General features: G+C 41.0%; 1 protein-coding gene across 1 annotated transcript; it reads right to left on the bottom strand.

Moving 5' to 3' along the window:
- Positions 1–37799: 37799 nt before the first annotated feature.
- DCT (dopachrome tautomerase) lies at positions 37800–54217 on the bottom strand. Its single transcript, XM_075199894.1, has 8 exons — positions 53821–54217; positions 45957–46256; positions 43342–43442; positions 42798–42964; positions 41220–41399; positions 40033–40168; positions 38658–38859; positions 37800–38083 (listed from the first exon to the last, which is right to left on the bottom strand). The coding sequence occupies exons 1-8, from the start codon at positions 54110–54112 to the stop codon at positions 37905–37907; spliced, it is 1557 nt and encodes a 518-aa protein (XP_075055995.1). The 5' UTR covers positions 54113–54217; the 3' UTR covers positions 37800–37904.
- Between the last annotated feature and the right edge of the window lie 17872 nt (positions 54218–72089).

Here is a 72089-nt window from a genome sequence, read left to right on the forward strand (position 1 = left end):
CTGGTATAATACTGTTAAAAGGCTAGGAACTATATCTTGTGCAAATATCTCTTCTGAGAAAATAAATCCGGGATTCATTGTAAGCCATTGACCTCTGTGATGACATCATTTTGTAAACACACCCACCATTGTGAAAGTTTTTAAATTGACCTGCAGTCAATTGAGTGCAGGCATTCTGCTAAGACTCTTGGGGCTAGATTTACTAGCAGGCGTGATGCATGGCGCATCGCGGCGGTTTTCAGGCAGGTGTGCATTGCAAACAGCCAGATTTACTAATGGGCGCATTTCATCTTCAATTTGAAGCCGCCGGCGATGTCACGGTGGGATATAATGCTCAAAGGCGCCAGCGGCTTTGAATAGAACATGGCGCTTTTGCTTTAAATGACGGCGCTTTCGTGTGAAGGCGGTTTTTTTGAAAATTACACCTGTCTCATGGCCTGTTACTATTGGCTATTTTCAAAGTCAGGAGATTTGACATGACAAGCCCTATATAAACCACTGGCCTGACACTTTTTCTTTGATAGGGTTTTGTGAGAGGAGTTTGGAGGATTGTGGTTTGGTGACAGTTGGTGAGAGTTGGAGTTTGGTGGATTGGTGAAGCGATATCTGATTGAAGTGTGAGTAGTCCTGTGGTATTTTTCTGTTTTGTACATTTATTTTCTCATTTATTTTTCTGTCTTGTATTTTTTGTATTTGACTTGTCCTTTGTCTGTGTTACTTGTGTGTGACTGTGTTGAGAGTGTGTCTGTAGTTAGTCTAGTTTGTCAGTCCTTCAGTGTTTTGTGTTTCTCTGTTTTCTGTGTGAAAATGTCCAGAGATAAGAGGGGAGAAGAGGCTGAGGAGAGGGAGATGGAGCTGGAGGGGGCAGAGAAGGGAGGGGGAGACTGTGAGAAGTGAGGAGATGGCAGGAAGACTTAGACAGGGAGGAATGTCCGTCGTTTCTCACATGATGAGAATTGTGTGTTGGTGCACCACATAGTTCCCTGCTATGAGGTCATCCTAGGCAACCTGGCAGCCCGGACTCCTCTAAGGCGGCGTCACCAACTGTGGGGGAGAGTTTGCGATGCTGTGAACGCGGTGGGCCCACTAAAGAGGACAGTGGCGCACTGCCGCAAGCGATTTTCAGACATTAAGAGGAGGTTGAAAGAAAAAATGGCCCAGGAAAGGAGGTCCACAAGACGCACGGGTGGTGGCCCCCCTCTTTGCATTGAATATACCAGCTATGAGGAGGAGCTGCGGCAGATAATGCCCCGTGAAATAGTGGAGGGAATTAATGTGCAAGACACAGATTCGCCCTCGTTTGCCCAAGGAGTTGGTGAGTTATTTGTCTTTTTTGCGATAACAATATTGAAAATGTGTTTTTATTTTAAAAGTGCCTTTTTTATTTTAAAAGTGCCTTTTTTTACTCAATCAGTATTTAAAGGGCAATAATGTTGTTTAGAACTGTTTTTTAATGTGCAAACACATGTTTTCCAAAGATTTTTTATTTCTAAATTGCTTTTTGCTGCAAATACATTGTATGCTTTTTCTAATACATCCAGATTCGCCAGGCCCGCAGTTCAGTCCCAGTCCGAGACCTACACCTCCACCTTCAGTCAGAGATTCGGGCACAGAAGAGCAAGCAGGTGTGTGATTTTTGTTTTTGTGCTAAATAATGGAGTTAATTGATTTTCTGTGCAATGTTTTTTTGGTTTTTTTATATGGTTTGCTATGCTAACTTAGGGCTACATTTACTAAACTGAGATGTTGCCTAGAGCAACCAATCTGAATATACCTTTACTTTATTTATTGCATTATACAAAAAGAAAACTAAAATCTGATTGGTTGCTATAGGCAACATCTCCACTTTTTCAAACACGCAGTTTAGTCAAAATACCCCAGCATGTACTACACAGAGGGAGTACTAAAATAGGATTAGTTTACCCCAAAGCACGGTCTAGCCAGATTTTGCGTAATAAATCCTAATATTTGTAGGTTAAAAATACTTTGCTTTTTCAACCCCCGCAACCATACATAGTCCAAATGATAATGGGTATTAAAAGGATAATAAGTGCATCCTTAAGCAGGTAGCATAGGACAAGAAATCAGGAATGCAAACATTGTGAAACAATCTGTAGTTGCTAAAGATTATTCTTTCCTATCCAGTGTTCAGAATGCAATATACAAACATATTATATCCTATATACTTACCGTCATTTTTCATACACAGGGCCGTCTTCATACCAGGCACCTCACCCGGAGTCCCTGCAAATGTCCCCTGAGCCAAATGATCAAACCATCATCACCCTGGAAACAGTGGATGCCCCTGTGTCTGGCCTCCAGGATGTTTCACCTGGCCCTGCTGAACAGCCAGAACACCAGCAACCTGCACCTCCAAGTATGGACCCAGCCAGAGAAATGGCGCTGTCTATTGGCGCTTTCCAGCAGCAGCAAACAATATTCATGCAAAGCCAAACTCGCCACATGTCCCAAATTGCGGCCCAGTTGAGGTGGATACACCGCACAAATAGCCAAATCCCTGCTGCAATCAACCGTCTGGCTAATGCATGGGAACAATCAAATCTGCAGATGGCCCAAATGACTGGGGCTGTGGAGGCATTACATTCTTCCGTTCGCAAGGGGAATGCGAACGTGACCCGGCTGGCAGGGCAACTACAGCAGGAACTCATTGCCCGCTTGCCTGCACCTTTTTCATCGGCCACCACCAGTACTGCTAGTACGCCAAGCAGATCGGGACAGAGTACTTCTCCAAGGAGAAGTGCTCGCACCAGGGGTAGGCGAGGGAGAGGAGAGAGTGGGGCAACACATAGCGATATGTCAGCAAAAAGGCGTCGCTAGCGCTAAACCATTCTTATTACCTAATGTTTTGTTCAGTTTGTGTAAGCATTATACTTTATTATTTATTGTGTTGTACTGCAATAAATGCAGTTAAATTTCTATGGTGTCAGTGTTTCTTTTCTGCTAATTAAACAAGAGTATACTGATGTTTAAAAAAACTATGCACTCAAATCACTTACACATTGACCTCTGACTGTCACTTTCCAGGGATGTTCCCTTTCCCCTCTCTGCCTTGCCCTACACTGGCTCCCCATTCCTTACAGAATCCTTTTCAAACTCCTAACCGTCACTTTCAAGGCTCTCTCCCAGTCGACCGCCCCCTATATCTCTAACCTCCTCTCTATTCACACCCCTGCCCGCCCCCTGCGCTCGGCCAATGCCTCTCCTCCACTCTGATCACCTCTTCCCACTCCAGAATCCAAGACTTCTCCCGTGCTGCCCCCCTTCACTGGAACGACCTCCCTCGCTCCATCCGTCTTTCTCCCAATTCGGTCTCCTTCAAGAAGGCACTCAAAACTTACCTGTTCCTAAAGGCTTACCAACCTTCCACCTAACCTCTCCTCCACCAGTTCTTCCCCTCTCTCCTCCCAGCCCCCCTGCTCTCTCCCCACTTACTTCAACTTGCTCCCTGTGTGCCTGAGTTCTGTCTACCCTCCTTTAGGATGTAAGCTCATTTGAGCAGGGCCCTCTTCCCTTTGTTCTCCCTACCTGCTCTTCTGCTCTGTCTTTACTGCATTAGCCTGCCTGGAGTCTCTGAAGTTTTGGTATTTTTTGTTTACTGTGTGTAATGTTTCACCTTGGTTAGTCTACTGTTTGTGCTGTGTACGGCGCTGCGGAACTCTTGTGGCGCCTAACAAATAAAGGATAATAATAATAATAATAATACCACATGAGGAGTACACACTATCCTCTTTTTAAAAGGTTCCAATGTAGAAAACAATTTAAATAAAAAAAAACATTGCACTCACATCAAACACATTTTAGAGCAATAAATGTTTTTCCTATTCTGCACTTACATGTGAAGTAGTTTGTAATGAGACGGACTCTAATCTGCCTTCCGCCCTCTGTGCTCTGCACATCACCAGATGTGACACGGACCCCTTCTTCTTCACTGTCTACTGCAATAATCGGTGGGGTAAGTTGATGTAATGCTAGATTATGTATCAAACAGCCAGCCAGGATAATATCATACCCCTTTTCAGGTGCATACATAGCCACCCAACCAGATTATTCTAGTAACCTGAACCTAGTTTACCAAAGTACAAAGGTACGCTATAACACACCTCTACTAGTGGGTATGTGCCTCATTAAATTTGTGCTGTGCAGATGTGTGAGGATGCAGCAGAGGAGTCATCAGCCAGAAACCCATTCTTTATTGAGCACATTTAGAATTGCTTTTACACTTTGTTAAGGCAATTGTTGCAGTATTAAAATAAAAAACAACAAATGTTTAAATCAGTAAATAAATTGCATGGTGGGAAAATACAAGAGAAAAAGAAACCAAAAAAACACTGCAATTACAAGACACTGGCCTTTTAACATATACAATCCCAAAGGAGCAAACTTTGTACATGAAATGGCCCTTTCCCTTCTGTTCTGATTGACCAAATACCTGAAACAGCACACTGTTTGAACAATCTCGCCGCTCACAAGCAGCGCTTTCATTTTGGTCTTTTGAATGGCGGTTTTCCGGCGGCTTTATAAACCCCCTAATAGCAAATCCGGCTGTTTGTATTTATAACATTGTTGAAACCGTCATGGCGCTTTATACAGAGGCGGGTTTGAAAACATCATTTCTGGCCGTTTGGACAGCGGGTTTAGCCTTAGTAAATCCGGCGGTGGCTAAACCGCCGCCAAACCCGCCGAAAGTCGGCGGGTTTATAAACACGCCTGATAGTAAATCTAGCCCTTGGTCTGTCTCCTGTATGGTAACTATGCAGCTTAAGATCTAAAAATGAAGTAAATCTCTTTTTATTGCAAAATCTACAATTTGAACTGGACAATATTTATTTATTTTGGAAATTACCTTAACATTCTTATATACGCATAATATAATCACTTGTGAAAGCCTCTGAAACGTTATTACTATTGTTGGGAACTTTGAGTTTCTGCGCAGAAAAGGTGTATGTTGTGTGATTTTGTGATTTCAATACACTAAAGTTTGATCTATTGTTGAATAGAGTGTCAGTTGCTGTCTGACGAGGCAGATGCCCAACTGGTGACCGGTATATTAGGCAGATATACCGAAGGCGAAAACAAAGGAGGTTTTCGCCAAGCGCGCCCAATAGATCGCAAGGTTTACTGATAATTAGTATTAGTAAGCAGTGCGATCTGACCGCACGGTAAGGACAACCGTGATTGTGAATTGGGAGAGCAGCTTGGAGGAATTATATTGAAAAGGCAGTTTGTTTGTATCGACTTTGTGCTACCAGTGATATAAAAACTCAACAGATTTGGTGGTAGAGCCAGGGTATCGAGGAGCCGATAGAACTGTGGCCCACATTGATATTTCTGTGTTAGGGGTCCTCGTCTGGTGCGGGAGGAAGCAAGTGGACGCGGCTTGAGGAAATACGTCCACGGCCATTAGAGATCTCTAGCGGTAGATTGTTTGTAGCAACAGGGTTGAAAGTGTTTGTGGAAGAGACAGAGTACTGCGGTATTATTTGTGGTCCACATAGATTGGCACTGTTCAACATGGGTGCTAAGCATACGCTAGAGAAGGTCAAGGTACTGCCTAAGGAAGGGCCTATTGGTTCAGCGAGGTTTCTTATGTGTAAGAAATATGTTGAATACGCAACGTCATATTGCGACACGTGGGTCAAGATGACCAAGGATTGTGTTAGGCCTTTCCCAACAATAAGAAGTTTTAATTCAGAGGTACAAAATAATGTAAAAGATAAAGTGTGGTTGATTAAGTCAGCAAAAGTGAGAAATATACATAATGATTGTTTGAAATTGTGGCAAATGGAAGGCAACACGTGTCAGAGCAGCGAGTGCACAGCGAAAGTAGGCGTGGCAAAAAGCGCGCGCACAGCGGAAGTAGCCATTCAGAAGCGTGGAGAACTTAGCGCAAGCGCGCCCCCGCCACCCTATGTCGGGAGGAGTAAGTGCAGTCGTTATTAAAAATGAAAAAAGGGAAATTGCTAAGTTATATCCTGTTTTAAGTTAGTTTAAAGATGAACCCACTGTAATATCAGCCATTGCCCATGCTGTTAATATGCTAGAGGTTCAGTGTAAGTATTGAAAGGGGGCAATGGCTGAGATAGGTGAGAGTAGTGGAGTGACCGCTAGGAAGGATATCATCCAAGGTACTGAAATAGTCAATCCTGTAGTTAATCCTGAAGATAGTGAACCGGTGGGTACGTATCCAGTCTGCACAATATCAGTTCCCAATGGGAAGGCGGATAAGGATGGTATAGTTCCTGTAAGAAATGTTACAATGCATTGTCCTTGGACTAGATCAGAATTACGTTCCATTATGACTGAATTACCAGATCCTAGAAAAGAGTTGGCTAAGTGACAGAAGTTTGTTAAAGACTTAGGAAATGCACACGAACCAACCAATAAGGATTGGCGTGTAGTGTTGAGGGTATGTCTTCCTCCCAATACTAACATACAAAAATGTATTAAAGATTGTTTGTTGGAGGGAGACGACACCTTGACAGATGAGGTTAATCAAGAGAATATAGAACAAATTGTCAGACATTTAGCCATCTATTTTCCAGTAGTAGTAAATTGGAGTAAAATTTTCACCATTAAACAGAAAGATAGTGAAACAGCATCAGATTACTTCACTAGAGGTCTAACAACGATAGCACGGTTCACTGGGATATCAAACATAGGTGAGGATCCACATCACAGAGAGGTGGCTGTGGGAGTATTATCGAATGGTCTTAGGGAAAATTTAAAGACGAGAGTACAAACCACATTACCTAATTGGAGAGGCATCACAGTAGATTCTCTTAGGGAGTCTGCTGTGAAGCATGACAAAAACCTTTTTAGAAAAAAGGAAGAGAAAAGTGATAGGTTAATGACGGTAAGTATACAAGTTCTAGAGGAAATGCATACACGACCACCAGCATACAACCCACATAACAAGAAACATAAAAAAGTCAGGTGTTTCAACTGTAACGAAGGAGGACATTTCCTGAATGATTGTAAAAAGGAAAGATTCAATAAACATAAGGGTGGGTCATGCAGATATCCTCCAAGAAGGAATTCACATAGACTAGAAGACTCAAACCTGCCCGCGTATGTTATAGCAGCAAATACTGCGCGGGAAAGTGATAGTCACCGCTAGGGGTCAGGTCATACCTGTAGTCTACAGCCAGTGAGGTTAACTGAGAGTCTAATGGAAGAATCTACAATGATAGTTGACATAGCAAACTTTTCTTGTAGATACAGGGGAGGCCAGATCTGTGATAACCTCTCCTTTCAATCTACAGGTAACTAGTAAAACTATTCCAGCTATGGGGGTAACGGGAAGAGTTTTACATTATCCTTTAACTAAACCCACAGAAGTTAGTATCGGGCCTCTGCATACCAGGCATTCGTTTCTCTTGGCTGCAGCAGCTCCTACTAACTTGTTAGGAAGAGACTTGTTATGTAAAATGGGGTGTGTCATATTCTGTACCCCAGATGGTGTATTCCTAGATATACCAGAGAAGGTCGCACATGAGGTACAGGATATATTAGACACCCCACAAGGGTTAATGTTGCACTCTACTGTTATAGAACAAAGTCCATCTCAAGTAAAGGGGTGTCACTCACCGGACCGTGAGTGCCTCTTCCCGGACATTTAGGAACCGTGGTCGTCCACCATCCGGAGGGTCTGCGCATGCGCAGCCCTTTTCTATACTTCAGTGTATACCCCTTTAACTCAATTGGCAGATCAGGCAACCTCCCTATATTAAGCACCTGTGGTCAATACCACGTGGCCTGATCTTGGAGTCTCATTCCTCATGAGTCTCTGAAGGTGTTCCTGTATTACTTGTGTATTCAGTGCTGCTGATTCCTGTGGTTCCCAAACCACTTCTACTACTGTGGTTCCATACCACTTCTACCATCAACTGTATCATCATGACTGTTTGCTGATTCCTATCCGCTGCCTCCGTGCACTACAGTCTTCTACACCACTTCAATGTTATTTTATATCAATGTGACTGTTTGCTCATTGCTATCCGCTGCCTCCGTGCACTCCAGCTTTTACCTCACTCACCTGCTTCTCATCAAGTCTGTTTGCTGATTACTATCCGCTGCCTCCGTGCACTACAGTCTCCTGCTTGCAACTCGTCTGTGTTCAACATCGTGACTGCCAGCTGATTTCTATCCGCTGCCTCCGTGCACTACAGTCTCCTGCTTGCAACTCGCCTGTGTTCAACATCGTGACTGCCAGCTGACTACTATCCGCTGCCTCTGTGCACTACAGTCTCCTGCTTGCAACTCGCCTGTGTTCAACATCGTGACTGCCAGCTGATTACTATCCGCTGCCTCCGTGCACTACACTCTCATCTCATCTTTGCTGTGACTTCCTCGAGACTGCCGCTTTTCATTACCATCTGCTACACTTCGTGATCTACAGCTCCTGCCCTGCGCTGCACTCCTGTTTCCCATCGCTGTTGGTTCCTGTGGTTGCTACTGGTTACCTCCGTGTGCCGCTCAGTCCTGCCGCTGTGGTCAGCGCTATCGTCCATCTCCTGCTGATCCACTCTCCACGCCTTCACGTGTTCCACTGGCCTCTACCCTCCTGTCAGCATTGGATTTGTATCTCTTCTACTACCCTCTGCTGGATCATCTCCATTCTCCTGGGTTTCCTATGAGTCCAGTTCCACGTGTTGCTGACTCCTGTGGATTCGTGTCCCTGTCGGTCTACTCACCTGTGCGCTGCACCTGCTAGACCGCTGCTTCTCCTATCCAGGGACTTCCTATCCAGTCGGCCTCCAGCCGCTCAGGTACCGCTGCAATCCCATCTGACTGCTACTGCTGAACCACGGTATGCATACTTCTCATTGACTGTGCTGTGTATTGCATATCTTGCTGGACTGTGTTTGGTTCTCTCTGGAGTCTGCTATCCGCTGAGTCTATTGCCATCATTGACTGTGTTATCATTGTGCTGGACTACTTCAAGAGACTTTCTAGATTGCAGACCTGATCAGTCATTTACATATATATATACCTATATTGTGCATATTACTGTGGATCGTGTATAAGGTGCCTGTGTATATCCTGTGTTGCAGTCTTCCCCCGTGCATCTCCTCACATATATATGCAGTGGTACAACTTGCTGATGCCAGACCACTGATCCCTGTTTCCGGTATCACCTGTTCCATTATCCTCTCACATAGCAGTGGTACAACTTGCTACCGCAGACCACTGACTACCTGGATACCTCCACTTGGATTCCATTCCTTCACTCAGACAGCGGTACAACTTGCTACCCGCAGACCGCTGACTCTCATCACCTCCTTGTTTCTGTTGGACATTCCTCCTCACTATAGCAGTGGTACAACTTGCTATCGCAGACCACTGACTACCTTCACTTGTCCTTGTCCATACAGTTCCTTGTGTATCATTACCTCATTATTACCAGTGTTGCTAGTCATAGACTTTCCTGAGCATCTCATCGGCCATCATTTCATGTTCCGTGATCACCCAGCTACCAGAGTACCCTATTACCATCTACATTGCTCTGGTAAGCCTACCATCTGGTGATCCCTGGGTAAAGACTCCTAGTGCCCGTGACAGTAAGATCAGGCCATGACAGACCCAGATACGGAACCTACAGCCAAAGAGATGCTGCGGCATCTGGTTACCCGTATTGAGCAACAGGAAGTTCGCCAACGGCATTTACTGCGGTGTTACCAGGCGTTAGCTTCCCAAAGAACGTCCGTGCAAGATGCCACAACTACTGTTGATGCTCCTGTGCCTTCCTCCGTTTCCCCAGTGCCATCCCAGGTGTTTACGGCTTCCACGCTTCACCTGCCTACTCCGTCAAAATACGATGGAGACCCCAAAACTTGTAGGGGTTTTCTTACTCAATGCTCAGTTCATTTTGAGCTCCAACCTCAAAATTTTTCTACCCATCGTTCCAGAGTGGCCTATCTTATTTCATTGTTTTCTGGACAAGCTCTCGCATGGGCTTCCCCTCTGTGGGAAAGAAACGATCCATTGTTACAGGATAGTGCCGAATTTATTTCCACGTTCCGAAGTGTATTCGATGAACCAGGTCGTGTTATTTCCGCTGCATCCAGCATTCTCCGTCTTCGCCAAGGATCTCGCACTGTGGCTCAGTACGTCATTCAATTTAGGATCTTAGCCTCTGAACTTCAGTGGAACACTGAAGCATTAATTGCCGCCTTCTGGCAGGGGCTTTCCGATAAAATTAAAAACGCACTGACTTCACAAGAACTACCCTCCTCTTTAGAAGATTTGATCTCTCTTTGCCATCGGGTAGACCTGAGGTTTCGTGAAAGAGAACCTGAGAAAACAACTTCGGTTAAAACACCTCCTCTCTCAAATCCTCAATTTCACCCAGCTTCATCTCCGGTGATACCCATGGAGATAGGTCGCTCCAAATTAACTTTAGAGGAGAGGGACCGAAGAATAAAGAATAGACTTTGTATCTATTGTGCCGATTCTACGCATATGCTCAATTCTTGTCCCAGGAGATGCCGGGCTCTAACCAATACTGGGGAGATAAGGTTAGGGTTCCTGCAGTCCTCTCCATCGTCTATGAAATCTAAAGTCTGCGCTTTTGATGTGACTATTTCCTTTGCTACCAAAACCTTTGAGTCACAGGCATTGATTGATTCCGGAGCAGCAGGAAATTTTATTTCCAAATCATTAGTAAATCAATGGTCCCTACCAGTGATTACTTTGAAAACACCGATTACTGTGACTGCTATGGATGGATCACGTCTCATCAATGGTCTCATCACCCAGAGTACGTCTCCAGTAACGCTTCAGATTGGTGGATTACACCATGAAGAGATTTCGTTTTTAATTCTTCCTGTTACGACAAGTCCGATTGTCTTAGGCCTTCCATGGCTTCAGTGTCATTCTCCCCAGATTGACTGGCGCACTTCTCAAGTTATATCTTGGGGAGCTGAATGTCATCATCGTTGCCTCTCTCAAGTGGTTTCATTCAAAAGACAGCATTCGTCTATTCCACCAGGGCCTCCTCCACAGGATCCTTCATCTACGGATCTGTGTGATAAGGTTCAGTCTGAACGCCTTCCTCCTCATCGGGCGTTCGTGACGTCATCGGACGTTGAGGATGGATCTCAGGAGTCATCTTCAAAAAGTCAAGTGCTGGTGGTTCACGGTCACCATCCGTCTTTTCCGGAATTTCCTGCCCTCCCGCCCACCCAAGTTCCTGCGGTGGAGACGGCTTGTCAGACCTTTAAAAATATCTGGTCTCAGGTCAAAACCTGTTTGAAGAAAACATCTATCAAATATAAATCTTTCGCTGATAAGAAGAGGCGGGCTATTCCACCACTAAAAATTGGAGATCGTGTCTGGTTATCCACAAAAAATATTCGTTTGAAGGTTCCATCCATGAAATTTGCCCCTCGTTTTATTGGTCCATATAGGATCATTCAAGTTATCAATCCAGTATGTGTGAAACTCCTTCTTCCTAAGAGTCTTCGGATTTCTAATGCCTTCCATGTATCCTTGCTCAAACCTCTTATTATCAACCGTTTCTCAACTCCTCCCTCAGCTCCGCAGCCAGTTCAAGTTCATCAGGAGGAGGATTTTGAGATTACCGAGGTACTAGATGCAAAAATTTCGCGAGGAGTCCTCCACTTCCTCGTTCATTGGAGGGGCTTTGGTCCTGAGGAGCGCTCTTGGATCAAAGCTGAAGATCTTAATGCGCCTGCCCTTTTGAAGAAGTTTTACTCCAAAAATCCGGACAAGCCCGGTTCCAGGCGTTCTGTGCCCACCTTTAAAAGGGGGGTACTGTCACTCACCGGACCGTGAGTGCCTCTTCCCGGACATTTAGGAACCGTGGTCGTCCACCATCCGGAGGGTCTGCGCATGCGCAGCCCTTTTCTATACTTCAGTGTATACCCCTTTAACTCAATTGGCAGATCAGGCAACCTCCCTATATTAAGCACCTGTGGTCAATACCACGTGGCCTGATCTTGGAGTCTCATTCCTCATGAGTCTCTGAAGGTGTTCCTGTATTACTTGTGTATTCAGTGCTGCTGATTCCTGTGGTTCCCAAACCACTTCTACTACTGTGGTTCCATACCACTTCTACCATCAACTGTATCATCATGACTGTTTGCTGATTCCTATCCGCTGCCTCCGTGCACTACAGTCTTCTACACCACTTCAATGTTATTTTATATCAATGTGACTGTTTGCTCATTGCTATCCGCTGCCTCCGTGCACTCCAGCTTTTACCTCACTCACCTGCTTCTCATCAAGTCTGTTTGCTGATTACTATCCGCTGCCTCCGTGCACTACAGTCTCCTGCTTGCAACTCGTCTGTGTTCAACATCGTGACTGCCAGCTGATTTCTATCCGCTGCCTCCGTGCACTACAGTCTCCTGCTTGCAACTCGCCTGTGTTCAACATCGTGACTGCCAGCTGACTACTATCCGCTGCCTCTGTGCACTACAGTCTCCTGCTTGCAACTCGCCTGTGTTCAACATCGTGACTGCCAGCTGATTACTATCCGCTGCCTCCGTGCACTACACTCTCATCTCATCTTTGCTGTGACTTCCTCGAGACTGCCGCTTTTCATTACCATCTGCTACACTTCGTGATCTACAGCTCCTGCCCTGCGCTGCACTCCTGTTTCCCATCGCTGTTGGTTCCTGTGGTTGCTACTGGTTACCTCCGTGTGCCGCTCAGTCCTGCCGCTGTGGTCAGCGCTATCGTCCATCTCCTGCTGATCCACTCTCCACGCCTTCACGTGTTCCACTGGCCTCTACCCTCCTGTCAGCATTGGATTTGTATCTCTTCTACTACCCTCTGCTGGATCATCTCCATTCTCCTGGGTTTCCTATGAGTCCAGTTCCACGTGTTGCTGACTCCTGTGGATTCGTGTCCCTGTCGGTCTACTCACCTGTGCGCTGCACCTGCTAGACCGCTGCTTCTCCTATCCAGGGACTTCCTATCCAGTCGGCCTCCAGCCGCTCAGGTACCGCTGCAATCCCATCTGACTGCTACTGCTGAACCACGGTATGCATACTTCTCATTGACTGTGCTGTGTATTGCATATCTTGCTGGACTGTGTTTGGTTCTCTCTGGAGTCTGCTATCCGCTGAGTCTATTGCCATCATTGACTGTGTTATCATTGTGCTGGACTACTTCAAGAGACTTTCTAGATTGCAGACCTGATCAGTCATTTACATATATATATACCTATATTGTGCATATTACTGTGGATCGTGTATAAGGTGCCTGTGTATATCCTGTGTTGCAGTCTTCCCCCGTGCATCTCCTCACATATATATGCAGTGGTACAACTTGCTGATGCCAGACCACTGATCCCTGTTTCCGGTATCACCTGTTCCATTATCCTCTCACATAGCAGTGGTACAACTTGCTACCGCAGACCACTGACTACCTGGATACCTCCACTTGGATTCCATTCCTTCACTCAGACAGCGGTACAACTTGCTACCCGCAGACCGCTGACTCTCATCACCTCCTTGTTTCTGTTGGACATTCCTCCTCACTATAGCAGTGGTACAACTTGCTATCGCAGACCACTGACTACCTTCACGTGTCCTTGTCCATACAGTTCCTTGTGTATCATTACCTCATTATTACCAGTGTTGCTAGTCATAGACTTTCCTGAGCATCTCATCGGCCATCATTTCATGTTCCGTGATCACCCAGCTACCAGAGTACCCTATTACCATCTACATTGCTCCGGTAAGCCTACCATCTGGTGATCCCTGGGTAAAGACTCCTAGTGCCCGTGACAAGGGGATGTTGCTGGAAATACCAGGTTCACTATGGACCAGAGATGGACAGGACACTGGACTGATGGCAAATGTAGCTCCTGTAATGGTAAATCTAAAAAGTGGTAGGATAGCTCCAAAAATCCCACAGTACCCATTAAAACCGGAGGTGGAACTAGGGGTATATTCTGTTATTGAGAGGCTGTTGCAACAAGGGATTTTAATTCGTACATCCAGCACAGCAAATAGTCCCATTTTCCCTGTGAAGAAGAGTGGGGGGAGGGGCTATAGATTAGTCCAGGACTTAAGGGGAATTAACAAAGTTGTTGAGAGAGTCAATTCCCCGTAGTGCCCAATCCAGCTGTCATCCTCATGCAGATTCCACCGTCTGCTAGTCATTTTACTGTCATTGATTTATGTTCTGCTTTCTTCTCAGTCCCTCTTCACCCTGACTGCCAATACCTATTTGCATTCTCCTACAGGGGGTGCAACATACATGGACCAGACTTCCCCAGGGGTTCATTGACAGCCCCAGTATTTTCTCCCAAGCCTTACATGACTGTTTACAATCCTTTCCAACCTAGCAATGGGTCTGTTCTAATTCAATATGTGGACGATTTATTGTTGTGCTGTGATTATTTTATTTCATGTTTACATGATACTAAATTGTTGTCGCTCCATCTCTCGCAAACAGGGCACAAGGTGGCAAAGGACAAGTTACAGCCATGTCAGACGAAGGTCAAATACTTAGGACACTGTCTCACCCAGGGGCTAAGACACTTGATGACTGACAGAATTGAGGCCATACAACACATGATTCTGCCACAGAGCCAGAAGCAAATCTGTACCTTCTTGGGATGTGTGGATACTGTAGATCCTGGATCCCAGGTTTTTCTATTCTGGCAATACTATTGCAGGAGCTAGTCTCTTCCTCAAAACCAGAACGTGTTGTACACACAGAGGAGTCTGAGCAAGCGTTCTTTAATCTGAAAGATAGTCTGACTAGAGCACCTGCATTGGGAATACCTGATTATGAAAAGCCTTTTGAGCTATACTCTACGGAAGCTGATGGTTGTGCAGCAGGTGTCCTCACGCAGAAACATGGTGACGCTAACAGACCAGTAGCATACTACAGTGCACAATTGGACACTGTGGCAAGATCACTCCCAACATGTCTCAGAAGTGTAGCAGCAACTGCTCTTCTGGTAAGTAAGAGCGAGGACGTAGTATTAGGACATGATTCAACTGTCTATACACCCCATGCTGTATCAGCTCTGTTAAATTCAGCTCAAACCAGACATGTCTTTTCAGCTAGATTCACAAAATGGGAACTAGCTCTGATGGCACCCTCAAACATCACCATCAAACGATGTAGCACCTTAAATCCAGCTACATACCTTCCATATGTGTCTGAAAAGACACAAAGGGTGGGAGGTGAGGAGACCCTGGGTGGTGATGAGTTTGGCAAGAGTACTGATACGCATGATTGTATGGAATACCTGAACCAGACCTTTACTGCAAGGCCCAACATACGTGACACCCCCTTAGAAAATCTAGATTTTACATTTTATACAGATGGGAGTTGTCATAGACAGACAGAGACAGGAGAACTATGTACTGGTTATGCTATTGTAGATGATCAGGATGTTATAGAAGCTAGATCACTTGGCCCACCTCACTCAGCCCAGGTGGTTGAACTATTAGCATTAAGGAGAGCATGTGAATTGGCAAAGGGTAAATCAGCTAATATATATACTGACTCCAGGTATGCCTACGGGGTAGCGCACGATTTTGGGGCCCTTTGGCGTCTTAGAAACTTTACGACAGCAGCAGGCACGTCAGTGGCACACTCACAACACATAAAAGGACTTTTGACAGCGATACAGTTACCCAGGACAGTAGCCGTCATAAAATGTAAAGCCCACACCACTGAAGAAGACCCGGTGTCATTGGGCAACAATAGGGCAGACGAAGCTGCTAAATGGGCAGTAGGGCAACCTATGATTGTATCGACCAAGACTATGAAGGTTTTTCAGACATTAGACATGCAGAAATTAATTGAAATGCAAGATTTGTGTTCCCTGCAGGAAAAGGCTGTCTGGAAGGCGAAGGGATGTGGTCAAGATTCCTCAGGAATCTGGAGAGATGGACAAGGTAAGCCTGTAGCTCCCAGAACATACTATCCAAGCCTGGCTGAAGCAGCACACGGTCTGACTCACCTGGGTAAAGAAGGTATGTGCAAACTGGTGAGAGCATACTGGTGTGCACCTGGATTTTCCTCTCAGGCTGGTAAGAAAGCAATGTCATGTCTTACTTGTTTGAGGGAAAATGTCGGTAAAACTATTCCAACTGAGCCATCCCACATCCCTCCTACAGACGGACCTTTTCAGGTAATACAAATTGACTATATCCAATTACCACCTTGCAGGAATCTAAAGTATGTGTTAGTATGTATTGATGTGTTTTCCGGTTTGGTAGAAGCATATCCGGCAACCACTAATACTGCTGTGTTCACTGCAAAGAAAATTGTACAAGAGTTTGTGTGTAGGTTTGGTATCCCTAGAATCATCGAAAGTGATAGGGGTACCCACTTTACTGGTGATATCTTCCAAAACATGTGTAAGCTCATGGGAATCAGTAGCAGACTTCACATCCCTTACCGACCACAAGCCAGTGAAAAGAGTAAATGGTACTATTAAGAACAAGCTTGGTAAGATAATGGCTGAAACTGGGTTGGCGTGGCTGAAGCTTTGCTACTAGTCCTCCATAATCTGTCCCCCTTTGAGATACTGTTCGGCCAACAACCTCATTTGATCGTGAGTCCGCAAGACAACTTGAAGTGTAATAATGAAGTGACTGTACAATATCTTATAAAAATGAGCAGACAGCTAAAGCAACAGCAACAAAAACTAAAAATGCTTTCACCTGGTATGCCAGAAACGAACTGTCATGGTGTTGAACCTGAGGACTATGTTATGATCCGCAATTTCTTACGTTCAGGTTGTTTAACAGACCGTTGGGAAGGCCCGTACCAAGTGCTGCTGACCAGTACCACATCTTTGAAGGTTGCAGAGAGAGACACTTGGGTCCATTCCACCCACTGCAGGAAAGTCAGTAATCCGGAGAAAGTGCGAGATAAAGCTGAGACTGACGACACCGATCTGTCACACGTAAACCTGTTCCGGGAGACCTAAAGCCTCAAAACTATCTTTTCAGCGATGGAGTGGCGGTTTTTGGTTTTTTTTTGTTCCAGGATTTTTCTTGTTTTTACTTTTTATAGGACACTCTATTTTTGTGAAGGAGGAAGGAAGACAGAGGCGGGATCTTGTAGTGATACCGATGAGATGGATGTCGAGGAAAAGTTACTAGAATACCCAGAGCAGCCCATTATCAAGCTTGGTCCAGGGGTTATGAAGAGGTCTGCTGGCTCTGGAACTCTGAGACAGTGTGAGGGGCTATTGTCTGATGAATACTGTATCTGTAAGTACTGTGACTCCCTAGTTGAAGAGAAGTGCATCCAGCGATGCCAGTCCACTGGTAATCTGGACGTTGGCGGGCATCCTCTGGAGGATAATCACTCCTTAGTGGGTAAGGTTCTAAACCAAACTGAGTGCTGGGTGTGCTCTCATGTGCCTCAGGGACAGCATAACATAGGACTAGTGCCGTTCCCACTAAACATCTCTGAGGTGCTCGAATTAAGGGGAGAGAGGCCCATAGAAGGGAGGTACAATAACACTAGGTCCCCTAGTCTGAAGCTTCGACAATACTCCTTAGACAGATCTTTACTGTGCCTAAATATCTCTCATGCAAAGCGTCTGGAGACTTGGGAAGCTGATCTATCAGATAAGACAATGGCTCACCAAACTCATTTTGGAGGGAGACTTACAAGGACACCAATAGGCAGGAATGTTGATGGACACCACAAATTAGGGCGTGTAACCAAACATAAGAAAGTATCCATTGGAAAGGTCTCTATAGGTAATTGTAAGAATGTCATCCATGATGACACGTGTCTTGAACAAATGGAGACACTAGGCATAGGTAGTTTTGTCTAAACCTTATGTGATATAATTAATGGGCATACTGTTCCTTATGTTCTCCCTGATGATGTGAACTTTGTTTGTGGGAGAAAAGCTTATTCCTGGGTGACTCCGAGTTCCAAGGGTTTGTGCTTCTTAGGTAAATTGGTTCCTGAAATCATGACTATTACTCATGAGGAAATGGTTGGTATTCACAAGACTACATCCCCACCATACATACACACACAGTATGAACACCGTGGCAAGAGAAATATGATTCCTGGTGAGGAACCCATAGCTACAAAATTGATTAGTGAAACAGCTGGTTTTCAAGTTATGGTTGCACTAGATCTCACCAGGACCGCTCGGGGAACTTTAAACTTTAAGTATATTCTAGACCTAGCTAAATTGATAGACAATATCACCGAGATGTATGATGACACTTTCAGGTATACTGGAAGGGAGCTACAAGTGTATAAGAAGGAGTTGGTGCAACATAGACTGGTATTAAATTATCTCACCTCTATTACTGGTGAATATTGTGTGACATTGGCCAACTAGTTTGGTGTCAAATGTTGCACGTACATCACCAATAATACAGATGACCCGAAGGAGGTTATAGACCGGAAGATGGATGAAATTCTGCAACTGAAATGGGAATTTCTAAGGAACCATAATTCTTCGCTATGTGAGGTAGGGGAAAAGGTGGCAGGTTGGTTCTCATGGTTGAACCCTGTAAAATGGTTCTGAGGTCTAGGGGAGTGGGTACAGGAAATGGTTGCTAGTATAGGTAAGTTCCTTCTCCTTATACTTGGTGTCATCTTAGCAATTGGTTTATGTGTCAAATGTGTACCTACTGTGTTGAAGTGTGGAAAACAGTCTGTGAAGAAGTGTTGTATAATCCTGAACTTGAAACGGTGATTTTGTGATAGTTTATTACACTACCAAAGGGTGGAGCTGTCGAAGTCAGCAAATTGGATAAAGTCATTTCAATTAATATCGAGCAAACTTGGTTGTCTTTGTCTGAAAAGATGCGTGTGGTACGCTACGGCGTGGAAGGGCGTACGCAGCCGCAACACATGGCAATAACAGTTATTATGCTTTTACACATATTCGCACCAACACACACATTTGTAAATAGTACACATTAATTATAGTCGCAACACATAGTTATTTATGTCGAAATATAGTAGTGTTTATGTGTAATATAATAAGTTATATGCATATTAGTAAAACATATGGTACAGGTTAAAGGAATTGTGTCATGTCTGGTATCATTTTAATCCCCCTATTCATCAGCAGCTGTTCGGTTCATTCTGCAAAGAGATCGCACATTGCATACGCTAGTTATTTATGTTAGGGAATAAACCTTTTAATGTGATACTGACTATAAAATGCTAATGGACTAGTTGAAACTGGAGTCTTGGCGGGAAGATCTGAGCACATCCCCTGGAGAGATGACCCCCACCTTTGGATATTTTAGTTTGAACTAGCCTATGACCTGCAACCTCCTGGACCTTCCTGAAACCTGGACCAATAGAAGCAAGCCACACCATCTGCATTGTTTTACTGTATTTCTGTCTGCATATAAGCAGGAGCTTTTCATCTAGTGGACAGTCATCTTGACCACAGACTTCAGACCTGAATGACTGTTCACTGGATCCAGAGCGCCTGCGATAAGTAACGGCTGTACTTATTATTATTTTGCTTGAATTATTCTGCTACTTTTTGAGAATAAACATTTGTGCGTTGGAAACACAAATCGAGATTCGACAATCGTTATTGGATAGCGATAGAACGTGCATAACACCATAATCCATTTAGATTCTTTCAGAAAAACTTATCATATGATAGGCATGACAGATTCGAGTTGGAATCATGTTTGCACAATTTACAATTTATTTAAAAATGACATCCCTCTACTTCAGCTGTGTTTCCTTTTTAAAGATTAGCACCAGTTTTGTGGCACTGACCTGGTTGTGAGGGAGTCTATAAATATAAGAAATAGTGGTCTATCAATGATTGAACTTTAGCACACATGAGTGGATGCTATGCTGGTCAGCCACTTTATCTGCCTTAATCTTGTTTAGGGATAACTAGTCATCCTCCTGTGCTAAGCACGTAATATTTAATAGTGGCCCATTTTCTAGTTTTACTTTTCCTGCTGTTTATGTACCTTGGAATTAGACTTGCTATCTCCACCAATCGGTTCTTCAGCTTCTGCTTTTGCTAAACTTTTCACATATGTTAATATATCCCCTAATGCCTTTTAGTTTTAACAATTTATATCAGTGGTGGGCGATAGGCAAGAGGTCTGAGCAGCATGTGGAGGAGTTTTGAAGTACATGTGTCATTTCAGGGATTGTGGTTGCCTGAGGGCATGTGGGGGGATTTTGAAGCAAGCCAGGGCATGTGGGGGATGAGTGAGTGGGCGTGCTGAGGTTGTTTTGGCTTGTTTTTACATTACTGAAATTTGAAGGTTGGAGGACTGTGCATGCTGCCTTTGAACCATATCAGGTTGCCCATCACTGGTTTAAATGCTCTTTTTCTTTTACAACCTCTAATACTTTCTTATTTAACCAGTGTTTGCCTATTAAAAAATATACAAACCAGATACTAGTAAACTAGATAACTAGCAAATAAAATACACACCCAGCTGCTAGTCAAGAGACTGCAAGCTCTAAAAATGTACAAACAATAAAACAAATTGTGGCAGCCCTAATGAATGTATGTAGAAGGTCAGGCCAACATGTGACTCTCCAGGTGTTGTGAAACTACAAGTCCCAGCATTCCTTGCCTGCTATTAGCTGGTTATCTGCTGACAAAGCATGCTGGGGCTTGTAGTTTCACAAAACATGGAGAGCCACAGGTTAGCCAGGCCTGGTATATAGATATATATTATTCTTAAGCACAGAGACCAGTAATCATTGGTTGCCTTATTCCTAGATATGTTGTTGCCATTTGTTATGTACTTTCAAAAGTATTTAATTCACAATTATGTTTTTACAATTCACATTAATTGCTTTTATTTAAGAGTACACGTTCCATCTCTACAAATTTCAGTGCTTTGTTCAACTCATTGAATTTGCCCTTTTTAAATTCATATTTTTTGATACTTCCTTACAAAATGTTTTATTGAAACTTGGTCAAAGTCAAATGTTACCATATTGTGATCACTACACTTCCCTCCCCTTTACATTATATATAATATATGTTCTATTACATAGTACCATGTACAGATGTCCTCCCCCTCCAGATGTTTCTTCTACCATTTATGAAAATAAGTTGTCTTTTAAATAGATAAAAAATTGCCTTCCTTTGTCAGAACCATTAGTTTAATTGTAGCAATGTACATCTTGATTAAAATCCCTCATGAGGAGGACCACATTATTCTTCCCTTTCTATTTGGCATAATAATTGAATTAGCAACATGTGCCGTTACTTTACCTGAAGCTGCTGTGAATGTGGAGTTTCACATTAGTGAACAGGCTCAGGTTCTGGAGAGTATCATCAACTTTTTCAGAGGTGGTGTGCAGACCCTCCACCACGGAAGATCATTTATCCAGCAAGTAATGAAACCAACTTTCAGGTATGGTATAATTTGGAGACCTTGCTTCCTCTCTTGCTAGTGACATTTTGCCTCTCATTTGAACTTGTATCTGAGATAGCATGTGTTAATTGAAGGGGAAACCTCATATATCATGGCATGTGAAAGAAGTGGCTCAGGCATTACTAGCCTTACTGTGGGTACTTGTGCTGATTTGTTTACCTAATGGGAAGTTTCTCCTTTTATGTTACCTCCTCTGCTACTACATCAGGGGTAAAATTAGCAAGCTGCGGGTTTGAAAAATTGAAGATGTTGCCTAAAGCAACCAATCAGATTCTAATTAGCATTTATTTAGTACATTCTACAAAATGACAGCTAGAATATGGTTGGTTGCTATAGGCATCATCTCCACTTTTTCAAACCCGCAGCTTGATAAATTTACCCGCCAGTGATGTTAGCAGTAGCCAGATTACCCACTAAGTAATTTAGACAAGCGTCTAGGTCCTAGCAGTTATAATAGAAATGATGTTGTTGCTAGCTATATTTCTTTTATTATCCTTCCTCACCAGTGCCCAGTAAAATATGGGGCTTATAACAATTGATAAGCAGTGCTATACTATTGCAAGGTAATTTAAGCATATTTTTATGCATTACTAGACTATCTGAGATGGGAGACAAAACACGCCTGTTCAGCGTCGGACTAGCCCACCGGGATACCGGAAAAATCACCGGTAGGCCCCGCTGCATTACGGCTACACCCCCTTTTTGAAATAGGCGGAGCCCATCCAGCTTACCTGGGTTGTCCTAACCAGGGGTCCGCTGCCTTCCCTGGCCTTCCCCGGCGTCCCCGCTGCTGCAGATGACTGGCTGTCATCTTTCACATACGAACGCAGCTGCGATCATGTGACCCGCCCCCTCCCCCTGTCAGCTGATTGTCAGATGCTAGAACGGGACATTCATTTCCTGCAAGCTGATCTCTGTAAAGGCAAAGGGTAATGTGTGTATTTATTAGGGCATTATGACAGAAAGTAACAATTGCCATTGTCAGTGAGCTGCTCACAGCGGGATAAAGTGAGCACACAGCCTGCAATCATTTAGAGTATTTCCATCTCAAGTGGCTGTTATCTGTTTTCCCCTCTCAGTATCTTTCTCTGTAGCTTTCAACCCCCTCTGCTGTGCTTAGACAGTGTTTGTAAAACCTTTACTCTTTCTTTTTTTGCTTGTTTCTTCTACTTGCTTCGCTCCTTTCTCTCCACATGTTATCTCCTGGTCTCCTTTACATTCTGCCGCTGACTGTTTTTCAAGTACATAGTTTTGCCAGGGGCCCGCTGTCCTCCCCGGCGTCCCCACTGCTGCAGATGACTGGCTGTCAGTGACAGCCAGTCATCTTTCAAATATGATCGCAGCTGAGATCATGTGACCCGCCCCCTCCCCCTCTCCCTATCAGCTGATTGATTGATGTTCCCGTCGTCGCTGAAGGAAGAAGGAGCAGAGAGGCTGTAGCAATCAACATATGGGTAAGTAGATTTTAACCACTTTATACTTTTTGTGCTATCACTATATATATATGTATATATATATATATATATATATATATATATATATATGTGTGTGTGTGAGTGTGTGTCTGGTCTCGTCTCTATGGTGATTGACCAAACCCCGTCTGGTGGGCCCCTACCATTGCAGTCCACCGGTGGGCCCCTCATGCCCCAGTCCGACACTGCGCCTGTTAGCCAGCAAAGTACAGTGGTGGAAATTATGGTACAGTCGCACTGCTCAGCCCATTACTTGAAAGTCTCTGCTTCTAGTCCTACATGTCCCATTGCCTGATGCCATCATTGCAGGATTAGACAAAACTAGAAATACAGTGAGTCCTTTTTTGTGGGGCCTGTGGAGGGTACAAAGGATAATGAACATATTTATGCGACACATCTTGCTGTTATATAATTATAGGTGTACAGCTGTCTAGTCTGGTATATAATGAGGTGGCTATCTCCGCCTGGTATACAAACATATGGGCACCTCACTGGCTGATATACAATGACAAAGGAGCCTCTTGCTCTAGTGGTATATAACTTGCAGGACGAGGTGGATACCACTGACAAATTTAAGCCCGGGTGGCGAGACTCAGCTCGGGAGCTTATTAGGTACATTTTAAAGAACAAAAATGCAGGTAACCCAGTGACCTAGACCAAGGCTGCCCAATATGGGATTGACCTGTAGAGCAGATGCTCTGCCCTCCCTCAAACCCTGATCTCAGCATGGTATATAATTATTTAGGCACCTCGGACAGGTATATAATTATGTTGGTACCGTTGGCAGGTATTAAGGTATCTCTGTTTGGTATAAAATTGTGGTGGCACCTCTGGTAGATACAAATAATTATGTGGGTATCATTGGTATATAATTGTGCTTCCTAAGGCTGTGTACACACTACAGTGTTTTCAGCCAATTCTCAGACCAATCAAACAATAAATGACCGTTCAGCCTGATATCATATTAGTGTGTACACTGCAACAATGAATGATCATTGTTCCAAAGCACATTGCATCATTTCATTTGCTTTTTAAAGTAGAGATGGGCGGGCTCGGTTCCCCGAGAACCGAACCCACTCGAACTTTGCCTAAACGAGTACCGAGCCTGCTCGGCTCGGTACTCTCCCGCCGGCTCGGAATCCAAATCGAGGCCGAACGTCATCGTGACGTCGTCGGATCTCGGGGCTCGGTTCTCGCGATACTTGGAAATTATAAATACCTGCCTCCACAGCAATCCATCGCCATTTGACAGAGGGAGAGAGCAGGGTGTAGTCACAGGCTGATTAGAGCAGGGACAGACAATAGAATTCTGATTCCAATTCTGATAACAATCGATAGAGAAGAGAGGAGGATAGAGGAGTCTTTTTTTTTTTTTCAATATTTGGCACTACAAGTGCTTTGGGGTGTCCCCCATTCTTTTGCATTAATATTTCTGGCTGTCAAAAGTACTATCTGTCAGCAGGTTTAAAAATTAATTTTTAGCACTCCAAAGTGATTTTTGGGTGTCCCCCATTCTTTTGCATTAATATTTCTGGCTGTCAAAAGTCATATTTGTCAGCAGTATCTAAAACAATATGTAGCACTACAAGTGCGTTGGGCTCAGAATGAATTCAAAGCAGTCCACATATGAGCAGAATGAGCTACCAGGTTCTGTCCCCAGCCCTGATGGTAGTGTTCCCAGTACGTCATCTGGGCAGTGCGATGTCAAACTACAGAGTGTTTTGAAATCAGTCAAAAAAACACACCCCAAAAATTTTTTTGCCGTGTTGAAGCAAAAAAGAAGTGTAACTGAGGAAAAGTTAAGTGCCGATAAAAAAATAAATTGCCAACATGCCATTCTACACACGCAGTGGCAAAGAGAGAATGAGGCCTTCACCTTTCTCTATTAGTGGCAGATCCAAAAATGTTACCGAGCCTACAATTAGTGCACAACTACTGTTACGCGTCAATACCAAGCTGCAAGATAACAGTAAGGCATTAGAGGATAATGTTTGCTCTGAATCACAAATGACACCAATCCCTGTGGAGAGTCCATCCAACAGTGGGATGTCTAATTGTGAGCATCCTGTTAGTGTACCCATAACGACTGACCCTTTCAGCAGTTCTGCTGATGTGTGCCTGAACAGCCCGAGTATAGCCGGTGATACACAAATTGAGGATGCCACTATGGAAATAGAAGAGGATGAGGGGGAGATTTGTGTAGGCGACGAGGGCGCAAATGAGGATGTTGATGAGGAAGAGGTTGTTTGTGTCAGTCCTGCACCAGTGGCAGCAGTTCTGGCACGTGACAAGAAAAAGGTCATTGTCATGCCAGGCCATAAAACCAAAAAATCCACTTCTTTTGTGTGGAATTATTTCAACCCCAATCCAGACAACAACTGTATAGCCATTTGTACTGTATGGCAAGCAACAGTCAGTCGAGGGAGGGATCTTAACCATCTTGGAACCTCGTCTATGTTACGCCATTTGATGAGAGTTCATGGCAAAGTGTTGGGAAAAGCTGAAAGTTCTTCCAAAAAAATTACAAGCACTCCATCATCAGCTAGGACCCTCCGCTCACCGACATCCCGACGGCTACAAAATACACCCACCACACCATCCTCATCAATATCCTCAGTAGCGCTCGGAGTTAGCCCTGCATCCCAATTATTAAGGCTGGATGACTCCTGCACTATTATTGATTCCTCTGAAGAAAGTGTTAGTCCCACTGCTGCTGCTGTTGCTGCTGCTGGGGGTGAATCGTCAGCCCAGAGGAAGGCCAGGAAAAAGAGCAGTCCTACATTTCAACAATTAACTGTGAAACAATCATTTGCTAAGGGAAGCAAATATGACAGCAGTCACCCAGTCGCCAAGCGAATCACAGACGCCATGGCTGCCATGTTAGTGTTAGATCTGCGTCCAATATCCAAAATAAACGCAGCTGGTTTTTCACAGTTAATTGAGGTTTTGTGTCCGCGTTACAGAATTCCATCCCGACACCATTTTTCCCGTAAAGCTATTTCACAACTATACCAAAAAGTGTGTACAAATATAGAGATTGCGCTGAAAAATGCCATTCTGCCCACTGTCCACTTAACCACAGATATGTGGACAAGTGGAAGTGGTCAAACCAAAGACTATATGACTGTGACAGCCCACTGGGTTGGTCATTCACCTTCACCAGCAGGAACAGCAGCAGCATGTACACCACTACGTAACATTTGTCACAGGCAGGCCACTCTTTGTATCACCGGCTTCACTAACAGGCATACAGCTGACAATTTGTTATGCAAACTAAGAGATGTGATTGATACATGGCTTATACCACTTGGACTCTCCCCAGGATATGTCATTTCTGATAACGTCAACAATATAGTGCGAGCATTACATCTGGGTGATTTCTAGCACATTCCCTGTTTTGCTCACACCATCAACTTGGTGGTGCAGAGCTTCCTACGAAATAACCATGAGGTGCAGGAAATGCTTTCGGTGGCCCGTAAGATTTCAGGCCATTTCAGGCATTCGGCCACAGCATGTAGGAGATTGCAGCAGCTCCAAGAGCAGTTTAACTTGCCCTGTCACCAACTTAAGCAGGAGGTGGTAACTAGGTGGAATTCCACCCTGTACATGCTGCAGAGGATGGAGGAACAGTGCAAAGCCATCCAAGCGTATTGCACAAGCCATGACATTGGGAAAGGAGGGGGCATGTATTTCAGTCTTGCACAGTGGGGAATCCTTTCAGTGCTGTGCAAGGTGCTGAAACCATTTGAAGTTGTGACGTGTGAAGTGAGTGCAGATTCTGCTAGTTTGAGCCAAGTCATTCCTTTAATTAGACTATTGGAAAAGCAGCTTGAGAAACTGAGGGAGGAGATGAAAGCAAGCAATTCCGCAAAGTATGTTGACCTTGTCAATCAAGTACTTAATTCGCTTCACAATGATCCTCGAGTTATTAAGATCTTGAGCTCGGATCAGTACGTTTTGGCCACTGTGCTTGATCCAAGGTTTAAGACCTACATTGAGTCTTTGCTTCAAAATGAACGAGATGTGAACTTTTGCAAGGAGCTATTGCTTAGCAAGTTGTCTGCTGAACTGGGCCTTGGCTTGACGACATGTCCTCCTTCAGTTTCTCAAGCAGCTGCTGCTCGTAAAAAATTTAATTTTCCCAAAAAAAGCAGGGAGAACACAGAGGGCAGACCAGAACAGTTTAACTTCTGGGCTGGTTTGAAGGATTTTTCAAAAAACTGTGTGACCTTGCCCATAACTCCATCTAATATGAGTATTAACATGCAAAGGATGGTGGAGGATTACTTTAAGAGGTAATTGATATGGAAATGTCAGACAGTCCCTTTCCTTACTGGGAAGAAAAGCAGGCCATTTGGAAACCCATGTACAAACTTGCTTTGCAATACTTAAGCTGCCCACCCTCCAGTGTGTACTCTGAACGAGTGTTCAGCACAGCAGAGAACTTAGTCAGTGATCGCCATAGAAGGTTACTTCCCAAAAATGTGGAGAAAATGATGTTTATAAAAATGAACTACATCTTCCATGAGGAAGGCCTTCACCATCCAAGACATACAAGCACTGACTGTTCTCAAATGGTGGATTCAAGCGGATATGAATTGATAGTCTGTGATGATGACGTACACACTGATGAGGGTGAGAATGAAGCTGAAGATGATGATGATAACATCTTTTTGAAACTTTTTATGTAAGTGTAGGGTGCAATCTACCCCCAAAGAGGAAAAGGACTTTGGGCATTTCCATATCAAGTACCGTCTTGAAAGGCTGCTGTTTGGGCAATTTCTCCTTAAGGGCAGGGTGTCATACACAGAGTGACCCCAAACTGTCTTTGTCCATTTCTCTTAATATTGTACAGTCTATAACGGCTGAATTTTTGGGTATTTTATACAAGTAGAGGGGGGCCTAGAGAGACCGAAACCAAACTGTCTTTCTCCATTCCAATTAATATTGTACAGTCTAAAACGGCTGAATTTTTGGTATTTTATACAAGTGGAGGGGGGGGGGCCTAGAGAGACAGAAACCAAACTGGCTTTCTCCATTTCTCTTAATATTGTACAGTCTATAACGGCTGAATTTTTGGGTATTTTATACAAGTGGAGGGGGGCCCAGAGAGACCGAATCCAAACTGTCTTTCTCCATTCCAATTAACATTGTACAGTCTAAAACGGCTGAATTTTTGGTATTTCATACAAGTGGAGGGGGGGGGGGGCCTAGAGAGACAGAAACCAAACTGGCTTTCTCCATTTCAATTAATATTGTACTGTCTATAACGGCTGAATTTTTTGGTATTTTATACAAGTGGAGGGGGGCCTAGAGAGACAGAAACCAAACTGGCTTTCTCCATTTCAATTAATATTGTACAGTCTATAACGGCTGAATTTTTTGGTATTTTATACAAGTGGAGGGGAGCCTAGAGAGACAGAAACCAAACTGGCTTTCTCCATTTCAATTAATATTGTACAGTCTAAAACGGCTGAATTTTTTGGTATTTTATACAAATGTAGGGGGTCGAGAGAGACAGAAAACAAACTGCCTTTGTCCATTTCTATTAATTTTGTACAGTCTATAACGGCTGAATTTTTTTGTATTTACAACAACTGGACGGGGGCCTAGAGAGACAGAAACCAAACTGCCTTTGTCCATTTCTTTACATATTTAAGTTTAAGTGTAGGGTGCAATATACATCCAAAGACGATGGCTGCATTGCCAATATTCATAGATGGAGAGGAAGACAATCTGGTTTGTGTGTAGAATTAATGAAGGCCTACCAGGAATGAAACTGTTTTTTGGATCATTTATTAGCTTTACAATTACATTACTTATACTACAAATAGGTGGAGCACTAAATTTGGTTCTTTTAGGCCCAAAAACATTGCATTTTAATCAAAATAGCAAAACAAAACAAAAACCAAAACACGCAAGGGCGGTTTTGCAAAACCAAAACCAAAACCAAAACACGAAGGTAATCCAGGTCAGTGAGCATCTCTATTTTAAAGTAATAATCTTGTTCAATCATGGAACGATGTCATTCCAATTCTGCAGTGTGGATGCACTCATGACCGGCAGTGTCCTTAGATCTCTATGGAGTGTACAGAGTCATGATCATTTCAACTGATAGGTATGGCAGATGAAGAGCACAGATCTGAAGGTAAATCGTGAAAATGTGTTGAGTGGGTACATATGAATCAGCTTTTTTTTTTTTTGCTTTTTTTTTTTAAAATAGTTGGTAAAATTGCATCGGGCGAAATTTTGGAAAGTGTGTGCCCAGCCTTACACAGCTTGGTATGTAATTTGGTGGATACCTCAACATGCTATAGAATGTGGGCCTCTCTTGCAGGTATATAATTGTGGGGGTACCTCAGATTACTATATACTGTAATTATAGTGGCACCTCTGATATTTTCTGGGGGCTCATTTGGCTGGTATATGGTCACATGGGCACTTCTTCTGGTTGTTCTATAATCATATTTGAAGGGCACTGTGAGCATTGTATTCCATGTTTAATACCACCATTTTTTCTCATACATATTTCTCTTTCTAGCTCTATAAAGCCATTAACGGTTTTGATAAGCAAAAGGTAAACATTCACTATTTTTCCAATTATATTATGGCTCATCATCTCTCCAGCAGCATATTTTTGGAGTGTGTGTGTGTTAGGGAATTTAGACTGTAAGCTTCAATGGGGCAGTGACTGATGTGAGCGAGTTATATGTACAGCACTTTGGAATTAGTGGTGCTATATAAATAGCTGATGAATTCTCCAATCATTTTTCCCAAATACAAACACAATCTTTGCCATGGCTCCTAGTACATCATCTTCAGTCTGGGTTTCAGCAGCAGCAGCATTATTTTGTTGTTGGCAGCCATCAATTTACACCCGACTCATCATAGATACTCTGCCAGTCACCACATGCACAGTTTGAAGATGTGGGCCTTTATGAATGCTGCATCTGAGAGACATCATTGAATTTGATGTATTGGATAAATTCCTGTCACTTTTTTGACAGGTCTTAGGTTTCAAACAACTGGTATCTAAGCACTTCCTTTTATTACATTATTATTTTCTATCATTGTCAGAAATTATATATTTTCCCTGTAAATATATATTTCATTTTCTCACTTAGCCAGTAAGTGGAGCTGCAACATGATTTTTGATTTACCAGCTTTCTGAAAATTGATTGTTGAATATGACTTCTTGTTCAGAGGCACTGTCACTATTATTTACAACCACATAAATGCTTAGCTTTGTTTGAAATTGATAATTTACCATTTTATTGACTTCTGAGGATAACTCACAATTACCTGTTATTATTTCATTAGCAATGACTGTACCAGCTACCTTGTTTCTTTTTTTGGAAAAATTAAGTTTGTGGTGATGTGTTGTCTGAGTAGGTTCTCCACGTTCTGCCTGTACAGTATGCTGATCTCTTGACACTGCAAATTCTCACATTTCAATGTTTGAAATTTTCACTGCTGCTATGACCTGCCATATTTCATCACAATTCAAAATCATGACTTAAAGGAAATCTTAGGGTCACAATATGATAAAGGTGAGAATAACAAATCAGATGTTTCATTATCATCAGTACTGCCAACATGAGCTAAGTAGCCTATGACATCAAGGGGTAAATTTACTAAACTGCGGACTTGAAAAAGTGGAGAAGTTGCCTATAGCAACCAATCGGATTCTACCTGTCATTTTGTAGAATGTACTAAATAAATGATAACTAGAATCTGATTGGTTGCTATAGGCAACATCTCCACTTTTCAAATCCACAGATATATAGCAGCAAATATAGCCCTAAGTGTGTGTATATCTAGAAAAGATTCACGTTGAGTTAAAGAAAATAGGCAAAAAAGTTTTAAAAACCCCCTGTGTACCCCAAGTTTATTGACCAATAGTATGTACAACACAGTTCCCTTAATTTTAAATCTCTGAGCAACTGTATATTCCTTTCTGATACCATACACGTCAGTCAGTTGAGACGATTGCAAGTTCTATGGTCAAGCTGTGTGTGTGTGTGAGCTAGAGATTTTTATATATATATATATATATATATATATATATATATATATATATATATATATATATATATATATATATATATTTCTTCACATTACAAGTCTGGCATATATAACAACGCTAGTACTGCTCAACTCTTTGAACAAGACATGCTCTTTTAAGAAGGTGGTGAGTATACATTGTCACTCTTAACATACTGCTACAAAGCTGGATTTCCATGACAATATACTATATTTAGAAGCCCTTTAAGTCATGACGCACCCAAGAAGTAGTGTATCTTAGGCTGTCAATGTATAATGGATGAACAGCTGTTTTAGATAATTTGTGTACTGTCATTATGTATAGCAATCTTAATGTTCATTCTCCTGCCAACTGCTATTGCCATTTTTATTTTCACTAACCATTACAGCTGGGAGCAGCACTCTTGTCATCTACACCCACCTCTTTGGCTCTTTTCCATAATGCATCGGTGCCTAAATGTTAAATAGTTTAATTGCTACCATTGATGTAACATTCAAATGACTGTACAACTTAGAGAAGATCACGTACTGCTGTGTTATATTGCCAACTTATGCCTAGAGTTCTAAAGTCTTGGTGAGTCAAACCATAAATACGGATAATGAAATACCACAATTAACCTATTAACCAACAGTGACATTTTTATAGACTTCCTGCAGCACGAGACACTTATGTTATGCTATTAGTTTATGTGAATTCTAAAGGTGAAAGATTATTAAAGTCAGGTTTTCATTTTGACATTGTAAGCCCAACATACAATTCTAAATGTACAGCAAGCAATATCAAAGTGATGTCTGCAAACAAAGTTTCAGTATTCACCTATCAAAAGAAACCCTGGATTAAGTGGATAGGGGGCTATATGTCTCAAGACCAAGAGAAAAGAGTGGATGTTTACCAGTGGTTAGTGCTACTGAACAAAGAGGTGCAGAGTCTAACATGCATCACCAGGGACCCCGTAAGGAGGTATGGTCTTTGCCATGTGGGACTTACAGGTTGCGGCCCTCAAAATCAGTCCCTGGAGAAATAGATGGGTGAAAGAAGCGTGGTCAGACAAACCTAGGTCAAGCCAGGCTGGTATGTAGTGCCAAATCAGAATGCAACTAGTGGTCAGGGAAGTAGAGACAAAATCAGGTTCCAAAGAGAGAAGTCAGGAGCCACGCCAAGGTCACAATAGGGGAGTCAAGCCAACAAGAACAGGACTGGGGAGAACTCAGAGACTGGAAGTGGAAGAAAAGCTGGAGCTAGGGTGGACCTAATATTCTGATACCCTAATGGTGCCAGTCGTCCTTATATAGTGTTCCCAATTAGAGACCCACTGACTTCCACCGTGGACAGGGAAATCACATTCCATTGCCTTGCAATGGGTCACGCATGAGCAGAAGTTCCATGGACAGCCGGAAGTCGTGTCCCTTTGCTATGGTGAAGGTATAGCCAGGAGAAGAAAGGGACTATCCCTGCACAGCGGCGAGAGTTTGTGGACGGTGGCTGACACTCTCACTCACATTACAAGATGGATATTTTAACATGTTGATGATATTAAAAAAAAAAAAAAAAAGATACCGGATTACACATACTTACCCTAATACATGGTTGAGTTGTCGATAACAGAACAAGTTGCTGTTATCCTTTTTAAATAAGCTTCCTCAGGCTTTGTGCACAGTGAATTTGATGCCAGCGTTGACCAATTCATGGATAGCTGTGTTGGCTAACCTGTGACACTCCAGGTGTTGTGAAACTTCAAGTCCCAGCATGCTTTGCCAATATATAGCAGCTTATTGCTGGAAAGGCATGCTGGGACTTGTGACACTCCAGGTGTTGTGAAACTACTGGTCAGCCAACACTGATGTATAGGCTTATTTATCACGTTTTGCCTTTTAATAAATAGGTCCATGAAAAGTATTAACATACACAATAACAATGACATTTGATACTTTAGTTATTTCTGAAAAAAAAAAAATTATCTTTAGTGATTTATTGAAAGCTAATAGTTCATGAGATAGTTCACGCACCCAGATTAACATAATCTGGGTGCATTTACAGAGTGAACTGCTTCAAAATTTAAACTCTTGATAGGACAGCTCCAAAAGAGTTATGTAGATGTAAGTAAAATGACAAAAATGCTTATATGCTTTTTTTAAACATTTAAAATAAACATCACTTCTGAACTGGTTAGATTTTAATGTTGCCTATATGTAAACATTATGCCGTTTGCTTGTAAGACTGCCATAGCAGTTAGTAGCTACCCAGGCTGCTTTTATTGTGGACCTCAAAGCAGTGCTACCATCCTACAGAGAGAAGACCGGTGAGTTGTGTATTATCTTCTAGGTATGGGTACATGGATGTGATGGGGTCAAGGTTCTATTAAAAATGTTAATACCACAAGCAAAAAAAATAAAATAAATATTCTATAAAATGTGGTGTGTTTGCGCCAACTTTAAATTTACATAATTCCTGATCTTCTATGATTTCTTTAATCCATGATCCAGACTTGTTCAATGACAATAAACAGCGCAGTGATTTAAATAGATGTTCTCACCCTTAATCACATGAGGTGGAGCACCACTGGTCAGATGAGCAAGTGTTCAGCACATGCTCCTCTGACTCCAGGCGCTCAGCCTCTCGTGACTGAGGCCGAGGCACTAGACTGACAGAGCAGTGGGAAGGAACACCCTTGCTGTTCTAGAAGTACTGCCGCTGGGCCGGCAGCCTGGAGGTGAAACCCTAATTTCAACTTGCTTCCCAGTGGAATCTGGGCCCCTCTACAAGATATACATATAGAGGGAGAGTTTTGTTTTTTTAAAAAGGGGTTTGAATAGCAGGTGGACAAGTCACCTGAACCACAAGCAGTCATCTAGGAACAGGTTGCAGAACAGGCAACTGATCAAGACATCTGCACCACAAAATGGTGATGGCCACAGATCTGCCAAAACCCTGGAGGCATTTGATCACCTGATCAAATGGGGCCCATGACCAGGATTCCCAGGCTGCAGAATGCCAATGTACATTCAGCCCAAAACCCCTCTACCACTTAATGCATGTTTGGGAACAGGACTATCATAAGGTTTTAAATCCGGTCAAGTTAGGTTTTCAGAGAGGACCCGTGTAAGCGTATAATTGTTCACAGATTAATCCACTGAATTAAGTTAACAATTAAGGAAACACTGAAAGAATGAAATAGCAGCCACTAGATAAACCTAGTTGTTGCCATTTGCAGCTAAGCATGAGGGTCTACAAGACAGAACTCATTTAATAAACAGATGTGCAAAAATGTATTCTAACTGCATGAGGAAGGGGGGGGGGGGATTAAGAATCTGATTGAATAGCACTTTGCAAATGTTATGAAAGAAACGCCCATTATTATGATGTAATGAAGTAACAACCACCCATGAAATCACTGCTTGTTCTTTACAGAAATCAGTTTAGTTTTTACGATTCATAAAGAAACCTGCTCTTTTACCAGATATTTTTCAATTTACCACAAGGTGGCAGTTAATCACTATGAAAAAGTAGATTAATATTTATTTAATCATGCCTTGTCCAAAGATGAATGAGCCAGGGTTAGTAAGTACATAGTTTTTATTGAATGTTGTTGAAACAATATTTACTCAATTTGTTAGTATATGTACACACCCAAAAATGTATCAGTTTTACTCACCCATACAGCAACATCTCAATTTTATTTTTAGTTATTGACCAAATATAGTTACAACTATAACCATCTTAGCCATGCATATAGTTGCAAAAAATTTCTATCTGTTGCAGGCCTTGACAAAACGCGCACAATTTTTTGCCATTTAATCGTCATTAAATTTCAGCACTGTGTTGCAGATCAGTCTTGTCACAATAGTATAGATATTTCTACATGCCAGATTTTGATCTAACACAGCTTAGAGCAGGCATGTTACTTCATTCAAATTCTATCATTCTAGAAGCAGTTTAACTACCTAGTTTTTGCCAAAAGAAAACATTTTAATTCCTATTACACAAATGCAGTTACTTCTCATGGTTAAAAAGAGAACTGTACATACACACAATGAAGGGCAGAAATCTTACCATAGTAATGAACTTTTTACTGTACAAAAGAAATTAAAAAGGACACATCATGGGCTTAGATCAGCGGTGGGCAACAAGCAGCCTGCCACACCTTCACCTGCAATCTCCAGCTCTCGATCAGACTTATTCTTTTATCCAAAAATAAAAGAGAAGATGGCGCTAATGGTAATAGCTTATAGTTCAATGTTGTCCAAAATTTGCATCATATTCTTTGAATCTTTGCGAATAAAAAGGGAACATATATCCACGATGAAGTAAGAAAATCCTCCTCAATTAATCTGTTCCGTATACATATATGAGGAAAGAAGAAAAACAAACATAGCACAGCCCGTAGGATCCAAAAATCTGTTGTTAATGTCCCCTGAAATACCCGTGAGTTTATACTTAAACACCACGTGATGGAATATTCTTCGTAACCCCTTAAGGGTATATACTCACTAGACCACAATGGATATAAGGCGTATAGAATACCACAAGGGGACCTTAGTTCCACTTTACAAGATTCCTCTCCGTTCGGACCACATTAGATAACAAACGTGTAGAATGACATATAATTTCCACATGGAGATCTCTAGTCCACCTTTCCAAATTCCTCTCCGTTTAAATAATCATGGAAGGAAAAAAGGAAGTCCATAGTGTAAAACCACATAACACTTTATTCCATATGTATCAATATAAACATGAAAATCCAATAAAAAAACGTGTTCAACATCCGTCACCGCAGCAAAAGGGAATAGATGGACTCTTACCCTTATGATGGAATAAACAAGCGTGATGTTAAATAATCCTCGCAGAAGACATCCCGGGTGATACTTCGGCGGCTCACGCTGTCCGGACAGAAAGAGTAAAGTCCAAAACGATTCCCCGCTGGTGCGTGTGACGTCACCCACCTACGTCAGCCAACGTGTTTCGATTACAATAATCACGCTTGTTTATTCCATCATAAGGGTAAGAGTCCATCTATTCCCTTTTGCTGCGGTGACGGATGTTGAACACGTTTTTTTATTGGATTTTCATGTTTATATTGATACATATGGAATAAAGTGTTATGTGGTTTTACACTATGGACTTCCTTTTTTCCTTCCATGATTATTTAAACGGAGAGGAATTTGGAAAGGTGGACTAGAGATCTCCATGTGGAAATTATATGTCATTCTACACGTTTGTTATCTAATGTGGTCCGAACGGAGAGGAATCTTGTAAAGTGGAACTAAGGTCCCCTTGTGGTATTCTATACGCCTTATATCCATTGTGGTCTAGTGAGTATATACCCTTAAGGGGTTACGAAGAATATTCCATCACGTGGTGTTTAAGTATAAACGCACGGGTATTTCAGGGGACATTAACAACAGATTTTTGGATCCTACGGGCTGTGCTATGTTTGTTTTTCTTCTTTCCTCATATATGTATACGGAACAGATTAATTGAGGAGGATTTTCTTACTTCATCGTGGATATAGGTTTCCTTTTATTCGCAAAGATTCAAAGAAGATGATGCAAATTTTAGACAACATTAAACTATAAGCTATTACCATTAGCGCCATCTTCTCTTTTATTTTTGGATAAATTTATGTGTTTGTACTTATAGGGGTTTTGTGTACCTAAAGGGGGAAGGGCTGCTTTGTGGTTTTGACCGCGCGGATATACTCCTACCAGTATTGTGTTGAGACTTATTCTTTGCTTTGATATAAAGAATAAGACTGAGTGAAGCAGCCTAGTCTTGTGTTACTCAGGAGGTCACCTGATGTGGGAGGTCACAACATACCAGAAGATGCTCTCCCTCTTTGCTCTGTAGGGAGGTCTTCTGAGCATGGCTGAGGGGTATATAGACGCATGTGATGTCTGAAGTATATATTAAGGATATTTGTGGCAAGTTGTAGCCTAAGGTCATGTTGTGGAATTTTGCATGTGGGGAGATTATGGCACGAGTGAGGATGTCTGTAAGCGGAGGTCATTTTCGTGCTGGTTTTTTCTTCATTCTGCAAATTAAGAGTAAGGTGCAGCCCGATTGGAGGGCCACACATGCAGCCCTTGAAGTATATCAGGATGCCCATAAATTGTTTATATAGTTAGTGTATTGACACAGTACATGTTCAGGATGAACACTTGTTCTTAATTTGTGCCAGACTTTACAGTTATACCTTATATAGCAAAAGAAGCAGGGCACCTGTAAACCTTATATTTGGGTACACAATTTGATAGATCACCAATTTTGATTGAGCCCCCACATTTATTCCATTAAACACTGCAATATCAGATAACAGGTCTTCTAGAATTAGGACTTTGAGCATACAGATGAGGGATTTTGTTCAGTATGCTTTAGTCTTTTAAAGAAAAAAACACACGAAGTAAATAAAATTGCAAAAACAAAACATTTTACAGAATACATTCAGAATAGTGTTGCCCATTGAATGTGTCCAATTTCTCTATATGGTATATACCACAATGGTAAAAGCACCCATTAATATTAAAATGTCTCCCATTTCATGATTGTCCTGATTGAATTGTGTCCTATCAAACGGAATTGCACATAAACCAAATAGAGAATTTGTTAACTTTACTGTTTCATAACAAGATGATTCAGCAATAGGATTGTAAATTATGTACAATTCCACATAGACACCAGCATTAATACACACTGATGGCAGTGGACATGCACACATAATTCAATACTAGGAATCCTTGTTCAGTACAGGAGCAGGGATACAAATGATAAATATATATTGAATGTATACAACCTAACTGGACTAAATAAGTTTGACATTTTATTTACTTCTAATATCAGAGGGAAAAAAAAAAAAAAAAAAGTAGTAAACATTTGGTTACCAGCATTTGAAGCTATAGATGGTTGTTTAGTAGTCATTTCAGTTTTTATTACATATACCAAAACATTTCAGTCACACAAACGCAACCGAAACGAAGGCATACTTCATAGACCTATACTTAAGGCTCCTTATGCATCTTCTGTATATTTTCGGTTGTAACTTGCATTCATTAGTGGTTCAAAACCTTGTCGCCATTTCCTGTTCATAAAAAGAATAAGCAGCACCAAGAGGACAAGCAAGGCAATAAGTACTCCACCAACAACTGACGCAACAACCACTCCAATTGCACGACTGTCGGCATCAGGGGCTGGAGAGGAAAAAAGTATATGACATCGGTAATAAGTGAGTAACACTGAAAATCTACCAAACATTTATGAATTAAAATAGCAAATGCTTTCAGAATTTTAAAAAAAAAAATTCTATTGGCCGGGGGTGTTGCGCGCCCCCCCCCCCCTCCCTCCTTGAGGTATATAAAACTGGGTAATGGCGCTAATAAGTCCAATATATTACAGTAGGTCCAAGATGCTGCAACTCCAGGAAGAGTTGCTACAGTGTGCTGTTGCCAGATTGTCCCAATGAGCCTGGGCAATCTGCCTCCGGTCAGGTCTTTGAATTCTGTTATTCCTCATTGTTTTAAATGTGTTGACAAACACCAACTGCTGTATCTATTTTGACAGTGTTTTAATAAAAAAAAAAACATCTATAAGTACTACAATATACTACATATATGGACTTTAGTGCACGACCATATCTGTAGCGAAGTCTTGCATTTTGAATGATCTTTAATAAATTAATAAAGAGGAAAAAAAAAAAAAAAAAAAAACCTGTAGCATGTAGTTAGTTGGCCAATATTGAAAAGCTTTTAACATTTGGCATGTTACCTGGCAAGTCAATAGCATATGTGTATCCCAATTGCTCAGCAGGTGCGAACAGCTCATCATTGGTTATAGGAGGAAAGAAGGGCACCATGTTGTACATGCGATTGTGTCCTATTGGTGCAAGTTCCTGAGGCCAAACAGCATCTGGGGGCTGGAAGCGTTTCATCCATTCATCAAATATTGCATCAGTAAAGGAATGGAGTACCTATATAAGAAAAGTAATGGTAAACCCTTTATGTACACATTTTAAAATTGTTTCCCCAGACAGAATGTGAGTATAAGTTACAACTTTATAATTACAGTTATATTGCTAGTGTTACCCAACTTGAATGTGTTTAATCAGCTTGTTATCAAAGATCAATTACTGGTTACATCCTGCTGCTTTTTCCCCTTACACTTACCTTTTGTTTGCAAAGGAAAAAGGGGATTATTATTATTATATTTGCCGTTTAGTTTAAGAAGCAGAACAAAGATCTAACAGGCTAGTTTAGATTAAAAACCACACTGGGGACAATAAGGTATGTGTTCTCAAAACAATGTTGTGATTAAAATCACTAAAAACATTGTACCATTACCAGCAGTAAAATGGACCAATATACAAGGTGCACCGAGACAGGTTGACAAGGGCTGGAAGAAGCATTGCAGGCGCTGCTCTTTACATTATGAAGGGGGAAGCAATATCATCTGCGCCCTTCAGCGTGGTGCTGGGCAACATCATAGCCCACAGTCACTCTAGCAGCCCATCACTGATATAGAGCAGCAACCGACAGCTTCACAAGAAGCTTCTGACTTTCCTCTCAAAGTCATCGCCCAAAATCAGTGCCCGAGGCCTAGACTCACCTAATGGTAGTGCTGGTCCGGATGCTAAATATTTTGTGCATATGCAGAGTGTGATTGTAAAGCATTTTGAGCCAATATCACAATGTCAAAAAGTCCATTAGGGTTGTCAAGAAAAGTCCCCAAAATTCCTCATGGATACCTGCAACCTTATGATACACATTTGGGAACTTAGCCAGCCTTGAATAAATAACTTACAAAACTCAGTCCTGCCAAGGAAGGAGGAAAATCTCACATTCTGACCAGGTCATGAAACTATTGGTGTGAAATTAGTATGTTTTTCCTGTGTTTGCATTGGCTACCACCCACATTCGCCAGTGAAAGCTCCTTTCATTAGACCTTCTGTAATCTTCTTGTGAGGTTAAAGCACAACCGAAGTTGTTTTACTATATGCAAATATGGTGATGAGTTGCAAGAGCACATTTATACATAAGGAACATCAAATAAAGTATATATGGGAGATTTTTCGGTTTTCTCCAATATGGACTATTTAAAATGATTTTTGATGCTTTCAACAGCTTTGGAGGGAGGTAATACATACCACAAAAATGGGATCATTAGCAGCAGAATGAGACAATGCACTGGTCCCATTTAAGAAAGAGTGCACTAAATTATGGAGACTCATTGCAGGAAAATCCAGGGTTCCATTTGGCTCTTCAAAGCCTTCAAGTGCATTCCTGTGTATAGAAAAGGGATATTGTTTTTCGGATGGCAAGTACAAAACATTTTCACTGTCATGATTGTCAATGTAAAATTAAGAGCTCCTTAAGAAGTCCTTTGGAGATTACCTTTATGCATATATAGACTTCATTTGTGGTGTGATCTACCATACAGTAGTAAAGATACTGGTATAATTGAACTTGTTTCAAGAAGTGACTGACTTTCTTTTAAATATTATACGTTTGCAGACACTGATTAGATGTACTTTTAAAGTATGAGTTTTCCTCTCTGACCAGAAGTACCTGAACAAGAGTGGTGTGCATGGAATAATGCAACAAAACAAGCACTGCGCTCTAAAAGGACTCTTCACATTAAGTGGTTCAAATTATATGTAATCACTGCTAGGACTGCATGTGTATGAGCAGTTTTTACTAGTTTAACAGCCAACACACTTAAACACTTCACAGAATAGCTGAAAGTGTACAGGTAACAGTGTGCGTGTGAGATTATATATATTATATATAATCACACACACAGTGACACTTTATTAAGTACATGTTAGAAAAGCTCTGACCCCAGAGCATTCCTTAGAAAGTCTGGCCCATATTGACATGATCACATCAGTTGCTGCATATTTGATCTCCCATTCCACCACATTCCAAAGCTACTCTATTGGATGGAAACCTAGTGACTGGAGGACATTGGAGTACACTGAACTCATGTTCATGGAACCAGCTTGAGAGGACATGTGCTTTTTGTGTTTATCCTGCTGGGAGTAGCCATTAGAAGTAAACTTGAGACTGTTGATAAAAATCCCAAGAGATCAGCAGTATAAGATACTCAAATCACCCCATCTGGCACCGATAATCATTCCATAGTCAAATTCAGTTACATTTCTTCCCCATGCAGATGGGTGATCTGGACAACAACTCAACCATGTCTACATGCCATTCTGCATCGAATTGCTGCCACATGATTGGCTGATTAGATATTTGCATTAACAAGCAGGTGAACAGGTGTACCTAGTAGTATGGTCAGTAGTGCAGATCAAAATAAACACAAACGTACCTGAAACTTGAAGTAGAGTTTGTGAAATAAGGAGGACTGTCAAACTCTCCAAGTGAAAGGCAATTCTTTACATCTTCCATAGTTGGCAAACTCCCACCAGATCGGTTGTTTGGACTCCTCCGAATAAGACCTTCATTAGTTCCGTTACACAGTGTAACCAGACGATTATACTCATCCAAGCTAAAGATGAAGCAGAAAGCACATTTAACAGACCATATCGAATGTATAATGCTGTCAATACTAAGAGGGGAGGGGTTCTTTGCTCTTTAGAACAGTTGGAGTGTGACCATCATGAAACAAAAGAAAAAAAACATCTTTTTGTGGGGCGTTGGTGGGGGGCAGAAGACAAAAGAAAAGAGGAACAGAGATGCAGACATAATTTGTACTGTGCAGTTATAGAGTATTGTGCAGGGAAAAAGCATTTCATGGAAAAGGTTTAAAACCTGGGCCTATTCCTGGAAGTTAGGGGCATTTAGCAACTATGCTCTCCATAAACTAAAATTGATTCCAGTCTGTCCCAAAGCCATCCTAGTACTAAGATGGGAGGAACATAAAAACTGCCTTGGATTCAACAATGTACACAGATTTTACTCGTTTTTTATTTTTTTTACTCAAATGGTCCTTGTTGCTCATTATGTACACGTTTGTTGGTTTTGTTGAGCAGAAACAATTTGGTATGTGAAATTCATGCCTAGGATCATAAGTTCATCCAGCACAGTGCACACAACATTACAATACCTAATCAGAGCAGTGACCCATCATTATACCACACTTCCTTCTCTACTACATAGTGGGCAGCACAACTCAGTGCTTCTGCTGGACTTCCTTAAACATCGGGTCAGCAGCCATAATTCAACATTCCCGTAGATTGTAAGCTTGCGAGCAGGGCCTTCTGACCTCTTTGTTTTACTCAGTTTGTTTATTAGTTTACTATGTTTGTCCCCAATTGTAAAGCACTACAGAATATGTTGGCACTATATAAATAAATGATCAATTGTAGGTTTTGAAAACTGAGGAAAAATACAGCCTATTGCAAGGAAGAGGGGTGAGATGCTTGGACCACCATCTTACTATGGTGGGCAGTAAAGGCAAGTCAGAAATATATTGCTAGTCTCAATCTTAAAGCTTTTGGAATGCCAAGAGGGCCCAGTGATTTCCTTACATCGCCCAAGGAGGAGTGTGCTTGCACCAGTACACCGGTGGGTCATGTTTTTTAAAAAAGCTGTCCAACGCTCAACTGAAAGGAGAGCCCCAGCAGTTGACTCAACCTTATTAAGTAAGATGAAATAAGTCCTAACAAATGAGGTTCATCACTAGGTTATGTGACATAGTTGCTGTATAACTAAGACACCCCTCACCACAAGGTTTGCTACTCCAATAGTTAGCCTAGTTAACCATTTTTCTCATAGCAAAATTATTAGGTAAAGGGGGTAATAGCTGCTTTTCAATAGACATTATCACCTCAGTTTCTTTCATCATTGAACCAGACATTTATAAAGACACAAAATATTGTCCAGAGTGCCTGTAAGATTTTAAGAGTCATTAAATGATGGATTTAATTTATATGAAAAAGGTTACCTGTCGCACACAATCTCCCAGCGGGAAAATCTAGACCCAAGACTAATTAAAGTGGGATCATCCAGTCTGGGAGCACCAAACAATTCGTCAGTGCAGACATCACACTCATTCCTGCCAGTGGCAAAGTTCCAGTATGGTAAGGCAAACGAGTCATCGCTGAGCATTTTCTGTAGAGAGGGAAACAGTGATAGAAGACAAAAACCCAACAGCTGAGAGGTAAGATTTTCAACTAGATTTCTTTCCAGAAACCCTTCACCTACTAGAATCATGCAGGTCACATGCCCCCCCCCCCCCACCCCCACCCCCCAACATACTGTCTACACTCCATGGAGGCAGACATTTTGTGTGCTGAACCACTAGTCATAAGAATGCAACCTATCAATAGAGGCCACATTATTTATTGTATAAAATACTCTTAGAAATAAGTGGTAAAGTGATTATATTTTAACAGTTATTGGGTATGGTATGACCGTTTGTCAACAAAAAAAAAAAAAAAATTTTTGTAAATCAATATTTATACACCAACTATTTAGTGCTGCGTTACCTGTAATTCTCTCTCCAGGAGCAACAGGTGATATCGGTGCCAAGTGACAAAAGCAGGGCCTTTGTGAGATAAGTCAATTGCTTTGAATGGACGTCCTGGCCCTGAAGTAGAAAATATAACTTCAAATAAATTCCAACTTCCAATTTAAATTGTAAGTTTCAGATATTCATCAATGCACCAAAGAGATCTGTACAAGGATAAAGGAATATGAGGCAACATTTTCTTTGTGACAATCAGCTGATTAATTAGGTGACAGTGCAGCAATATCATTCAAACCCTTAGGATGAGCCCAAGAAGGCAGTAATGCTATTGTAGAGATCCATTCTATATCTGCTGCTTTTTAATAATCTGGATAGCTGAACAGAGATATTGATCTTCTGGGTAAATAACTATAAATATATTCTTCTGTTCCTATAAAGAATAGGAATTTCGATTATTTGCCATTGAAAGGTACTGCATAATAAATAGAGGTGAGCGGGCTCGGATATCTGAAATCCGAGCCCACCCGAACGTTGCCGATCCGAGTCGGATCAGAGACAGATCCGGGTATTCCCGCCAATTGCAAAACTGAAACCGAGGCTCTGAGTCATAATCCCGCTGTCGGATCTCGCGATACTCGGATCCTATAAATTCCCCGCTAGCTGCCGCCATCTTCACTTGGGCATTGATCAGGGTAGAGGGAGGGTGTGTTAGGTGGTCCTCTGTCCTGCTATATCTCGTGCTGTTCAGTTCTGTGCTGGGGAAATAACAATGCCCTTAGCACAGCACAGCACGAAAATTTTTAAAAAAAGTTATAAAAAAAAAAAGAAATTAAAAAAAAATATCCAAAAACAATCCTGCAGTATAAGTCCATTGGTACTGCAATATTACAAAGTTCACTGATTCTGCAGAATAGACTGGGAATTAGTGGAAATGATTGTTATTGAATGTTATTGAGGTTAATAATAGCGTAGGAGTGAAAATAAACCCAAAAAAAACTTGATTTTAACACTTATGTATTTTTCAAAATAAATCCAAATCCAAAACCTTTCGTCAGGTGTTTTGCGAAACAAATCCAAACCCAAAACCTCAAGCAAATCCGAATCCAAAACACAAAACACGAGACACCAAAAGTGGCCGGTGCACATCCCTAATAATAAATGACTAAATGTAGAACAAAAGAGTAGTAAATTAGTGTTCATCAGGCCCTTACACCTTACTGTTATAGCTGCTGCAGTCACTCCTGTACATAAAGTCATTATACATGAAATATTTGCAGATATGCTGCCTATGTGCCTAAAGATTGTTTATTCGACACCTACCACCTGATCAGGTGTCTAAGAGGTGTTATTGGAAGTCCTCCAATTAACTAACTGCCTACAGATACAACCTGGTTTCCTGCTTAGCTGTAGATAAATGGACTAGAACTACCATTTGATCTTTTGGGGGCTTAATATCAGTCAGCCTGTAATTAGCATTGTGCCTTAAAAGGTGTGCTTTAACAACCTAGAAGCGTAAATTCAATTAAAAATCCAGACAATCTGGCATTTTATTTATTTGGAGATGTGTAATTGTGAGAGCTGGGACCAGTGTTGATAGGTTGCATTCCCAGCTGGGAGACGATGCCTTGGTGACATCGGGCAACACACCAATCACATGATGCCCAGCCATAGCTCTGCCCCCTGTATCCTGCTGGGCTTTTCAAACAGGAGGAGTGAGAACAAAGGAACAGTTTGCTGTGGGACACAGAAAGAGCAGCAGCAGCCACAGCACACAGGGGAGACTCAAGAGCTGAAGTGAAGGGTTTTCCTGCAGAGAAAGGGAAAAACAGCATCATAGGAGTGTCCCAATACTAGCAGCCACAAGGGGAAGAAGCCGCCTCTACGGGAGAGCAGCAGAGCTCTCAGCGACCAGGAAGGAACGTGTGTGCCCCATAGTTCCAGACCTCCTCCCCTAGCGGCCATGCCTAGGCCTGATCCACAGCCACTAGCACTCACTAGGTACCACCTACCCCAGAAACACCTTAGTAGTGGGAGCATAGTTCCCCATGGTGCACTCACCTTGCGGAACTGCCCTCCCCGTATTTTGCCTCACACCTTTACAGCAAATGGAGTGCCTGGATGACAAGACAGGGGGCCCTCCCCTCTGTTACGTTCAGGTACTTGGACATTTCCCCCCCCCCCCCATTGCGCGCAGACACTGTTGAGGAGAGGGGAGATGCTCCCGAAGACGACCAGAGATCGACGGGGTGCGTAGGGCAAGTGCGAGTTCCTTCCCCATCCCAGGCCCCCATCCATAACCCCACCCCTCACATAATTACAGTCTATAAAGGATATTTGGTTTCATACAGCCACAAGCTAGGTACTTAATGTATCCAATACTTTCTTAGTTAATGGAGAACTGTGTTTAAACTAATTGGACCAAGTATTAGGAGGGGGTGTCGGAGTGACTCCACTTTATTTACAAGAAAAATAAAAGGTTTGCCGGTATCTTATCTGATTTTTTTTTGGAAATCTTCTTCTTTCTCAGAAATTATTAAATATTTAGTTCTGGGTTCACACTACGAGTCACAGTATAGGGGCCATGCAACCATATCAGCCTATATTAAAGTACTAAACAATGACAATAAAACAAACCTAACAATGTATCCCTGACGGAATAGTAATGAAGCCAGACAAAGAAGTTATAGATGCTGGTGTTTGATACTTGTGGCTCAGTTCCGTTAGGCCCAAGAATGCCAAGCCAATGCTGAGTAGCAATCACGTAGTCAGGATGAATGGTGGTCTTGGAACGATCCAGAGCATCCAGGAACTGAACTCTTTCCTGAGGAGTTAAAGAAAGAATATTTTTCCGCACAACTGGTGGCTTCCTCTGGTCACAGTTAGGTCCCGTCCAGCCAAATTTACAGTCTCCACAATTATACCCAGAAAAGTTTCCTGAGGAATAAACAAAAAACACATATTTCAAGAAGGTGTCTTGGTAAATTAAACTATTTTTTCCCCTCCTCCCTTTCATGTTACAAACATCCTTTGCATCCTATGTTCTGGTTTATAAATGATAGGTTTTGCAGCAGGGAAGACCTATAGTCAGTGACAATGAAAGTGTCTCACTGCTTGGGTAAAGTCACAGCTATTATAATTACAGTTTAACTAGGGAAAAATGTGGGAATGGCCACACTGCTCAAGTGCTGAAATCTATTAGATTAGATCTGTAAGACAGCTCTTTGAAGAGTTAACCCTAAAACAGTTTGCTGTTAGCTTGAAAATATGAGTTGTGTGTACCCACTTATTTCTAACAATTTTAGATACATCTACAGCATGTGCTACATGTAGAATGACATTCAGCCAATTGTAGGGGGGAAAAAAAAAAAAAAACACCTTATCTAGAAAACAATTTGGGGCACCATGTCTAAATTTCTATAAACATTCATTTTTAAGAAAATCCACTGACGACGACCCCCCCCCCCCCCCCAACAGTGTCCCTGGCACTGTCCTAATGTAAGTATTCATCATAGTTACTACTGGAAGAAGAACATAATTATTTCTATGTATGACAAATCAACAAAATGCAGCAATATATTTGTAGTCTACTGCCCCCTCTCCCCTCATTTCCTTATTTCAGTCCTGTCTGGCTCATGGGTTGACAGATAAGCAATACAATACCTCTGTTTGATTTGGACAATTAGTATTTTGTTATGTAAACGATCAATGCCCTGCTGAGCATCAGCAGACTGGTAGGCCCACCTCCAACACGGAGGAATTAAAAAATCTCATGCAGACGAAAGTATTCAGCCGTCACAGGTTAAGTCACATGACCAACCTTGTGCTGATGATCACTTAGAACAAATTAACAGTGCCATTGAGGCAGAGTGGTATGTTTGGAAGAGAAAAAAAAGAAAAAAAAAAAGAAAAAGAATTCATTGAAAAACATGAAGCAATAGGTAGGCTGTGAAATCTAATAAAATAGCATGGCTTTTAATTAAAATAAAATCCTTACTTAAAAATACAATATTCGAATTAGATTTTTTCTGTTCTTTATAAACATATTAGTGTGCTTTGCTATATAGTATACTCTTATGTTCAGTAGCATTATAAATGTGTTCTTCTAAATGATCAGGTTGGTCATTTGCAAGAAGATTTGGACCCTAGATGGAGCTCAGGTTGATACTATGGTAATGTGACCCCCTTCCACCCCCACCCTCTCTATCTTCAGCCTCATTGCTTCAGGGAACAGAACAGAGGCCATTCTTTTTTGAGCAAACACTTGTGCTTGCATTTTTACTTTGCACCTGGAGCACAAGAGCAACTATTCCAGACTTTACATTTAAAAATAAAAATAATAATGAATACAAGTTATGCATTTCACACTCTGGTTTCTCTTCAAGACGCACATATCTTTTGCCGTTTACCAATGTATTTAATTGCATCAGACAGGGTGCCAAAATAATTACTGATTTCAGACTGACAGCACTTCACATTTTGTGGAATCGAGCAGTAGAGGATTTAAGAATCAGTGAGCTTCATAAGGGATAAAAACCTCAAGGGATAAATAATTCAATGGCTCATAAGTTTCACCATTAAGATACAAATGCCTTTAAAAATGTTACCACGGATGTCCAACTACAATAGGAGAACTCACAAGCTTCAATAAAGGGGGAGGGGGCAGTCTAGGGAACATTTCTTAAAGGAAGCATCTGTTGAGAACAGTTTGTGCCAACATATTGTGCCATCAGTCTAACATTGCAGACTAACTCAGGAAAAATGAGCAGTATGGTGTCAAGTTTACTTACCCACTGCTAGTAACATGGAGTTAGAATAGGATTGTCATTTGCAACATATTAAACAAGTCATTTCTTTGTAATATACTGCATTCTGTATTTTACACTAGCATTAAGGCAGTCCAATCTATGGTTTTACAGTGAGCATATTGCACGCATTCAGATATTAAAGCATTATGCTAAAATGCACAGTATTGAGAGGATTGAAGCACCACTTTAGTTAGTGGTGCATTAAAATATTTGCAGATTTTTTACTTTTATACTTAAACACATTGTGCAGCATTCATAAAGCTATTTTAATAACTGCTGTAATTGCAAATGATAACAGTGAACGGTGCTCTAATTGCCAAAAATATATATCCAAAGTTATTCACAGGTGAACTAATCATATAAGTCACAAAATATTAAACTCCCTACATCATCATAATACATTTTGCTTTATCTGTATGATCATCATGTTTGAAGAATTTTATATTGGAATTGTAGAAAAACAGGCAACCAATGTAAAGATTGACAGAGTGACTCAGAAGGTGAAAAACAATTTGCAAGGAAAATCAATCTAGCAAATGCGTGTAAAATAGATTGTAGAGGTTCAAGTCTGGTTTTGGGAAGACCAGTAAGGAGGTAATTAAAATAATTGATGCGGGAGATGTTGAGTGCATGAATTAAAGTTTCTGCAGTGTCTTGTGTGAGATATGTACGTATTCTGGAAATGTTTTTTTATATGTATGCAGCATGATGTTAATATAGAGTTGATGTGGGAAACAAAGGATAGTTGCTAGTCAAAGATTACACCTAGGCAGCGAGCTTGCGGGGAGGGATTTATGGTCATGTCAACAGAAAGAAATGTCAGGCAGGAAGCTTCTATTGTTGGGTGGGAATATTATGAATTCTGTTTTTGTGATGTTAAATACTGTTGTGTCAAAAAAGACAAAGTATTATAGGAGTGATACCTTTATTGGCTAACCAAAATTATATTTGCTAGCTTTCAGAGCACAGAGGCCCTTTCATCAGGCAAGTTTACAAATGAGTGACAGAAAAATTCACAACATTTAAGAGCTGTTACATCAAGAAAGTTGAAATTTGTAGGGGGCGGGTTGTTGAATACATTATTAAGATAAGCTAAAGCAATAAAAAGAAGGTTTTCGTAAAAATCCTATGAGTTCAGAGGTCTGGAGTCACTCTGCTGTAGGGTGTGAAGTGTATCCATGTAGTGGGTCATAAATGCAGTTGTTTGAGTCTTTTAGTCAATGACTGCAATGTTCTTAGCTTGAATGCCCATATTTTTCTCTCCCTGTCATTTTAAAAAAACCTTTCTGTATTATGAGTTTTAAATCTGTCATACATACACATTATATAAGGTGTGTGTATATATGTATACGTGTGTGTATCCAGTAGAGCGGGGTATTTGGAAGCTTCTATTCCACATATTATTCACTGGGAACAGAATGATTATGATCAGTTTTCCACTCACAATATGACATAGAAATATTATGGTAAACCTCCAATTGACTACTGCCATGATAATCCTACACTTTTTTTGTTAGGTCTGATCACCTTATGCATTTTTATTGCCTGCAAAAAGCAGCTTTCAGGACCAAACCTAAACAACTTTACTGGTTGCCTTGGACCAGAAAGACCTTGGCAATGCATATTTGTGGACACCAAGCTTTCAAAAACTGTTTTAGGACATACTTTACAGGATCATTCTGACAAATACTTGTTTATTAAATATGACATCATTTAACCAGGATATTCTTTAGCACTGTATAAAGTTAGATAAAAGCAATCTCTAACATTTGCAGTTTGAGTAGAATTCTAACTAAAAGTTTCATTATTCCATTTTAATGAAGTACTTGAGTTTTCCTGCTTGTTCAGCATAGATGCTGCAAATACTTGGCTCTCTGCATTAATAATTTAGCACAAGGATCACAATACAGGACAATGCATTTGCTTTCTTGCTAAAAGTGAAATATAAGGGTTGTATCAAATTTTGGGACCCGTAAAAACTGCAAATGCATTTAGAACCAACGGTAAAACCGATGTGAAGATACAAATTCTGCATAGTAATTTTGCCAGCACCAGCGAGTCACTAAGGTCCTAATGCCAAATTAGGAGCAAACCAAAAGAAAGTTTGTACATTGGCAAAACCATGTTGCATTGGAGGGAATGGGTAAATTTCAAATGTGGGGACAGATCTTTAGTTGGAATATGGCAAATCAGTAGTTTCCCTGCATACAAAAAAAATAAAAAAAATAAATAAAATTGCACTCCTTGCATTGTAACATGGTTTTGTCCAGGAGCAAATGTATTTATTTATTTATTTTAAGAGCTTTGCACCGAACACAGTATCAGGCCCTAAGCCACTGGTTCCCAAACTGCTTGTGAGACACACCTATCACAGTCTGTTAGATTCAATAGATTTTATCGTATAAAAGGGAAAAGGAAGAAAAGGTTTAAACACAAGACACCCAAATGGTAGGTCTAAAGAACACTCATTTAAAAATTAACTTATTAATTATAGATAAAACTAAAAGTGAAATATAAAATATGCAAGACAAATAAGGGAGGCAGAGTACATGATCTCAAATGAATATGTTATTTGTCTCTACCATGCATGTCTCTGTATTAAGGACGATAGATTCAGAATTTAGTAGGATTACAAGCTATAGATCTTAATGTATAATACATTGACATGGTATAAATATCTTCAGGGAATAATTCAAGTATCTATTATTCATTAAGAAAACATCCTTATCTTCATTTTAGGATCTCTCTAAATGGTATTATGTAAATATCATATTGAGTGGAATAATTGACAGATTCATTATAGCTTATCAAATGCAATTAATATCTTAATGTGAAATATAAGTGCGACAGATCAATATTTGTCTCATTAATAACACCATAAACCTCCTATCATACAACTGTTCACTATGATTGTGTGTATGTTTCCTGGTCACTCTGATGTGAGTGATCTTATAGTATGTTGGCTAATGCTATCATTATATCTGTGTAGTATGTACCAAAGTGTACATTAAAAACGTCAATCTAATACTACTGATGCTTAACAAGGTGTTGTACCAATATTTAGCAGCATGCTAAATCAGTTTCATCTTAGTATCTGTCAGGAGTCAACTACTATAAATTACTATACCTTGATATCTTAAGGCTGCATTAACTTATATGGTGCATGAATCTTGGTCAAATTATAATAAGAGTGATCTTCTCAATATAATTAGTGCTGCTAATGATTAGCAGTGTACCGAGTCATTTGTTGAATTACAATAGATCACCTTCGTATGCTGGATCAGTAATAAAGTTCAGCTAAATGCTATAAATTTACAGTGATTACTGAGCTTGTATGTGTAATAAGGCAGCCGTTATGTTGCCACTTGTATTACTGTGCTAGATGAAGGTTTGTTATTATAAGTACCCAATGCAGGTACCCACTATCTCCTTTTTAATTAAACCTAAATCATGTCACATTGTATTAAATACACACGAGACCTAACAGCTCAGATCTATATGTTGCAGCTGTCAGCAGAGTATATTCAGATTTGCAGCGTTTTAAATTCTATAGTGAAGTTCAGCTACACTGTATCAGATAGTAGAGAAATATAATTATATATAGTAATTAAATCTAAATTAAATCTGTTGATATGAGGAGAAAGTATATTCGCTGTTAAGACTTCTATTGTGATTCAATTAAAATGGTATATATAAAAAAATAATAATCTGTATTTACTTGTATGTTTGACAACGTGCTGAATCAATTGTTGAGTTCAGCTAACTCATCTAGGTAATCTGTGAATGTAAACCTCTATCTATCTGTTACACGATATAGTGCAGCCGGGTCTCACCACCAGATCTGAGACGCTGTAAATCTGTGAACATGCTTCACTGACAGCTGCAACATCTGCGATCTGAGCCATTAGATCTCCTATAACAAATACTCATTTATCATAGCAATAAAAGTGGCAACGTAATAGCAGACAAGCCCAGCAATTATTATGAATTTATGGCATCTAGCTGAGTTATACTACTGATCCAACACCCTGCTTGGTTTTAACAGCGCTTAACAGATAAGTTACCTAGATTTAGCTGAATTGATTCAGCACACACTGCCAAGCATACAAGTGAATATTATTATTTTTTTACGGATATACTTTTTAATTTAATCACAATAGACGTCAAAACAGCGATTATACTTTCTCCTCATAGCAACACATTTAAACTTCTATGTATCTACTATTTTATGCAGTGCAGCTGAATTTCACTATATAACTTGAAACGCTGCAAGTCTGAATATACTCTGCAACATATAATACATACAATGACATGATTTAGGTTTACTTAACCAGGAGATATTGGGTGCCTGTATTCAATACGCTGTCCTGGACAGCGCTGAATTAACTCGCGCGGGGGGGGGGGGGGGGGGGGTTATAATAAATATTTAACTAGCACAGTAATACAAGTGACAACATCACAGCAGACGAATTACACATACAAGCTCACTAATCACTGTAAATTTAAGGTATTTAGCTGAGCTGTCTAACTGATCCAGCATAGGACATACTCTGCTACTTAGCCCTATGCTGGATCAGTTAGAATTCAACAAATGACTCACTACTGAACATTAGCAGCACTATATTGATAAGATCAGTCATATTATAGTGACAATATTCATGCACCATGCAGGCTTGAGAGAAGAGAATTTATACCAGTTGACTTGACCAGCATTTTCAAATACCAAGATGCGATGTACTGATTTAGCATGCTGCTAAATTGATATATTATCTAAGCGATTCAGCTGCGCTATATTGTGGATTCAACAGCTTGTTAAGCATCAGTAATAATATGCTGACATTTTTAATGTACACTTTGGCACATACTACACAGATACATAATATGTTAGCTAATGCTAAGATCACTCACATTTCAGAGCGGCCACAATATAAGCGAACAGTTGTATGATAGGAGGTTTATGGTGCTATTAATGAGACCCATATTGATCTGTCTCATTTATATTTCACATTAAGATACTCATTGTATTTGATAGATTAATTATAATTTGTCTTTTATGCCACTCAAATTATCTACATAATATAATACCATTTCGGAATATATACCAAGATGAAGATAAGGATGTTTCCTAATGAATCAATAATTGAGTTATTCCCTGGTATTTATACCATGTCAAGGTATTATACATTAAGATCTATAGCTTGTAATCCTACTAAATTCTTAATATCTCATCTTTAATACAGACATGTATAGTAAAGACATAACAAATTTAGGAGATCATATACTCTGCCTCTTTGTCTTATATTTCGCTTTTAGTTTTATCTATAATGAATAAAAGCCAATTCTTAAAATGAACGAGTGTTCTTTTGACCTACCATTTGGGTATCAAACCTTTTAAACCTTTTCTTTTTAAACCTTTTCTTATTCCTTTTCTCTTATACGATAAAATCTATTGTATCTAATGGACTGATAGGTGTCTCTCACGAATAGTTTTTCTTTTCTTTGCCATTATATCTGTAGTCCTAAGTTATAAAAATCGGTATATAATCAGACATGTAAGTGTGTAGTAAAAGCTAAAAAGAACCAGCATGTAGTAGAGTAACACAACAAGAAAACAAACTGCAGCAAGTATTGGATGTAGTGTATAGTATGTTACAAGTAGGAGCCAGAAGCTAGGTACAGCGAGTAGCACATACCAGCACACTGACAGGTGGCGTTGTAGAACTTCAGCGGCCAACGCTCCCGATCATCCACGTTGCGCAGGGTGTAGGGACCGCTCCAGGGCCGGTCGTCCACTACCACAGTCACGCATCTGCCCCTACCCTGAGAAGAGCCACACACATTGGCTTGGTCTGATCCCAGCGGAGGACAGCATCGCTTGCTCACCAGAGCCTCCACCGTCGTACAAGCCCTAGGAAACTGAGCTTGAGCCAGATGAACCAAGTACACAGCCACCATCAAAGCCCCTAGATGCTTAGTGTAAGCCATGACTACTTTCTGTTCACTACTAAAGAGTGAGAACTGCTAAATAAGTCACAGCTATAATAAGCGATTACTAGCACTTAGGCTGGGAGGACAAACGTTACGCCTTTATTTTCCACACTAAATTTTAACCTATTTATATACCTCCTAACTTGCAAACCCCAGCGGAGGGGCTGAGGGCGTGGCTACGTCAAAATGGGGGCGTGATCGGGACAGCTGGGAGGTAATACCACTAAGTAACCAATTAATTAGTGATCAGATTCAGCATGTTTCTGTAAAGTTAGTAATTTAGGATCACCAAACTACACATTTTCTTTTTTCTCACTCATGTCAACTATGTTTAGACCACTGCCTCTAACAACCTCCTAAAATCTTTTTCACGTGACTGTGTATAATCTTCTGGACTTTCTTAAAAGCTTGTCTAACAGGGTCAGATTCCTTTCCCAGGCCTTTGTTCATTCATTAAGAGCGCTTCATTAGGAAGCAGGCAGCTCCTTCTTCTCCTGGTTTTATATAGAGGGGATGCTGGTCCTTAGAGGGATTAATGCTGCAGGCATCCACATGAATGGCTTATGACAACTCTATAGAAAAGAATGTTGATATAGTATCATGTGCTCTGAGCTGTATGCATACCTTTCTATGTGCTAAATAGGGTGCAGGGTGCCTATCAATTAATTGCAATGTGTTACTGTGAGTTTTCAGGATTTCCTTAAATGTAGCTTAAATCTCCGTTTGAACTATATATTATGAATTTTCTGGCAAAGAAGGGGAGCACTCTCCCTGTTATAAATTATGGTGTTTTAATGTTTTTATGATCAATATAGTTTTATGTAATACACAGAGTGCATCCCTTCTTTGGAATAAATGACTGGCAAGAGGATTTCTTTCTATTGGATCGTGTAGTTGGACCCTGCCATTGTACTGAATATGTGAGTGTGCATAATATACACACACACATATATATATTTTATATAAATAGAGATGTTCATTGACCTCTATGTTCTGGTTTTGGTTCTGGCAAAACTGCTCTTGCATGTTTTGGTTTTGGATCTCTATTATTTTTAAAATCCCTATTTTTTTATTGCTAAAATCACAATTTTGCTCTTTTTTCCTTACATTATTATTAACCTCAATAACACTAATTTCAAGTCATTTGCAGTCAATTTGGACCATCTCACAGGTCACATTATTGCCACTTTTGAGGTTGATGTGCTTGGTTTGTTTGGGCCCCCACAAAACAGGCTAACAATGAGCCTAAGGCACCTAAGGTAACAGTGCTGTTAATGAACTCTACTGTGGCAAGATGTTGTTGTCATCATCCTCAACCTCATCCTCACCCTTATCACATTTTAATTCATCACTGCCAGAATCCACCATTACAGAAGTTTCAGTATTTTGATGTAATTGGCAGGAAAGGCCTTCCTTGTGGAAATTGAAGTTCATTTATATGATCATCTTTTCCACATTTTGAGGAAGTGGCCTCCTATGCCGATCGCTGACGTTTCCAGCTGTGCTGAAAACTCTTTCCGAGTACACACTGGAGGGTGAGAAGCTGAAGCAGTGCAAAGTGAGTTGGTACATGAGTCGCCAAATTCCCTTTTTTACCTCCCACTATGTAAAGGGACTGACTGATGTGTCTACTTCCATGCATGAAAATAATCCTCCACCATCCTTTGGATGCTTATAGTATGAGTTACAGCAGAGGTGTCATGTTTTTTAGTCAATTCTTTTAGACCAGACCAGATGTCAAAATGTTGTGCTGCATCATCTGCAGCATCCATGGGTCTCTTGGGAAAGCTAAGTTTTTTTTCTTAGAAGCAGTTGAGTGAGAAACTGAAGGAAACACCGTCCTATCACGTAACACTTAAGCTGTCATCTTGCTCACCAGGAGCTCCTTGCATCTCTTCAGATCTGGGTCAGTTGGAAACAAAGAAGAGGATCAAGTTGCCAAAATGTAGTGATCTGGCTTCAAGATTTTGATAACTCTTGGATCCTGGCAAAGCGCATAAAGTACTTGATCTACAAGTCCGACATACTTAGCGTAATTGCTTTGTTTAATCTCCTCCTTTAGTTTCTCAAACTGCTTTTCCAAAAGACTAATTAAGGAAATCACTTGCCTCAAGGTAGCAGTGTCTGAACTCATTTCACAGGCGAGTACTTTGAATGGTTTCAGCACCTTGCACAACACAAAGTATTCTCCACAGCACTTGAGTAAAATATATCCCCCCTCCTTTCCCAATGTCATGGCTTTTCGCTGTTCCTCTATCCGCAGAAGCATATACAGGGTGGATTTCCACCTTGTCACCTCCTCTTGCTTCAGTTGGTGGCAGGGCAAATTAAATTGCTCTTGTAACTGGTGCAATCTCCTACATGCTGTTGCCAAATGCCAGAAATGTCCAGATATTTTACAGGCCACAGACAGCATCTCCTGCAAAGCTCTGAACCACCAAGTTTATAGTGTGAGCAAAACAGGGAATGTGATGGGATTCACCCAGCTATAATGCTCTCACAATATTGGTGGTGTTATCAAAAATGACATATCCTGAGGAGAGTCCAAGTAGGATAAGCAATGTTGCAATGACATCCCTTAGTTTTTGTAACAGATTGTCAGCTTTATGCCTTTTAGTGAAGCAGGTGATACACAGAGTAGCCTACCTCTGAAAAATGTGACGTTCTTGGGTACATGCTGCTGCTGGTGAAGTCGAATCACCAACCCAGTGGGCTGTCACAGTCATATAATCTCTAGTTTGCCCAGTTCCGCTTGTCCACATATCTTTGGTTAAGTGTACAGTGGGTAAAATGGCATTTTGTAGTCCAATAATTAGATTTTACAAACCTTCTCGTAGAGGTGAGGAATAGCTTTTCTAGTAAAATGGTGCTGTGATGGAATTTGGTAATGAGATTCTCACGACCTTAAGTAATTGTCTAAAACCAGCTGCATTAATAGTGGATATTGGATGCAGATCTAATACTAGCATAGTCGCCATGGCATCTGTGATCAGCTTTGCGACTGGGTGACAGCTTTCATACTTGCTTCCTCTTGCAAATGATTGTTTAACAGTCAATTGTTGTAAACTACTAGTTGTCTTCTTCTTGGTCTGCTTCTGGGATGAAGATTCATCCTCAGCAGCAGCAGTCAGACTAACGCTCAAGAATTCTTCTGAGGAATCCAGGATAGTGGAGGAGTCATCCAGCCTTAGTAACTTGAATGCAGGACTAACTCCGATCGCTACTGAGGATATTGATGAGGACGGTGTTGTGGGTGTAGATTGCAAGTGTCGGGATCTAGCTGAGAGAAGGGACCTAGCAGATGGTGGACTGTTTGTAGTTATTCTTTTAGCATAAGCTTTCAATTTTCCCAACAGCTTGCCATGAACTCGCTTCAAGTGGCGTAACATGGATGAGGTTCCTAGATGGTTAAGGTCCCTACCTCTACTGACTGTGGCTTTACAAACACTACAAATGGCTAGATAACTGTTGTCAGAATTTGGGTAAAAACAATTTCACACATAAGAGGTGGATTTTTTAGTCTTATGCCCAGGCATGACAATGGCCTTCTTATCACGTGCAAGAACTGCTTGCACTGGGGCAGGACTTATACAAACAACATCATCCTCATCAACATCCTTATTAGCACCCTCATCAGCTACCACAAGTATCCCCCTCATCCTGTTGCAATTTCAAAGTGGCATCCTCAATTTGTGTATCACCAGCTACACTCGGGCTGTTCAGGCACACATCTGCAGAAATGCTGAAAGGGGCCTTCTTAATGGGTACACTATCAGACAGGCCAGGATTACACATAGCACTCGTGGATAGACTCTCCTCAGGGATTGGTGTCATTTCTGAATCTGAACATACATTTTCATCTAATGCCTTACTGTTTTCTTCCAGCTCGGCTTTTACACGTAAAAGTATTTGGACACCACTTTTGGAGTCCGAATGACAAGGTCTTGCTTGGTCATGACCGACCTTACAAGAAGATGCGTCAGTGACAGCTGCAGAACTAGCACTCATAGAGAAAGGGAAAGGCCTTATTCTTTCCTTGCCATTGCATGTGTAGAATGGCATGTTTGCAATTTTTTTTTTTGCAGATAACTTTGCCTGGATTACAGGTCTTTTTTTTTCTTGACCAAGGTAAAAGGTGTTTTTTTACATTTTTGTTTCCCTGACTTAAAAAAACACGATGCAATTTAACATAAGCTTTGGAGACTTTGAAGAATACTGCTACACCTCCTCTCTCTTTTCTACCTATGACGCTGCCCAACTGCACTAGAGACTGCCAAGAACTGTGCTACCCCTTCTGTGTCCCGCTGTGAAATGGCACTTCATCGCCATGGAGGGTTATACTTAGAATCCAAAACTCGCGAGATCTGACAACGTAACGATGACGTTTTGCCTCGTTTTCAATTCCGAGGGTGCGCGAAAGTCGGCTCGGTACTCGGATCTGCTAAGTTCTGGCGTGGTTGGTTCTCGGGGAACCGAGCCTGAACATCTCTATATAAAACTGATGCTAAGTCTCCCCTTCTTGCCAGTTCTTGGGGCAGCACAGTGGCTCAGTGGTTAGCACTTCTGCCTCACAGCGCTGGGGTCATGAGTTCAATTCCCAACCATGGCCTTATCTGTGTGGAGTTTATATGTTCTCCCCGTGTTTGTGTGGGTTTCCTCCGGGTGCTCCGGTTTCCTCCCACACTCCAAAAACATACTGGTAGGTTAATTGGCTGCTATCAAATTGACCATAGTCTCTCTGTCTGTGTATGTTAGGGTATTTAGACTGTAAGCTCCATTGGGGCAGGGACTGATGTGAATGAGTTCTCTGTACAGCGCTGCGGAATCAGTGGCGCTATATAAATAAATGATGAATATGAATTCTTCACTTGAATTTTGTTTTTCTTGTGTTCATAAAACAACAACAACAGACAAAGTAATATATATGATCAGTAATATCAAAGTTGTACAATAAACATTGCTGACATATAAAGAGAACACCATACAGAAACACAAGACATAAACCAGAAATAGATGGGTTGGGGGGCTGGGTGTTAGCTACATGAAGCTGTACTCTGCATTAAAATATCCTGATATCCATCAAAGGGGTGGGGTTGAACAGAAAAGTGGGTGAAGTTTTATACAAATATGTCCATTTGCAGGCAGAGTGGGCGTGGGGCTTATTAGCCTAGTTCCACACATTGCAATATATGTAAGGCTGTCTAACATACCCCAAAGTCTCCCCCTTCTGACTAGTCCTACACAAAATATAAACATGAATTCAATCTGAATTATTAGAAGATCATTGTTGTGCTTTTAAACTGCATTAATTTGTGGAGAAAGCAAAATGTGAGACCACTAAAACAACTAAATACTGAACCAAATAAGTGGATAACCAAAATGGACCTGACTCCAGTAGCAAAAGGAGATCATCCCTTACCAAATGGCCAATGCTAAATCTGGCATCAGAGTGACTACACCCCCTCTAGACTCATAATGACGTGCCCACACAAAACAAGCCAAGGGGTCCCCCAGAGAAAAGGACCAAGACCCACCTTTTACAGTCAATCAGCAGTAGCACCATATGTATTAGTAGTTGATCGCAGTGCTTTCCTGACAACTGTGCCTCTTCTGTATGAAGGTAGAGAAAAAGGTTAATCACAAGAAATAAACCCACATACATAAATGCAAGGGATTGATTTTGTGCAGACAAAACCACAGCATGAGAGGAGTTTTATAAGGAAAACCAAGGGCCCACCCCTATGGATCCCATTGGCTGCAAGGGGTCTACAGGAACACAACCCTTGGTGGGTAAGTGTTTTGTGGATGTGAGCATAAACTTCATGAGTTTGTGAGTTTGGCTTTAGGGCCTCTCTTGTCATTAATTGAGTTGATTCATACCTGGTACACAGCTTTTAAAAGTAAGTACTTCCTAGCAATAGCAGCTATTATATATCTAGTCAATTACCTGACACAAGCTGGATAGGGAGGAGAGCTACAAAATAAGGATTCGGTCACACAAAAAACCTTTAAATATTATGCTCTGCTACAAGTATTTAATGAATGTAAAGAATGACAACTGGGGTACAAGAGGGGTGTAACCACATTGTGTAAACAAACAGACATTGATCCCCTGCACTCATCAAATACATACATTTAGCTAATTCAAGATGAGTTTTAATATGACCATTGCTATACTTTTTTAACTAGGATTATTTATCTGCGCACAGCTAAGAATGTTGAGATTGTGTCTGGGCTGTACATATGCCTTCTCCAGTGCTAAATAGGGTTCAGTTCTCAGGGCATTCCAGCATTCCACTGTGAATTTTGGTGATTTCCTTAAAGATGATTTAAAACCCTTTTAAACTAGTGTGTGTATATATACAGTTCAAAATCACAGCTTATTAAATTCAAAACTCTGTTATCACTGCACTGTAATGTGTGCATAAAACTATTATTTTTGCATCACACAATGCAAAGTCTGCAACTTTTCTAAATGCTCCAATCATGTATGCCAATACCATCAAATCACCTGACTGCAAGTCACAGTTGATTGAGATATAACTGAAGAATTAGTGATTTGTATTCAGGTGGTTTAATTTGATTGTCAGATGATATGTGATTGGTGCATTCCCATATTTAAATAGCCAGTGGTATCATTATCACTTCATACTTGACATAGGTATGAAATGTTACTGATTGATGTATTCACTGTGTCAAAAGCTTTTATGTGTAGTTTGGAGTTCTTCAGATTTCTCTATTATTTGCTGAGCTTGACACTGACATTCTGAGAAGTGCACCCAGCAATAAAGTGCCTTAGTCCATTATGAGTGCTGACACTAGTGTTTATTGGTATGCTTTAAAATAATTGACTATTATTTTAAAGCATACCAATAAATACTAAACTAAATTATATGTAGAATAACTTTGTGCATCATAAGAGGATAACCTATACTTTTTCTTATGATAGCACTTCCTAATTAAATAAAAAAAAAATGGCACAATAAGAAAATAAGGAGTAAGTGCTAAAAGGATCTACAGTATATAAAATAGAAGCCAGTGCAGTTCTTTTCTGTAATATGCTGTGTTTTGTCTGCATGGTTGGTAAACGATAAATTATTAGCATTTGGTGTGGTTGGGGATATAACCTAATAGTAGGGTGTTCCTGGCACAGGACATGTTTTATAAAGACCCCTTTTAGGGATAAATCCACATTTGGTACAGAATTTTGTAATGTATCCCCAACTCCGCTTGTTTCTCCATACCTGAAGAAATGAGGACCCCAGAAATGAAGGTTCCATTTGAAATTGTCCACATCAGATCGCTATGCCGGACCTGGCCCTTTCTCCTGTCATCATGTTGCTATGGGCCGTATACATTCCAAGTATCTATGCCACTTGCTAATGCGCTGGGACCATTGCTCCTGCACAGCGAGGCAGCATTATGATGATCTGCTGCAGCCAACTTCAAATCAGGACCACAACTTCATTAGTAACCACAATAATACAGAGGAGGGACAGTACAATAGGAGTGAGGGCTATGTTGTAAAATATTACCCCCAAAATGTGGTAGTATCATGTAATGCTGTAAAGCAGGCCTGTCCAACCTGCGGCCCTACAGATGTTGTGAAACTACAAGTCCCAGCATGCCCTTCCAGCTATCAACTGGTTGTCTACCAGCAAAGCATGCTGGGGCTTGTAGTTTCACAACACCTGGAGGGCCGCAGGTTGGACAGGCCTGCTGTAAAGCATCTGATAGCCATCCTGCTTATACTATACTAATCTATACTATTTATACTTAATGTGATGCCCCATAGACACAAAAAAACTTGACATTAGTTATTCAATTAAACCCAACTTACTGCAATTGAAAAGAAATGTATCGAGAGAGGACCATTTTGTATGATGTAAAATGTGCTACATTGAAATGTCTGGATTTCTGGAGAGAAGGGAGCTTTAGAAAACAGGGGAGAGGAGGCTGTCGGAAATGGGGGAGAGGGGGCTAGAAAGAAGGTTAGAGAAGTGGTTGTAGAAAACATGCTGGAGAAAATAAGATGTTAGCCTTTGCTGGAAAGAACAAAGTGGGGATTCAGGGGGATGCAGGTTCGAGAGAAGGGGGATTTTCTTTGTTTGCATTAAAACTACAAAACATAAGTAATTATATATAACTATAAAAAATAAATAAGTAATATATTCAAAAGAAGATGATGTCGTTATTAGCATTAATATTCTCTATTTAATGTGAGGGACATTTGTAAGGTATTCGTTTGATTTTGTGGCTTGTGGGGAATTAAGCTTTATTTTATTAAATGCCTAGCCCTTTACAAGTGCAGTTATTAATTAAGTGTCCAGGCCTGAGGAAGTGGGGCTGGGGTAGAGGTTGGAATTGGTCTGTTTATTAAATGGGAAAATGATTAATTTAATTTTGGTGCTGCTGGCGGTGGGGATATATGTTGGCCTATTAAATGGGAAAGTTGTTAATTTAATGTTAGGGTTAGTGGGGGGAAATAGATCTACATAATAAATGGGAATGCTATTAATTTAATGTTGGGATTTGCTGGAAGGAAGGAGGCTTATTTATGAACGTAAACACTATGAATTTAATGTTGTGCTGGTTAGGGAAGGAGGCCTAATTATCAATCATGTGTGCTATTAATTTAATGTCAGGGCTGTATGGGGGGAAATAGGTGTATTTATTAAATGGGAGTGCTGTGAATTGTATTCTGGGGCTGGTTGAGGGGGAGGGAGGCCTCGATTGATCACTCACTCTCTCAACTTTCCAGGAGATGAATAATAACTATCTCTTTAACAAATAGGACTCCAACATTAAAGGATCTGGATAAGCAGCAACTGACCTTCAGACACCAGCAGGAGCACTAGGTATTCAAAACTACAAAAACATGAAGGAGAACGGAGCACAGTGTTGGAGAATGGTCTTGCGCTTGTAGAAGGCTAGGCATGTCCACACCGTACAATGACTGCGTCTCCCTGGCGGTGCACCTCTGCTGGAAGACAGCATCTACTTCCATCAAGATGGAGGGGGGGCACCAGTGTTCTCTCTCTCAGTGTTCTGCGGCTCTATTTATTAAATATAATTTATGTTAATGCCTGGTCTAGTTGGTAGGTTGGAGGCATAATTGTTAAATGTTGAGGCTGGTTTTGTGGGGAGAGCCCGAGATTGTGGCTTTCCAGAAAATAAATAATACTTAACCTTTTCCCAGACAGGGTGCCAATACCTGGCTAAACACAACTGAGATTAAGTTATCTGCAGGTAGTCAAGCAGAACAGGTAGGAGAAAGCAGAGCAGTCTGTCTAGTTTTGAGTCCTGTGCCACTGTCATGATTTTGTCCCAATTGCAGGGACAGTAAGGAGGTATATCCTGCTTCATGCCACTCTGCTTGTGAAGTAGGAGCCTCATGCACCCAACAACGCTCCTATCAGTCACTTTAGTTTACAGTCTAATGTATAACGCATAGACAATCACGCACTGCACTTCCTCGGCACCTCTGTTTTAAAAGATGAGCTTTTGCAACCAAGACTCCTTCCGACAGACAGTCCTGACTGAGGATGAGTGACTCACAGTGCGCTCACTGAAAAGGGATCAGCATCGGTATTTGAGTGCAATCAGCCCCTAGTACTACAACAGAGAGAGTTTCCTGTGAGTAGAGGGAGGTAGAGCATTTATTAATGAACTTGACAGGGGAGCGATTTGAGTGTAGTCAGATTACTCAGACCAGTATTATGCAACCTGTGGCCCTCCAAGTGGGAAGCTTGGGTTGGTACTACTGGGAGAGTATGCTGGGGAATTTCTCTTTGGGAATATGATGTCTGACTAAGTGAGACTGTGGAGGCCAGGGGTCAGCAGGGAATTTATTTCTGCTCCATCTATGAGTGATGATGTTATGGTGGATTGGATGAATGTAGCAAGGGGTTGGGTACGAAACTGGGACCTGTAGTGCACCAAGAAATGTAAATAAAACACACACACCCATTTTAAATTTACTTTATTTCAAAATAAATTAAAACACTCTTTGTAGTACTCACCTACATCCGGGATCTTCATCTGTAATACATCCAATTATCCATGCTTGTCCTAAAGAAAAAAAATATATCCAGGGATTTCCTGCTTTTAAAAAAACCCACAATAAATCCACAATCCAGACCTCCCCGCTGTTCTCACCAGCCCTGCAGTGATTTATTTACCTTAGTGCTCCTGAGCTTCTCTTCTTCTTCTCTCTGCTTCTTCTTTCTGTATTTTCCTACTGCGTCTTCTTGCTCCTTCTTGGAGCTTCCACCCCGACTCCTCTTGTCTCTCCTATTCTGACAGCGCCCTGATGTAATTTTTGCATATCTGGAAGCCGCAGTGAGCAGGGAACCTGTGCCGTCCCTCTGTCAATATACAAATACAGCCCTGCGGTGCTGTACTGTGGTATGCACTGTATCATTGGTGGTGATTTGTAGAATGGGTGGGCGGATGTTGTGTCCCCTATGGCCTTGCTCCTTGGGTGGTCTCACCACTCTCGTTACAGTCCTGGCAGCGGCATTACCGCTTTTCATCTAATGTATTATGTGAACATTGTAACTGCTGACATTACAACCCAATGACAGTCACAATGTCGACACTTTAATTGTGGAGACCTAATGAACATGTCGACATTCTGAATGTTGACATTTTCATTGTCGTCATTTCGAATACATATTGCAGCGAGGGACATAATTCTATGTTTATATATGTGTGTGTGTGTGGGGGGGGGGGATCAGTGCTAGCCATCTGGAGGACTATATGATTGGTATGTACGTATCATAATGTTGAATACGGAGAGGAAAACGAGAAAAAAATGTTAGGGACACATATAGGTACTGTAGAGTGGTATATTGTTATGGTGCCAGTGGAATACTGTTGAAAAGGCATTTTGGCATGCATGGGTTTAAAGGGGTGTAGGGGGGTCTCTGCAAACCAGTTTCTTACCTTGGGCCCCATTGGGTCTTAATCTGACTCTGGCAGTGTGCAATTGATGTAAGTATAATAATATAAAGGTATAGGGGGGAATTCATTTCCCCCCCAAAGTAGCGCAGCGTTAAACCTATTACCGTTATTACTGTAAATTTGAGCCGGCTTCCTGAGCTACGAGCAAAAAGCCAGCGTTGAATCTACCGTAATAACAGTATTTAAGCACACTATTACTGTAATAACGGTAATAATGTAATAACGGTAATAGTGTACAGGCCGCGTTACTTTTTACAGTACCGCAGCCAACTGAATTCTCTGCATAGTGTCAGGGGAAAAAACAGCCATTTTCAGATGTTTCATTGATGGAAAAACCCACTAAATGTGACAAAAAGAGAATGTACTTTCACATGAACATTTATTTGGGCTCGTTTACTAAAATTTCCTTTAGGCACAAAATTTTAACTAAAATAGTAACAATCAGACACTTGCTTTCATTATCTGTCATTTACCTTGTATTAGACAGATCAAAGTTAGTTGCTAATTGGTCGTTGTGATTCATTGCAAATTTTGGACCTGAATACAGTGTTAGTAAATAAGCCCTGCTGTTAATATCTACATGTCATGCCTCTTTGTGTACTTAGCATATAGACAGCGAGCTGACACAGTGATGTTTGTGAAAGATTGTGGTACTGTGTGCTATATGCTGAAAGTCATTTCCCACAAGACATTTATTTTATGTTTGTTTACACTTGCATGGTAAAACATTTGTAAGATGTGATGAAGTTAGGAATAGACTACAATATAAAACATTGGGTCAAACAGTATCACGAATTCCAACATGTATACAATTATTATGAGCAGGGCCTTCTCACCTCTTTGTCTGTTTTGCCCAGTTTGGTTATTAGTTTAGTATGTTTGTCCCCAATTGTAAAGCGCTACGGAATATGTTGGCGCTATATAAATAAATGATGATGATGATGATGATGATGGCTTCTCCTATGGGCTTTAGCCAAACTCTACAAAGGCAAAGGACTTTATAGCAGATTGTGGCCATTATTATATCTGTGATCCAATCATCTAGATTATGCTACAGGGATTAGTAACCATCATTGCCTCACATCAATAGTATCATAATAAGACTATATTGTGCCTTTTCTGAATTTAACAAAGATATTGGGTTCATTAAACAATCAAGAAATGATTTATCCATGCAAGAATTTACATTCATTAATACCATAAATCACATTATTATGTATATTTATTAAAAACTGTTGTTTCACCTAAATAATTATTTTTCATTGGGAAATTTAAGATTATGCTTCTTTCCATAGTTAAAGCAGGCTAAGCTGTGTCACAATGTTCTTATCTCGTCTCCATGATCAACATAATGGAAAAACAATCTTTTAAAAATTATGTGGACTCTCAAGAATGGTTTAAAAGCATAGGCATTCTCGGGAATTAACAGATGTGAGGAACTGAGTCTACATGCCATTACATAGAGCGTATCCTGTAGTCATCTAGGAATGATCATGGTGTTTATGATTCAGATGGCTTACAACTATTATCCTAGGAAGTTATTCTGGCCCTTATGGAGATGGAACCACAGCTTTAGGATTTGGACATCCTGCTGGTGGAGCTCTGCCTCCAGTGGGGTGAGAGATAGGATGGGCATAGGAAATATCGGGTAAACAGTAACAGTTGATTGATAGGTTATTATGTGTACCTATTTGTTATCTTTCTACATTTTAATGTTTATTTACAGGTAGATAAACGCTGGCTATTATGTGTAATGAGGATGTATAGGGAGAAATATAATATATACTATTATTGTAAGGATACTGGTGGTATTATTTGAAGCCCAATAGCCGAGTAGATATCCAGAGAGTAGTTAGATGTTTGCCGGGTCGGTACACAAGCGGGTAGTCAGACGTTTGCCGGGTCGGTACACAAGCCGGTAGGCAGACGTTTGCCAGGTCGGTACACAATCGGGTAGTCAGACGTTTGCCGGGTTGGTACACAAGCAGGTAATCACAGATGCAAGGTAGAGTAGCAGGTAGCAGGAGCTGAGCAAGCAGAATACTCAAGCACATGTCTGAACCAGGAAGTGCCATTATAAGCCCAACAAGGAAACAGGATCCTAGATGGTTCCTCTTCGATGCCAAACTGGCCATCTTGGATAAGGGCGAGTTAGCAAATACAGAGACCTCTAGTGGTCGGAGGTGCAAATGTCAAAGTAATTCCTTACAATTATGTTATAGGTTGGTCTCCTGAAGGTTTTCAGACGTATCCAGCAAAATTTGGCAAATCTTCCCACCAGGGCTGTCTTAACAGCATTATAGACCCCTGGACAAAGCAGTGCACTGGGGCCCTACCTACACAACCACTCACAGGAATAAAAATGTAAATTATCTATAAAATTAAGCTTATATTTACTGGTGCCGCCAACAAAATCAGTGTTTAAACATTAAAAAACGCATCATATCCTTTAATCTTCATTTCACCCTGTTCCATTTCTCTCATTGGTTACGTTTAGTAAACAAGGGCAGGCAACTGACATGGACTGTTAAAAATATTAGAAGAACTTTAATATAGCTTTATTACTCCTTTCTTTCAGCCTCAACTTAGATCATGCCCTTCCCCCTACACCCAAATACACACGTACACAACGAAACCTAACCTAATCCACTTCTCGTTTTCACTAAAACAACTATTGTTGTCTTAGTCCGTGTTGAGGTAGTCAGTACCGTTAATAGGTACTACACCTGGCTCTGGTTCCTTCAAAAGTTCAATTGATGTTGCAAATGGTAAACAATTATCTCGAAAATGATGTGTATTTGTAAAGGTATGAATAGCATGTTTGAAAAAAAATAAATATCATTCATAATCCTGATTTAATTTATTATGTGCTCCAAAGGTTGAGATAGTGGAGTACATATAATTAGAACAGCTTCTTTATTACATTACTTTGCATTCATTTTATAAATGCTGCTTTTGTGGTCTACCTGTCCTCCTCTTCAAGAATAGAGATGCTTTAACATTACAAACCGGTTTGAAATTGAATTTCACTGGTGGACAACCACAAACATTTTCGTGGCATACTCTTAATTGCCCCCTAAATTTGTTGTTCACATTCACCTATTGCTTACAGTTAAAATTCACCATTCCTGTTCTATGTTCATTATAAAAAAAAAATCACCATTTGCGTTAAAGAATCATCATTAGGGGTTAACGTTTTCGGTCAATGTTAAAATTTGCGGGGTTTAAAAAAACTGTAAGCACAATTTAAATAAGATTTTTAAACTGTGAACTCAGTACACGTTTAAGGTTCACCATTGTAAACAGTTAAAATTTATAAATGTAGGCCTTAACGTGTTTAAACCAACTCACCTTTCTCAGAATTTTTTTTTTTTATTATTAATGAAAAATCTGAGAATTTCAGCAAAATTTTACATTTTTGTACAAATTTAACAAACCGGTTTGAGAAATGATACATGGCCAGTTTCTTATGTATCTATTTAGGAATGATACACCAAATATTCATTTATATTGCCATAAGTAGGGCTATTTATTCTCTGTTGTCACAATGTATTCAAATGACTGTAAGATACAATACTTGTTATGGCTATTGCTGTCTGAAAACTCTTTTTATATTTTATTTGTTACCAGTTATATGAATCTTGTAATTATTGTTAAAACTCAATAAAAGTCATTATTTAAAATAAAAACTTCTTTTCTAGATTATGGGAAATTAGCTGTAAAAAGTTTTACATGCACTAAAACCAACAAACAAAACTAATTATTCAGTTATGCAGATTATTCAGAAATGTTTATAAAACTTCTATAGATTGAACAGATCAATAATTAGGCAATCTTGGCACTTAAATAATAAACTCTCTGCAACCATGCAGTCTTTTCCTGCTGTGTAGCCTATTGTCATTATCCTAGCAAATGTGTAACCAGCCAATAACAGTGTTTCTTCATTGCTGTAGTGTCCTACAAGTGCTTTTACCATTTTACATGGTTTATGCTGTGGTGTGAGTAAAAAACAAAATGGTGCAGGAATCAGAATGATACTGGAAGACAACATTGCAGAGCTCCCCCTGCTGGCAGTAGGTGCTCACTTATATGAAAGAGTAACTCTTGTATGATAGATTTGTAAAAAATAGAAAACAAATCATCATCAGCTATTTATACTATTGATCCTATTTGTCCTTTTTCCCCAGGATATTCTTCTTCACTCACAATACTTATTTTTCCACACTTAAAACTCCTGATGAGCCCAAAGTAACAGGACAGTTAGGAATAGGTCGTTATTACTATGTTATCGTATTTGAGACACAAAAGGAAGTATGGATTGGATTTCATGGCCTGTGCAAAGTTCAGTCCAACTGGTGTCCCAGGTTTTCATTTCACAATCATGGGAACTCTACATAAAATACACTTCCTCATACAGAAAAAGTAAGCTCTCCCTGTTCACACCTCCTATATTGGCAGAGAAAAACCAGGTGAACCCTCTCAACCATACTTGCCTACTCTCCCGGAATTCCCGGGAGGCTCCCGAATTTCGGGGTGTCCTCCCGGACTACTATAAGAGTAGGCAAACCTCCCGGAAATCGCCGAAATTCACGGCATTAAATGTCGGGGGCAGGGCTTAATCGTGTCATTAAGCCCCACCCCCGCTATTCAATGCCCTGAATTAGAGCATTTTATAGTGGATAGTGGGGGAGGGGCTATGGTGATGCGACAACATCCACCACGCCTCCTCCTATCCCCTGTCACACGACTTCTCCCCGGGGAGAAGTTTTGAAACTTGGCATGCATGCTCTCAACATCCCCTGCTGCAAGCGGCCCTCCTTCTGGAGGTCTAAATTGGCACTGTGACCAAGTATGTTCTGGCGCAGTTCAGTGTTACTTTATGCTGCTCTGCATGGATTTATGTGGCAAGAGACTTTTGTGCCTTCAGGGACACAAATAGGATTTCGAGAGGGAGCTTTCTTCGCCACACCGCAAAAGTGGAATTACCAGGGGCTGATTGGCAGACTTCAGCCCAGAGGGCAAGCACACAGTACTGGCCCATAAGTAGCAGCCTATCCTTAAAGGGTTGTCTGCAGTACAATATAAATGTATCAATATAAAAAAGAGGTTATTTTAGAGTTGCCTAATCCAGCTGTACTTTTATGATTATAAATGTAAATCTTAAATAATGAAAATAAATAATGCAACAAAAACACACTTCCCTTTATATTTTATTTTATATGTTCTTTCCCTACTTTACATACCTGTCTGATTATAATCTGACACCCCGGCCAATCAATTCTAAGGTGATCGCACTCACACACAGTATTTTGTTGCTACAGGGCTCCTGTAGTTTAGGAGAGGAGCCCGGTAGCAATGTCATTAGAGAAACACGGTGCAGGCAGCCTATGCAGTCCTCGTATAGGAGGCCATCACATACTACTGGATTCGGCCGTGTCATCTATTGATAGAATATTGTACTAGAAGCTGTAGTACCAATATTCTATCAGTGGATGATACAGCTATATCGAGTAGAATGCGATGCCGCCGACTGCATAGGCTGCCTGCACCGCGTTCGCCACTGGACCACCAGGTTCCTTCCCTTCCCAATATACCTTTGTGGGAGTAGATGCTGCCTCTCATTGATTACGCATCGTCGATATTTTCTGCCTTCTGGTCTTATGCTTTGTTGTTGCTTGGCTGGATCCTGGAATGTTGGGGTCCTGTTTAGAAAAAAGATTGTTATTATTCACCTTCTGAAAAGTTGAACATCGAGTGAACAATCTAAGCCACCATGCCCACAATCAGACGGACATTAAATCAGTAGCTTTTTCTGTTTAATAAACAAGCCTACTTCCACCCAATCAGCTCCAGAATTTAATTAATAGCATTTAAGTGTAATGTCTATTTTCCTCCATATAGCCCAAACATCAAGTTAATAGCACCCATGTTTAACAATTAGGTCTCCTTCCCCTTAACCAGCCGAACATTAAATTAAAAGCTCCTTCTCCCCAACCAATCCCCAACAATAAATTAACAACATTTAATAACATTCCTATTTACTAAACAAACATACCCCCATCAGCCCAGACATTAAATGATTAACCTCCACATTTAAAAAACAGACCGATTTCACCCCTCATCAGCCCCAACATTAAATTATTAACATTCCCATGTAATACAAATGTCTATTTTCACACCAGCCCCACAATCAAATTATGGGTTACAACTTTCCTCACATTTATTTTTTATATTACTTATGTTTTTATAGTACATACTATAAAAAATTCCCCCTTATCTCCAGCCCCCTCTTCTCATCAGCCCCCCCCCCCCCTTCTCATCAGCTTCCTCTTGTCTCCAGTCTCCAGACCCCTCTTGTTTCCAGCCCCCGCCTCATCAGCCTCCTTTTCTCATCAGCCTCCCCTTCTCATCAGCCTCCTCTTGTCTCCAGCCCCCCCTTGTTTCCAGCCCACTACAGGGGCGCACGGAGGATTTTTAAGTGGGTGTTTCCCCTCCACCGAAAAAAAAAAGCGTTTAGGCAGCACTGTACTATACAGCAGCCGCGGCGCTGTCAAGGAAGCGTCCGTGGCTGCTATACAGTACAGTGCCAATATGTAGGGCACCTTTTTAACAGAGGGGAGGCCCAGAAACCCCCCCCCATGCGTGCGCCCCTGCCCTGCTCATCAGCCTCCCCTTCTCATCAGACTCCTCTTGTCTCCATCCCCCCCTTTCATCAGTCCCCCCTTGTCTCCAGTCCCCCCTTTCATCAGCCCCCCTTGTCTCCAGTCGCCCCCTTTCATCAGCCCCCCCTTGTCTCCAGCCCCCTTCACAAGAAGATCAGTGAGAAGCAAAACATAACTGAGCGGGACAATTACTCCAAAACCAGGATTGATCTACCAGAATTAGGACAGTTGTCAGACTATCCTGCTCTTTCCTACTGTTCTCACTGCTTTCACCCCCTGATGCTGCTAGTGTCTTAAGCTCAGTTGCTGCCTTTCTGCATTCTGGAATGCTGGGGTCCTGTTTGAAA

Source organism: Mixophyes fleayi, chromosome 2 (genome assembly GCF_038048845.1).
Source record: "Mixophyes fleayi isolate aMixFle1 chromosome 2, aMixFle1.hap1, whole genome shotgun sequence".
Classification (NCBI taxonomy): Eukaryota; Metazoa; Chordata; class Amphibia; order Anura; family Limnodynastidae; genus Mixophyes; species Mixophyes fleayi.

What these genes read in the sequence shown, in the direction of transcription:
- DCT (XM_075199894.1), bottom strand. Translation starts at nt 54,112, where the DNA reads ATGGCTTACACTAAGCATCTAGGGGCTTTGATGGTGGCTGTGTACTTG. An exon ending in TGGGAGATTGTGTGCGACAG is followed by an intron (nt 41,400 to 42,797) that starts GTAACCTTTTTC and finishes CTTCATCTTTAG; the next exon opens with CTTGGATGAGTATAATCGTC. An exon ending in ATATGCTATTGACTTGCCAG is followed by an intron (nt 38,084 to 38,657) that starts GTAACATGCCAA and finishes TTTCCTCTCCAG; the next exon opens with CCCCTGATGCCGACAGTCGT.